General features: G+C 41.0%; 1 protein-coding gene across 4 annotated transcripts; it reads left to right on the top strand.

Annotated features, from left to right (window-relative positions):
* Positions 1-15543: 15543 nt before the first annotated feature.
* Positions 15544-56513, top strand: LOC117522174 (pituitary adenylate cyclase-activating polypeptide type I receptor-like). 4 transcript variants are annotated; one of them, XM_034183566.1, is made up of 14 exons: positions 15544-15726; positions 21672-21768; positions 32817-32927; positions 33036-33133; positions 33222-33319; positions 33524-33656; positions 39534-39687; positions 41837-41897; positions 43454-43523; positions 44842-44933; positions 49920-50003; positions 52396-52525; positions 54681-54722; positions 56253-56513. In XM_034183566.1, exons 1-14 carry the CDS (start codon positions 15685-15687, stop codon positions 56475-56477), a joined length of 1437 nt encoding a protein of 478 aa, XP_034039457.1. In that variant the 5' UTR covers positions 15544-15684; the 3' UTR covers positions 56478-56513. The 4 variants fall into 4 exon arrangements, with proteins under 4 accessions (XP_034039457.1, XP_034039458.1, XP_034039460.1 ...); XM_034183567.1 differs by having other exon boundaries at positions 15545-15726; positions 56266-56513; XM_034183569.1 differs by lacking the exon at positions 49920-50003 and having other exon boundaries at positions 15545-15726; positions 56266-56513.
* Positions 56514-59435: the final 2922 nt, after the last annotated feature.

Genomic DNA, 59435 nt, shown 5'->3' with positions numbered 1-59435 from the left:
TGGTCTAATTTTGCTTTCAAAGCCAAACACTTGGAACCAGTGGAAGATGTCTGCCATGGAAACAGGGCTCAAACCATTGCCTTAGCTGCTGTAGGTGCAGCTGAAATAGCCACATGATTCCTGGCTGGTACTGAGAGAAATTGTGAATTTCTGTCAATGGTTGGCCCTTTTTTTTTTTTTTTTTTTTTGCACAACACATCCAGTAAACACTGTTAAAAATGCCAGATGTGCGTCACCACGAGCTCCACCCAATCAGATGTTGCCATTGATTTGTACATTTAGGAGGGCTGCTGTCTTTAAAGGCAGCTTGTGGTCTCGTTCCACATGGCAGAGTTTAATAATGTTTTTTATGCCCCATAGATTTACAGTCAGGTGACCCTGGCTGCGTGATCAGTCACATATAAGATGATCTCAGAACAGCAGACAGCCCACAGCGGCCACTGAAACCCGATTTAAATAATCCTAATGAGATTTCACTGAAGCTCCCCCAGTATTCAGATGATGACGTGTATTTACTGTGACAAGGAAAAGTATGTGAACCTTTGAGTTATTACACATCTGAATAATGATGTCCAACTAATGTAATGACATCAAATTAAACAAAAAAAAAGTTCAGGCTTCCGTATGTACAAATTTCAAAAAAGTATGCCTTTTAAACTCACAGTGAAAACTAATCTCTACAGAATATCATAAAGGAAACAAGAGCAATCACAGATTTCTGACATCTACCAGTCTGGATCTGGATCACTTCCAAAATTCAGTGGAGTCTGCCATATCCTAATATCTATCTGTGGTGCAAATTTGGTGAGAATCCATTAATTAATTTTGAAGAAATCCTTCAACGCCTATGTAAAGGGAAATTTTGATCCACAATCTGGATCTGGATACGGATCATTTCCAAAATTTGTTGGAGTCTTCCATGCCCTGATATCTATCTGTGTTACAAATTTGGTGAGAATCCGTGAAGTAGTTTTGACATAATTCTGCTAAAAGTAATCCTTCAAAGCCTATATAAAGTGTAACTTGATTCAGAATCTGGATCCGCATCCAGATCACCTTCAGCATTTAATGGGTTCTTCCATGGCCTAATATGGATCTGTGGTAAAAATTTAATCTAAATCCGTGCAGTAGTTTTGACATAATTCTGCTAAAAGTAATCCTTCAAGGCCTATATAAAGTCAAAGTTGATTCAGAATCTGGATCCGGATCCAGATCACCTTCAACATTTAATGGGTTCTTCTATGGCCTAATATATCCATCCATTCATCCATCCATCTTCTACCGCTTAGTCCAATTAAGGGTCGCGGGGGGCTGGAGCCTATCCCAGCAGTCATAGAGCGCGAGGCGGGGTACACCCAGGACAGGACGCTAGTCTGTCGCAGGGCCACAAATAGACAAACAAACACAGACACACCCACACCTACGGACAATTTTAAAGATTCCAATCCACCTAACCCGCATGTCTTTGGATGTGGGAGGAAACCGGAGCACCCGGAGGAAACCCACGCAAACACGGGGAGAACATGCAAACTCCACACAGAAAGGCCACGGGAATTGAACCCACAACCTTCTCACTGTGAGGCAACAGTGTTAACCACTAAGCCACCGTGCTGCCCAGTCTAATATATATCTGTGTTAAAAAAAAAATTTGTCAAAATCCGTGCAGTAGTTTTGACGTAATCCTGCTGACAGACAGAAAGACAGACAGACAAATAAATAAGTGCAAATGATATTATTATGTCCTTGGTGGACGTAATAAAAATATAAAAGCCAAAATGATGGGTTGCATAAGTAATTCCAGCTTTTACAGCCAGTGTTCTTCAGACAAGCCAGAGGAAGGATATATGTACATTTCTAAGTCACTGACTATGTTTTGGGCTTCATTTACATAAATGATTAAGAACTATAAACAGTATGGTAGATTTGTCTGGAGGAGGTAGTTCTCGTAAACTGAGTGACTGTGCAAGAAGGACACTATTGAGGAAAGCCACCAAGACAACCCAGACAACCCTACAGAAGTGATAGTGCAAGTTTTGCATCACCAGTTATACTGCTTCAGGACAAAGTGGTATAGAGGAGGATTTCCTTAAGAAGAAGTCACAAAAGTTCAACTGCAATTTGCAAGAAGGCACATGGAAGATGGAAGCCTAGATTTGATCTGTTCTGTTATATGAATGTCCTTCTGTGCTCCAACTCCACTATGAATCTGTGAGTGGTGATGCAAAATGGAAAACTTGCATGATGCACAAGTTCTCAGTCGCGGCTACAAAAGCCTGTAACTGCTACAGAGCTGTCATGGGTGTATTGGCAGCTTTCCTCACTAGCCTCCTTCTTGCACAGGCACTCAGTTTTTGAGAATTCCCTCATCCAGACAGATTTACCATATACTGCCATACTATTTGTATTTCAAATGAAGTCCAAGACATATTGAGTAAGTTGAAAATGTTTATGTATCCATCCCGCTGACTTGTCTGGGGGAAAAAAAACTGGCTGTAAAAGTATTTACTTGTGTTACATGAAAGGATGCCATTACTTATGCAACTCATCGTTTCAGCTTTTATATTTTTATTTCCTAAAAAACGTTGCAGAGATTTGTTTGCACAGCCCAGTCTCATGGGAGTTCGTGATGGCATTACGAAAAGTACATTAATCTTCTGGTCTGTGACAGGGACACCACGAAAATGGGGTGCTTTTCGTGATGGGGCACGAAATGTGGGGTGACAGGGGGCCTGGGGGATTAAAGTTATAGGTTTAGGGGAGGGTATACACTTATGTTATGGTTAAAGTTAGGACAAGGGGAAGATTATAAATAGCAAAATAAAAAAATAAAAAAACGTGTGACGAAAATGGGGTGCTTTTCGTGACAGGGGCCTGGGGGGATTAAGGTTATAGGGTTAGGGGAGGGGGAGGGTATACATTTATGGTTATGGTTAAAGTTAGGACAAGGGGAAGATTATAAATAGCAACATTTTAAAAACCGTGCGACGAAAATGGGACGCTTTCGTGAGGGGGCATAAAAAAACGTGAAGACTGGGGTGTTTGCACTGTGAGTTTAAAATACATCATTTTAGAAAATTTTATAGACACAAGACTGAATTTTATTTATTTATTTAATTGTTTATTTATTTGTTTTCCAACTTTCAGCTGATGAGGTGACATCCTTTTGGGGGGGTAGGGGCTCTGCAGTTGGTGGTCAGATGGAGTTTGTTTGAAGCCGTTGGCTGGTCGCTGTCCGTGGTGCTGAAAGGAAACTGCCGCGCACTCCACGCAGACCCAAACACGTGCGTGCTGCTTTCCGCAGCATTTGAAGGCGAGTCACACTTATAGACCGTGCCAGCTGATCCCGGGCACGGAACCGGCTCCGGTGCCTTCTAACAGGTGCGTATATATCACTTTTCCACGAGGATCAGCACTTTTTCCACCTTTAGCAGAGGGGACTTTTTCCTCCCATCTCTACTTTACAGACTAAACTGCTGTCTCACTTGTGTCTGAGGAGTGCGTGTGCTGAAGGAGCTGCCGCCGTCCTCCTCCTCCTCCTCCTTCCTTCCTTCCTTTCTTCCGCAGCAGCCGACGCACTGTGCGCGGTGCGCGCGTCCTGCAGCAGCAGCAGCCACAGCAGCTGTCGTTTTTTCCCCACTCTTCTCTTTCTCCTTCTTCTACCTTTGCTGACGATAAGTGATAAACTGACGAGCACTGAGGTTTTCGGTGACGCAGCCAGAGCCATGGCTGCATGCGCAGACATTTGCGACTCTGAGAATTGCGCAGCGGTAAGTTGCACTGGCTGATTTCCTTCGACTTTAAATCGTGCATGCTGATGTGGTTCTTTCAAGCGGATCTACGACGCTTGTGGCGCTGATGTTTGCAGTGTGCAAAACGAAGGTCACCCCCATGAACTGATGAGTTAAAACTGCCCTCCTCCAGTAGAGGACAAAATGCGCGTTTTGATTTTGCACCACTAAGAGAAAAATCTGCCCTGATTATATGTTTCTTCTTGTCCGACGTTGCAATGACATTCAAGTGACGATAAAGTCATTATTGCGGGTTTGTGTGAATGCAACAGCAGCCTGACAGGAACATTATTCTTTTTAAACGGCTGCATTACTGCACACTGACAGACACGCACCATCTCCCCTTTGGAGCAAAAAGCTGATTTGCATTTGGGTTAATTGGCATCATTGTCGTGTTGTCTGCATTAAACTGAAGATGAATTATTAATGCAGCGTGAGGTTCAGTGTAAACACGAGGAGCATGCTAAGTTGGTGTAAAAACACACACAATGGAGCAAAATTAGTGAAGATGATGATGTTTGTTCCTCATTTCTCCTTTTTCTTTAGTGGCACAGCCTGATGTGTCATTAACATTCTTGTGATATCTGTAAGCCTTGCAATCAAATTATATATTATTATTCTATTTTAAAAGTTCAGTGCCATTTTCTGGTAAAGTTGACTTTTTATGAGTACAAGTCTCTGAAAACATGATGTTCTTCAGGGGCGTATCCAGACCTTTCTGAAGGGGTGTGATCAGCCACCTGAGTTTTGTGTTTACACAAGATAATTCCAGCTCCTCTGTTGTCTGTTAAGTCCCATTGCTTTAAATTATAGGAGGCATTATAGCTGAAACAATTACTTGGTCATTTATGGAAAAAATAATAATCCCGAGTGTAATTAATTTAATGTTTCTGTTAATTTATCAAGTTAAAAACATTCATCGGTGACTGCATCTCACAAATTTTGTATCACTGTAATTATCTTTGAGGTTTGTAAAGGAATTTTGGAGGACAATGGTCTCCACATAGGGGCCCCACATTGGTGGGTAGAAGTGCATGTGAAATCTAATTAATGCAGACACATTTTTTTACTGGATTTTTCAATCAATTATGCAAGAAAATAAAGTCTTAAAAGCATAGCATTTATTCCAGCAACATTACATTTAATATGTTAACAGTTTTTGGGGGGAGGGGGAGCACTGAATAAAACATCAACACTTGTCAATTTTGATATTCTATCAGTCAAACAAATTAAAATTGGCTCTTTGTGTTGGTATTTTTAATGTTATTCATTTTTAATATAAGGCATTATTTTGAAAAAGGGGGCATGTTTTTTTTCTTTTTTTTAAAGAGGCATTTCAAAATCACACGGGTTATGGGAAAGTTCATTGGAATTTTGTACTATTTTTAGATATTAATATTCAATTTTATTTACCATGGCTCAAATAAGAGTTAACTAAATTATGATGTGGATATGAATTTATATGCAAATCAATCAAGGATTGTTTTTGCTCTTATATTGTATGTGAAAGCCATATTTTAAAAAAGACTAGTTGAAAGCCTGTTTAAGGATTTTGGTATAAAATTGGAAGGGAATTTTAAACAAAACAAAAAAGAAAGATTTTCACACTTGGATCTGGATTTTCTTCAAAATCAAATTACCTTTTTTTTAACCCAAACTCCAACATTCCATGAAATTTTATTTGAAATCTATCAGGCAGCAAACAGTGAACCACTGTGAAAGTTAATCTGAGCCCTGCTGTGCCTTGGCAGAAGTATGAACTCACTGACTGTTTGGTCATTCACGCATTTACTGATTTTTCTACCCAGATCTTTTAGATGTCATCAACAAGTTGGCGATCCAGAATATTTTCATGTTGAATCATGTTTTCTTGCACTGGACTGAGTATCTAGTGGTTTTCTAACAAGATACAGAACTTTAATTTGACTTTTTTCATGTACCAAGCTGGAAACACCAAAACAGCCTCTAATCTGTATGACTCACACAGACTATGTTTACATGCCGTTAATATTTGGATTAAGGTCAATATTCCGGTTTCTGAATCATCAGGAATAACCCGTTTGCATGCTTAAGCAGACAGAGTTACTCCTGTATACATGGTCACTGGTATCATTTGGAATATCCCCATCTAAACAGCAACGCATGGACAACATCCAGACGCACGGAGATCGTCATGACGCAATATGCGTCACTTCCGTTTCTTCTTCCTCTTTCTACCGTCAATAAAAGACATTATATTCATGTCTTTCATGATACTAATGAAGTATTCGGTTTCCTCCTCGCTCCAAAAGTGTGGTACTGTGCTGTCGTGTCTGGATTTCGCCATACTTTTTACCTCTGCTTCTGTGGTGTTCAGTGGGCTGCGCACGCCGCATACAAGTAGTTGCCGTACTCAAAAGACCAAGATTCCTTGCAGATAGGACATGCGCAGAACACAAAATAATGTTCCTTTCTATGGGGATATTCCGATGCGCGTTTATATGACCTGATGTTCGGGTTAGAAAAGGAGTAACCCAGGGGTCATATTTGGGTTTATAAAAAACAGAATATGAGCATATTCGGGCTTTTGTGGGTGTTTATATGGTCGTGGCAACCCGCTTATTGCTAATATTCCGTTATGAAAGGGTTATTGACTGCATGTAAGCGTAGTCACAGTGTGATGCATAATGGACAAATACAGCAAATGTGCACAGATTACGACAGGTGTTGTCACTGTTAACATTATCCATCCAGCAATTTACTGTATTTCATTATGCTCAAATCAATAAAGGTAGTCGCCGTAATTTGATGTTCTGTTTGTAGATTCTTGAAACCAAAGAGGGTTGGATTTATAGGATGTGCCTTAATGTGGTTTGGTTTTCTCCACAACCGTGGCGGCTTTGACATTTTCTCACGCAGGTGAATAAGAGAAAAACTGCTCTTCTTTCTTTATCTATCTCTGACGTCGGTTTAGTTCTTCGTTTGTTTCCCTGTCGTCTTCCCAATCTGTCTGTCTGACTCTGTGTTTGACTGCCGTTTGATTCTCGCTCTGCCTGAAATGTGTGTGTGTGTGTGTGTGATCTTTGGCTTTTTCTTCTGAACACACTCTGTCCTGTTACTTGATAAAGCATCTGAGAGATCCTTTAGAAGTAACTGGATTTGGTACTGAAGGGTAGGGATGCAGAGCGGAATTTGTCTGTATTTGTGTGTGTATGTGCCTTTGTGTGTGTGTGTGTGTGTGTGTGTGTGTGTGTGTGTGTGTGTGTGTGTGTGTGTGTGTGTGTGTGTGTGTGTGTGTGTGTGTGTGTGTGTGTGTGTGTGTGTGTGTGTGTGTGTGTGTGTGTGTGTGTGTGTGTGTGTGTAAGTGTAATTTGGTGCAGACTGTGCTTTGTGCTTCCAGTGAATTCAGGAAGCTGTGTGGATGACTAATATGTGGATGGGCAGGGAGTGCGTTTTCAGATCTGACCCCAGGCAGAATCACTTTTCCTGTTTTAAACCGTCTTGGCTAAACCCTTGTTTGATGATGCGGTGCAACCTTTGGGTCATAGGTCACTTTAGCCAGCGGTGGGCAGAGATCAGCTAACTGCTAATTTGTGATGCTAGCCTTTTCATTAGCAGATTAGCTTTTCAGCGAACTTGGAAAACCATTATCAGACCGACAGATGTTATCCGTATCGTGGGAGTGAAGCTGCCTCCAGGGAAAAACAAAGCCCGCGCACTAGCTTGCTGCTCCAGCGTATTTCTATGAGCGACACAGTCACAGCTCCCCAGCAGCAAGCAAAAATTGTCAAAAATATGTTAATATTAGCAACTTTGTATCTTTTGGAGTAGACTATATGGATGATGAATGCTTTCTGGAAAACATAACAGGCTGGAAAGTTCTAGAATGTAGTGTTTTTGCAGAAAAGCAAACAGAAAGCTAGCAAGAAGAAGGACTAGCTCCAGTGTTAAGGCCACTTATTTTTGCAGCCACCGAATTTTCAGCACATCAGCTGATTTCAGTGTTTTTGAGCTTCCGATTTTCATTCGATTTGTCGTCATTTTCAGTGCTTTTCAGTATTATTACATCCGCCAAGGACATAATAAAATCATCTGCATTTATTTATTTGTCTGTCTGCCTGTTAACAGGATTACCTCAAAACTTCTACACAGATTTTGACAAAATTTTCACTGCAGATAGATATTAGGCCATGGAAGATCCTGATTCTGGATCAAGATTACACTTTCTATAGGCGTTGAAGGATTTTGTCAAAATAATCTACTTCATGGATTCTCACCAAATTTGCACCACAGATAGATAGTCAGGTGTAGAAGAATCCACTGAATTTTGGAGGTGATCTGGATTGATGGATGTCAGTAATTTCAGATTGCTCTTGTTTCCATATGCTATTCTCATCCCTGTTTATGGAATACAATATTTGTAAAATTACAGCCTGCTTAAATTACAAGAATATATAATACGTAGGTGACCCACATAAGTACCATGTATGTCAGTAATGTACATGTCTCTGGGTCCTCAGTGTTTGACATCGAGAGACTCCTGGAAAGAGCTTATGGAGACATGAGGTCACTGGACAGAGGGGTATGGCAACACTGATATCTTTGCAGGTGAACAAAGATCCAAGTCTTAAGGGTCCTGGTGCTGCCTGTCTTGCTGTATGGTTGTGAGACTTTGACACTAACTCATGACCTAAGGCAGTGACTGGATGTCTTTGGTACTAGGTGTCTTTGAAGGATCCTTGGGTACCGCTGGCATGACTTTGTATCAAATGAGCGGTTACTAAGATAGACTTGGATGAGTAGTATCACTTGCGCTGTGAAGGAGTGTCAGCTTTGACATTTTGTCCATGTTCATCATTTCTCTGTGTATTATCCAGCACACAGATGCCTGAGTGTTGAGGACCCCAGTAGCTGGAGAAGGCCAAGGGGGATGCCCACATTTCATCTGAGTGCAGGAGATAAATCTCATCTCATCGTCAACCGGTTATCCAGGACCGGGTGGCAGGCAGCAGATAGATGGTTATTAAAAAAGCAAGAGATGCTTAAAAACAGCAAACTTAAAAGGGTAAAAGTGCACTCAAATCAATGTGTTTTTCTATTACTGGAGTGACTGTTTTTCCCCGTAAGTGCTGTGACTGGCTGTTATGAGCATGTTGTACACTCAAAATACAGAAAAGGTCTGTTAGCTTCCATTAAGTTTTGTTCTGCTAACTTTAAGTTGTTTACCTTTTTTCCAGGAACTTTGACAGTCAAAAAAAAATTGTAAACAGTGTGATTATACGTTTTAGTTTTTGTTTTGTTTTGTTTTTTGGATCTCATGCACTAATCCATGAAGCAAAACAAAGACATGAAGGTTAGGTGAATTGGAAACTTTAAAAAATTGTCCGGGTCTCCCTTGGGAGACTAACCTGGTTTAAATAAAGTTTAAAAACTGACACATCATACAAAAACAAAAAACATTACCTCCAGGAGCAGAAAGTCCAACCAGGTTAAATACATTAATTCGATTATTAAAATTATTTCCCATATTTATTTTTTATTTCAAGATGATGAAATTTGTTGTGTGGGCCGCTGAAGAGGAGGTACTGCTGGCCCACCACCACCAGAGGGCGCCCTGCCTGGAGTGCGGGCTCCAGGCACCAGAGGGCGCCGCCGCCTTACGAGAGCAGTCAGGGTGACAGCTGTCACCCATTACTGGACACAGCTGACTCCACTCAGCACTGGGGTATATCATCAGGACGGCGTCTCCACCTCAGTGCCGAGATATCGCCTTAAGACTGAGGTAACGTTCTCTGCATTCATATTCTGAATAACCAGCTAAGACTTGTAAACCTTTCAGGACTGCTGACTACTAATAGCTAAATTGCTTGGATAAGTACTCACCTTCCTGCTATATATTGTCAAGAGGTGGAGGCGGCTTCTCCCCTCTCCGTTACTGGGTGCTGTCGCATCCACATCTGTGTGTTGTTGCTCTCTCCCGCCAGCAGTACCGGATCCGACGAGCGGAGGCAGTGGCCACCTGGGAATTCGGGACTTGGCGGTTCCAGTATTTCCAGGGTTCGGTGGCAGAGGAGATCTGGGTGGTTCCGGTTCGACTGAGACGGACGTCTCCTACTTTCGAGCCTGCCCACACGACACCAGCGGATTCGACCCCAAATTGTTAATTGTTGTATTCGTTGTGCTCGTTTCACAACAGTAAAACTTGTTATTCACCTTCCTCCATTGTCCGTTCATTACACCCTCTGTTGTGGGTCCGTGTACCTACACTTTCACAACAGGATATCTCGGCCAGCGTCATGGACCCCGAGGGGCGTCAACCGGCTGTTGAACGGCCAATGGAAGACCAAGGCGCGTCGGCGGCTTCGGGAGGGGTAATCGGTGAGTTGCAGCGGATCCTCACCGCTTTCACCTCTCGGATCGATTTAATGACCGAGCAGCACGTTCTCCTAAACCGCAGGGTGGAGGCTCTCGCCGCACAAGTGGAGGCGCGCCCTCCGGGCGCCGCTGCGGCTCTCCCTCCCGAGGACCCTGCGCGTGAAAGTGACGTTCCACTGGTCGTTCAACGGTCCCTTCCTCCGTCCCCAGAAGCATACATAAGCCCTCCAGAACCGTACGGAGGCTGTGTGGAGACGTGCGCGGATTTTCTGATGCAGTGTTCGCTCGTCTTCGCACAGCGTCCCGTGATGTATGCGACTGATGCTAGCAAAGTAGCTTATGTGATAAATCTGCTTCGCGGGGAGGCACGCGCTTGGGCTACAGCGCTCTGGGAGCAGAATTCACGGCTCCTTCATACATACGATGGGTTTGTACGGGAGCTCAGAACGGTGTTCGACCATCCCAACAGAGGAGAGTCCGCTTCAACCGCACTACTGTCAATGAGACAGGGGCGTCGGAGCGCAGCTGCCTATGCAGTCGCCTTCCGCATCGCGGCGGCGAGATCCGGCTGGAATAGCACTGCCCTCCGCGCCGCCTTTGTAAACGGACTGTCACTGGTCCTAAAAGAGCACCTGGTGGCGAAGGACGAACCGCGGGACTTAGATGGGCTAATCGATTTGGTCATACGACTCGACAACCGGTTAGAAGAACGCCGTCGGGAACGAGGCGAAGGGCGTGGCCAGGCACGCGTCGTCCCTCTCCCTTCCGGGTCCGATCGAGCTCCGCCCTCCCCACGCTCCTCTGTTCCTGCGATCCGTGCGCCTATGGCTCCCCCTGCTGACGAAGCTATGGACACGAGCAGGGCAACATTTAGGGCACCTGGAGCACAAAGGAGGCGGGCCCACGGAGCTTGTTTTGTTTGTGGCTCGAGTGAGCATCTCGCAAACGACTGCCCCGAGGTTAAACTCCAACGCCCGCCCCTAGAGACTGGGCCAGGGGTGGGCCAAAACATTCACGTGGGACACACCCACATTGCCACACGACTCCCAGTCACGATCCTGTTTGAGGATTCAACCCTGAAGGCCCCAGCACTGGTGGACACGGGCTCTGAGGGGAATCTGCTGGACAGCAGATGGGCGAGGGAGATAGGGCTCCCTCTGGTGGCTCTTACCTCGCCTGTGCAGGTTCGGGCGCTAGATGGCTCCCTACTCCCACCAATCACGCATAAGACACCTCCAGTAACTCTGGTGGTGTCAGGTAACCACCAGGAGGTGATCGAGTTCTTTGTGACTCAGGCCACCTCCCGTGTGGTTTTGGGTTTTCCCTGGATGCTAAAACACAATCCCCGGATTGATTGGCCGTCCGGGGTAGTGGTTCAGTGGAGCGAAACCTGCCATCGGGAGTGTCTAGGTTCCTCGGTTCCTCCCGGCTCCCAAGCTAAGGAGGAGGTCCGAGTCCCGCCCAATCTGAAGGCGGTGCCGGCGGAGTACCATGACCTCGCTGACGTGTTCAGCAAGGATCTGGCTCTCACGCTTCCTCCCCACCGCCCGTATGATTGTGCCATTGATTTGGTTCCAGGCAGTGAGTTCCCGTCCAGTAGGCTGTACAACCTCTCACGGCCGGAGCGTGAATCAATGGAAACCTACATCCGGGACTCATTAGCTGCCGGGTTGATCCGGAATTCCACCTCTCCGATGGGTGCTGGTTTCTTTTTTGTGGGTAAAAAAGATGGCGGGCTTCGTCCATGCATTGATTATAGGGGGTTGAACGAAATCACGGTTCGCAATCGATACCCGTTGCCCTTGTTGGATTCGGTGTTCACCCCCTTGCATGGAGCCAAGATCTTCACCAAGCTTGATCTTAGGAATGCGTATCATTTGGTTCGGATCCGGAAGGGAGACGAATGGAAGACGGCATTTAACACCCCGTTGGGCCATTTTGAGTACCTGGTCATGCCGTTCGGTCTCACTAATGCTCCCGCGACTTTCCAAGCGTTGGTAAACGATGTCTTGTGGGACTTCCTGCACCGGTTCGTCTTCGTGTATCTGGACGATATACTCATCTTTTCCCCGGATCCTGAGACTCATGTCCGGCATGTCCGTCAGGTTCTGCAGCGGTTGTTGGAGAACCGCCTGTTTGTGAAGGGCGAGAAGTGTGAATTCCACCGCACTTCTTTGTCCTTCCTGGGGTTTATCATCTCCTCCAACTCCGTCGCCCCAGATCCGGCCAAGGTTGCGGCGGTGAGAGATTGGCCCCAACCCACAAGCCATAGGAAGCTGCAACAGTTCCTCGGCTTTGCTAATTTCTACAGGAGGTTCATTAAGGGCTACAGTCAGGTAGTTAGCCCCCTGACAGCCCTGACCTCACCAAAAGTCCCCTTCACCTGGTCGGATCGGTGCGAAGCCGCGTTCAAGGAGTTGAAACGGCGCTTTTCGTCTGCACCAGTTCTGGTGCAGCCCGATCCTAGCCGCCAGTTAGTGGTTGAAGTGGATGCCTCGGACTCAGGGATAGGAGCGGTGCTCTCCCAGAGCGGGAAGACCGATAAGGTTCTTCACCCGTGTGCCTATTTTTCCCGCAGGTTGACCCCCGCTGAACGGAACTATGACGTCGGCAATCGGGAACTCCTAGCTGTGAAAGAGGCCCTCGAAGAGTGGAGACATCTGTTGGAGGGAACAGCCGTGCCATTCACGGTTTTCACTGACCATCGGAACCTGGAGTACATCAGGACCGCCAAGCGGCTGAACCCCAGGCAAGCCCGCTGGTCACTGTTCTTTGGCCGTTTTGACTTCCGGATTACCTACCGTCCCGGGACCAAGAATCAACGATCGGATGCATTGTCCCGGGTGCACGAAGACGAAGTCAAAACGGAACCGTCGGATCCCCCGGATCCCATCATCCCGGAGTCCGCTATCGTGGCCGCCCTCACCTGGGACGTGGAGAAGACCGTCCGGGAGGCCCTGACCCGTGACCCGGACCCCGGAAACGGACCAAAAAACAGACTGTACGTCCCACCAGAAGCTAGGGCTGCAGTCCTGGACTTCTGTCACGGTTCCAAACTCTCCTGTCACCCTGGGGTGCGAAGAACCGTGACAGTCGTCCGGCAACGCTTCTGGTGGGCATCCCTGGAGGCCGACGTCCGGGACTACGTCCAGGCCTGTACCACCTGCGCCAGGGGCAAGGCCGACCATAGAAAGACCTCAGGGCAGCTACAGCCACTGCCCGTGCCTCATCGCCCCTGGTCCCACATTGGCCTGGACTTTGTCACAGGTCTCCCGCCGTCCCAGGGAAACACCGTCGTCTTCACGATAGTGGACTGTTTCTCCAAGGCGGCCCACTTCGTGGCCCTCCCGAAGCTCCCAACGGCCCAGGAGACAGCGGACCTCCTGGTCCACCACGTCGTCCGTCTGCATGGAATACCATCAGACATCATCTCCGATCGTGGTCCCCAGTTCACCTCGCACGTCTGGAGGAGCTTCTGCCGGGAACTGGGGGCCACAGTCAGCCTTTCGTCCGGGTATCACCCCCAGACCAACGGGCAAGCAGAGCGGGCCAACCAAGAATTGGAGCAGACTCTACGCTGTGTGACAGCCGCGCACCCGACGGCCTGGAGTACCCACCTGGCCTGGATCGAGTACGCCCACAACAGCCAAGTGTCATCAGCCACCGGCCTCTCCCCGTTTGAGGTGTGCTTGGGGTATCAGCCCCCCTTGTTTCCGGTGGTCGAGGGAGAGGTCGGTGTGCCCTCGGTCCAGGCCCACCTACGGAAGTGCCGTCGGGTGTGGCGTGCCGCCCGCTCTGCTTTGTTGAAGGCCCGGACGAGGGCGAAGAACCATGCAGACCGGCGGCGGGCCCCGGCCCCCAAGTATCGTCCTGGGCAGGAAGTGTGGTTGTCCACCAAGGACATTCCCCTTCAAGTGGACTCCCCCAAACTCCAAGAACGATACATTGGTCCCTTCAAAATCCTCAAGGTCATCAATCCCGCCGCAGTGAGGCTCCAGCTTCCGGCCTCGCTGCGGATTCATCCAGTTTTTCATGTCTCCCGGATAAAACCCCATCACACCTCACCCCTCTGCACCCCGGGTCCGGCACCACCTCCTGCCCGGATCATCGACGGGGAACCGGCTTGGACCGTGCGCCGGCTCCTCGACGTCCGTCGGATGGGCCGGGGTTTTCAGTACCTGGTGGACTGGGAGGGGTACGGCCCCGAAGAACGCTCCTGGGTGAAGAAGGGCTTCATCCTGGACCCGGCCCTCCTGGCCGACTTCTACCGTCGCCATCCGGACAAGCCCGGTCGTGCGCCAGGAGGCGCCCGTTGAGGGGGGGGTCCTGTTGTGTGGGCCGCTGAAGAGGAGGTACTGCTGGCCCACCACCACCAGAGGGCGCCCTGCCTGGAGTGCGGGCTCCAGGCACCAGAGGGCGCCGCCGCCTTACGAGAGCAGTCAGGGTGACAGCTGTCACCCATTACTGGACACAGCTGACTCCACTCAGCACGGGGGTATATCATCAGGACGGCGTCTCCACCTCAGTGCCGAGATATCGCCTTAAGACTGAGGTAACGTTCTCTGCATTCATATTCTGAATAACCAGCTAAGACTTGTAAACCTTTCAGGACTGCTGACTACTAATAGCTAAATTGCTTGGATAAGTACTCACCTTCCTGCTATATATTGTCAAGAGGTGGAGGCGGCTTCTCCCCTCTCCGTTACTGGGTGCTGTCGCATCCACATCTGTGTGTTGTTGCTCTCTCCCGCCAGCAGTACCGGATCCGACGAGCGGAGGCAGTGGCCACCTGGGAATTCGGGACTTGGCGGTTCCAGTATTTCCAGGGTTCGGTGGCAGAGGAGATCTGGGTGGTTCCGGTTCGACTGAGACGGACGTCTCCTACCTTCGAGCCTGCCCACACGACACCAGCGGATTCGACCCCAAATTGTTAATTGTTGTATTCGTTGTGCTCGTTTCACAACAGTAAAACTTGTTATTCACCTTCCTCCATTGTCCGTTCATTACGCCCTCTGTTGTGGGTCCGTGTACCTACACTTTCACAACAGAAATTGGTTCAATCAAGATGAAATTGGTTGGAAAGGTTAAACTTATCCAGAGCAAGGACCCATTATATTTTAGTGCTGATCAGGAATAAGACGAGCAGTGTAGACTGTTTTAAGTTTGCACCTCTTCTGTCGTCTTACTGTAGTATTGAGTGTTTATTATTGTATTTTAATTTTTTTTTTTTTCTTAAATAAGGGTTGCTGTTTCAAAGATAGTGGCGTTGGATCCACATCCATGAAATTACCACCAAAATGCAATTATTTCATGCATTGTTAATCTTCGGTATTCCACATCAGTCAGTTTATTTATCGCTGATTAATCCTTTGTGTTGTTATTTTGTCTCTTATGAGTTGCTTTCCTCTGTGTGTTGTCTTTCAGAGGACTGAATGCTGAAATGTGACGCTGAGCGGATCGCCTTCTGTGCACGTCTGCGACAACACACGCGCATTGTCTGGTTTTGTTAGATTTTTGGGGACGCAACCTCTCAGAGGAGACAATGAGGTGCTACCTGCTGACTGCCATCTTTCTCCTGCCCATGGTGAGTGCAGCGCGCCTGTGTGTGTGTGCATGTGCACATTAGTATGTCGTGCATGTGTAACCTAAGGCAATGTGTGGTGGGAGGGGGCATTGGGTGCAGATCGTCAAATATAAAAATGTGTGTGTGTATATATATATATATATATATATATATATATATGAACATCAGCATCCGTTTGGGGTCTTTGTGCTGAGGATACTGTCGCTTGTTAGAACAATAACAGATGGCCCAGCTGATCGGATGCTGATGCATCTGCTTTGGCTCGTTTTTATTAAGAAAATGGAGAATAAAATTGTTGTTAAGGATATGTGGGAGGAATTCACTTCAATCAACTTCATGATGTTCATTGCTCCAATGAAGGACAGCAGCAGCTTCCTCTGGGAATCTGTGGCTGGTGTTTCTGTAGTGTCTTGTTCCATATATGTATGTTTTCTCGGACATACATGAGGTGTTGCACACGCTGCACTCTGACCTTCCTGCAGTTAATGCCACATATAAACATGTTGTGCTTATTGTGTGTCAGTGGTTGTGTTTGGGTCAAATGTGTGTTTTATTATCTGTGGAGGAGAGCTGCTGACTAATCAGATGTGGAAAAATAAAACCCCGAGGCCTGAAACATGGTTCTGGTTCCACACAACGGGTGGATTATCTGGACAGGCATCTGTTAGAGAGGAGGAGAGGAGAGGAAAAGGGAAGGGAGGTGGGAAAGAAGGCAAGGACAGAAGGAGAAAGGAGGAGAGGAAGGAAGTGGAGAGGAAAGAAGATTGAGGAGGTGGGGAGAGGAGGGAGGAGATGAGGGGAAACAAGTTGGAATAAGGGAGGAGGGGATGGGGCAGGAGAAGAAGAGGATGGAAATTACAGAAGAGTAATGAAGCAGAGATGATGGGAGGAAGGATGACAGGAGGTGACAAAAGAAAAAGAAAAGGATGGGAGGGTAGAGAGAGGATGAGAGAAGAGGAAAGGGAGCATGAGGGGAGGGCAGGAAAGAGATGAGAAGAAGGGACACAACTGGTGGATTATCTGGAGAGGCATCGGACAGCAGGTGGGAAAGAGAGTGGAGAAGAGGACAGAAGGGGAAAGGAGAAAAGAAAAGAGGAAAGAGTATGGAATAGGTGAGAGGAGATGAGGGGAGGAAGGATGAGAGGACTGGAGGGGAGAAGAAACAAAGAAAATGATGTCCCAGGTGAAAGGTGGAGTAGAATGGAGAAGAAGTTTGAGGAGTGATGGGAAAGAAGAGGAATGGAAGGGATAAGGAGAAGACAGAAGGGAGAGAAGAGGAAAGGATGGGAGAAGAGTGTGAATGGAGTAGAGAAGGAAAACAGAGTAAAGGATGCCAAGGAGAGGAGGAGAGGAAATGTGACAAAACATTTTCATTAGGGGTCGGAGGACAAAATAAAAATAAAACAAAAACATCAACCAAGTCAATTAAAAACAAATACAGGAGCGTCGCTTCCCAGACCTGTTGCATTTATTCCGAGCAGATATTATTCATCAGCGCCAAATTATTACTCATTTCTGAAAAGACAAGACCTGTTGCTTAGCAACGTGCACATTTGCTACAGGTTGGAAAGACGCATCCTCCCAATTTCTGTGTTGCTTTAAAAGTCTCTCATGCTTTGTTTTTTGTTGTTTTGGTTTATTTTCTTCACCAACTGTTTCTTAGTTGATAGGCCACGCCCATCTCCCCAATTCCACTTCAACATGCAGACATGATTCTCATTTTTCATCATTCCTCCTCTTCATATTTCGCTTCCCGGCTTCTTGTCATGCCACCAAATTGGCTTCAGACATTTAAAACTGTAGCTTTGTTAAAATGTTTTTTAGTGAATGCAGGTAAAAATCTATAGTTTGTAATCATTTCTGGGAATCGATCCCATGACCATCTTGCTGTGAGGCAACAGTGCTAACCACTAATCCACCATACTGTCCAGGATTTGGGAGCTGCATGAGCTAAATGTGTGCTTCTCTTATTAAAAACCGTTTTCTTCACGTCCACTTTGGAATCTTGTGCGTTTCACACTTTGTGCACCTGGTCATTTTACTTATTTGTCTACTTTTTACATCAAATTCCGACCGTCAGCCTAAATTTTTTCATGACACATTCTACCAGCTGCACGTTACAATTGCTGGATTCATGTTTTTTGTTTCATGACTTATGCCTGCATTCATCTGGAATAATAACCTATAAACATTAAAGCACAAAATAATAATAATAAAATCATTTTTGATATATGTTTTACTATTAAATATTGGTGGTGCTTTATTACCCAAGGCCATCAAATATGGCCATCGGGTATTGCAAACGCTTTTCATCTGTCTGTCCGTCTGTCTGTCTGTCTGTCTGTCTGTCTGTTCTCAACATATTTTCGGTCCTATTACTGCCAGACTCTTGAAATTCACAGGGAACATTCTTGGAACACAGACCTTGGACAAGTTCAAAGATGGCTAACCTTGATGTATTTTAAGAGGTTAAAAAGTCACATTCTGTTTTAATCTGATCCGTTTTGTTTTTGAGTGACGCGTGTGACAGCCAATCAAAGTAGAGCTGCACCGTGACAACAGTCACTGGTCTCTCCAAAACCGCTTTGTGTATTTATATACATGTTTGTCATATATTATGTAAAAGCTAGAAAGAAATCAACACATCTAAAACTGAAAACCTTGTTTTTCAAACCTAATAACACTTCTGAACTTATTTACAAGACAGTTCGCCGAGTTTAGCATCCAGGGTTTTCATGTATCCCATAATCCCTTGCACGCCAGAGAGTCACTGCAGTCAAAACAACATAGAGAATCCACATGATGACAATTGTAAATGAATATTATACTACAAAAATATATTTTTTTTATGCTTTTCATCACATTAATAAGAGACTGCTGCATGATACCCTGAAAACTTGCTAAAGAATTATAATGAATAATCCGTGTCTGCTACGTTTAATCTGTGTGGAATTTAATGAATGGAAACCGAATTTCAGACATATTATATATATTAGTCTGGAACAAAGAGGACAAACAGTGTTGTAAAGAATAATAATCAAGACGTTAAAGAGCAAACTTCACTTTCCCCAGAACAACATGATCAGGAAGCGAGCGTAGCTCACAGCAACTCCCATTGAAAATAACGGAGAGACAGCCTGTGATTCTCACATGTTTACATAAAACACATGCAATAACGTCTATAAACCCAGAGAATATATTCACAAGAGTTTTAGGCACAACATAAAAATTGTTTTATGTTGCGATGTTAATGGTGTTGTCCGTGTGCAGCGGTTAAAGTGCAGCCCGATCAGAGCGTCTCAGTGTTACTGAGATCTCGCAGCGCGGCGAACTCTCCGAGGTTTTGTGGGATTTGAAACCTGAAAAGGGCGGATGGTGACATCACTTACTGGTGCAGCTACTTGCTAACAACTTTGCTTTTGGTATATTATGTAAAAGCTAGCGAGAAATAAACATTTCTAAAACTGAAAACACTGTTTTTGTAACCTGATAATACCTCTGGACATTTTGCGGATGTTAGCTTGCACGCTAATATTCACTAACTCAAAGCTATTTTGGCTATTTTGGGGGTAATTTTTAGTTCAACTTTTTTTAAAAATGGTACCAGTTTGTTCCCCATGTCATGAGGATTCCGAATATATATAGTTTTTAGGACTATATTATAGTTTGGGAGTTTATCGCACATGGAACAACACTGTATGGTCTTATATAAATGGCTATTTGGGGGGTAATTTTCAGTTCAACTTTTTTAAAAAATGGTACCAGTTTGTTCCCCATGTCATGAGAATTCAAAATATATAGTTTTGGGGGCTACATATTATAGTTTGGGAGTTTATCCCAGACAGACAGATGTAGCCCTTTATGTATATAGAAAACAAATGCATCACAGCAGTGATCTATACCGATATTTCACATGAATCAAAGAGCATTTTGAAATTCTGTCCATGTGCAGAGCAATGACAGAGAATGGAAGTGAGTCCTGGGACATCTTCACAGCCAGCTGATGTCCTATGTTATCTGGCCAGCGAGGCCTGAGCTGATTCATTTTGGAGGGCAGCGACATAGTGATGAGTCAGCTGGTCACACACCTACCATTTCACAGTGTGCACAAAGTGAAGGTGTACTGTAGACATAGCTGTTGGCATAAGAGACGAGTTCACATACAAAGTCTGTCTTTATGGACAGAAACCAACAATACACCAGATAGTGTTTTTTCTTTCTTTTTTGGTTTGCACTTTTGTCAAAGTGCATTCTTGTCTCCATCTATTTGTTTGTTTGTATGTTTGTTTGCAGAATCACATAAAAATTAATTTGCTGGAGTGATGGCATATGAATTGAGGAAGAACCAATTAAATTTCATTGTGGATCTCGATCAAAGAGTGAGTGCTAATCCTACGATCACAGCAATCAAGATCAAAGTTCAGTGATCAAGTATAAAGATATGTTATTCAGGATCAGATTTAATAATCCGCTTCAAAGTTTAGTGAGAGGAATCAAAGATCAGTAATCTGGCTCAAAGTTCATACTTCAGAAAGGTCAGTGCTCACCAGCTAAGGTGAGTATCAGATAAAGTGCTGAGTGATCTGGATGAAAGTGCAATGATCAGGATCAAAGATATGTTATTATAGATCAGACCAAATGTCACCATTCATGATCAAAGTTCATTCTACAGATTTAAAGGGCAAGATCAAAGTTTATAACACAGGATCAAAGATCAGTAGTCAGGTTCAAAGCTCAGTGCTTATGAGAAAACATCAATATCCAATACAATTGTCAACATTCATGATGGTGGCATATGAGCCAAAGAAGAACTAAAGTCATTTAATTGTAGATCCAGATGAAGGAGCAGATGCTGACCTTTGATCCTGATTCTAGGAGCAGAGTTCAGTGAGCAAGAGCAAACGTGTTATAAAGAATTAAAAGTCAGCAATCAGATTCTAAATCAGCTTCAAAGTTTAGTGAGAAGAATCAAAGATGAGTGATCAGGATAAAATATCCTAATCAAAGGTGAGTAACCAGAGTAAATGTCAAGATTCAGTATCGAAGTTCATTAAAGAGTCAAAGGTCAAGATCAAATTTCAGAAATCAGGATCAAAGCTGAGAAATGAGAATTACAGATTTTAAAAAAAAATTATTGCATGGACTTTGAGAACTGATTTAGGGTCATTTTGGGGCACTGAATCCAAATCTGAGAACTTGTTCACGCCAGTTTCTTTACAGGAAGGGAGCATCAAGATGAGTTTGGTGGGGGGAGTCCATCTGCCTGATTAGGAGGAGATTGGGAGGACAGTTTTGGACAAAGGAGCAGGAGGTGTTCCAGGAACATGGTGCACTGCAGGGAGCAGCAATGGATATTGCTGCCATTCTTTACACTTGTCAAAAAAAAAAAAAATTCTTGCATGGACTTTGAGAACTGATTTGGGGTCATTTTGGGGTGCTGAATCTGAATTTGAGCTCAGATTTCCTCTATCACATCACATTTTTTTTTTTTTTTTTTTGCAATCTGCATGTTCCTTATTGATGTATTATGCAAAAGTTGGTCATTCACTCACGAGTTTGCCACCACTAATCATGCACAAAAGCAACTTCAAAAGCATAGTTTTTAAACCAGGTTTGTGAAATGTGAACAAGAGCCATAATATCGTTGATGGCACCGAAGAGGTGTGTGAGACTGCAGCTTTTGCTTCAATGCTTAATACGAGAAATATGTTTTCATATCTCAAAAACGTGATGTGATTTGCAAAAACTAACACCAGATTCGGATTCAGCGCACCCAAATTACTCAAAATCTGTTGGAAAAATTGTGCTGACCAGTGTAATCAAAATCAGTGAACTGGCTGATGGGTTAGTCTACTCAAACAGCCAGCCACTGTGTGGACAGCTTGATAAAGTGGACCCATGTGGTTCGAGCACTAACGTCTGGTGTTCATTGTGGATATGTCCAGGTGGCGTCAGAGTCGGAGCACTGCATCATTAAGCGAGAGCATGAGAAATGCATGGAGAAGATCGCCAAGCACGACCCCAGTGATGACCTTGAATTTGGTGAGTGCATGAGCATGTGGATGTGTGTGTGTGTGTGTAACCTTAATACAAACAGTTTTAATAGCTCTGCTATGACTCAGTTACTGTGTATCTCAAAAACGAATCTTTGCATCCCTTTCAAGGGCGCAATTTAGAACTAGAAATTGGGGAGACAAAGTGCGAGGCCCACAGGGCCGAAGGCCATAGGCTGGGGGTCTGGGGGCCGCTTTAGGCCCCGAGAAGCCAACGGTTTCTAGATAAGCTCAGATGCATTCTAAGCATCCAGAACAGTAATTTTAATGTTTTGAGAAGACCATAAAGTGGACACCATTTGACTTATGCAATTTGAACCGGTGGATATAAGTACTTTATTCTGAGAATAGCCAGCACTGATTTTATTAACATCCTGGTGTAAATAAGGTATCACCACATGTGTAGAACTCAAAAAGAATGATAGGTTGAGTTTTCATTAAAAAAAAATAAATAAATAAATAAAAAAAACTGCAATGTGGTAAAATGTATTCATAAATATGAAAGAACAGGCTCTTAATAATTATTAACTATCGCATACTGTATTTTTTTTCTCAAGATTTGTTTTTGCATAAGTTTGAAAAAACAACAAATCATAAGTTTAACTATAACTATATAACGATAACTATTTTTGGTTTCAAATCTTGGCTAATGCAGTCCCAGAAAATTCCGAATGTGACAAACAAGAAACAGGTGTTGTAAACAAGTCAATGCTGCTAAAAATACAAACTTGCAGAAACAAAATTACTATTCTGACATGGTTTTGCACATAAGACTGGCATAGCATGTTTCAAGCACACACATATATGTCAGAAGGTGGGGGGGCATACCATATTCTGTCCCCCCTGGTTGAAAAGGTGGGGGGGGGGACATGTCTCCCCATCCCCCACCAAATTGCAGCCATGATCCCTTTGTTTCTTCATAGTGAGCCATTTTCCATCGATCCAGTTTCTGTTTTTAAGTTAAACAAATAAAATTACATGATATCAAAAATATCACCTCTAAAAGCGTCAGATGATACAAACTTCTCACAAATGTCCTCCTGCGAAGTCAACTCAAAAAGTAAAAAACAGATTTTAAAGAAATTTGGTGAGCAGATACACAATGTTCTGGGAAATAAGTGATTCAGTTTGAGAGGTGAGCTGGAATATATTGTGGAACTCACATCCAGAACAATATTTGGGACATGGCAACATTTAACTCAAAAGGTTGTGAGGGAATGTCGATGAAATATGGTGAACAGATGGATAATGTCTTCAAAAATGAGGGACTTTATTTTGAATTTGATCTAAAACATATTTTGGATACAGCATCCAGAAGATGTTTAAAGCCATATGTGGTCTTGGCAGAGGTATGCGCTCTCTGATTGCCTTCTAGTTTGCCTGCAGGAAAATGTCCAGGGTGCCCTTTATAATCTAATTAAACTTGTTGTCTTAAACACAAAAATTTTTGGGATTTCTTTAACTGTTGGCTTTCAGAGAAGGTTGTTTTTTTGCACAACCGCGAGTCAGAGTGCAGTCTGCAGTCTGGGACTGTCGCTCTGTCACGTTACTTTTCTAACAGCAGGAGATCTGGCAACATTCGCTAATGAAAACCACAGAGCACAGCAAAGACAGTAATTACTTCCTGGATTCACAGATCAGCTTCATGGACAGGAACACGTCGGAAAACTGTGAAAGCAGCTCAGCGTGACTTCGCAGGCGAACATTTGGTTTGAGAAGTTTGTATCATCTGACACTTACATGAGCTGTGCAGCGGCATTTACAGTGTTATGTATCCTTTATCTACAAAGTTTGATCCTCATCTGATCCAGATTACAGATTTTGTGGCCATTTAAATTTAACATTGGAAACCCCATTTAACATATATTTTACATTATATCTTAATCAAACATGTCCCAAAAACTCTCATATTTGAAAGTGAGGTGCAGAATGGCACTCACTGTCACCTGACAAAGTTTGATCCGGATCTGATCTGGATTGTGGATTTTTGTGGACATTTGAATTTAACATTGAAAAGCCCATTTGGTGTATATTTTGCATTGTATCGCAATCAAAAGCGCCTCAATCACTCTCATTTGTAACAATGAGGTGAAACTGGCACTCTCAATGAACAGACTAAGTTTGATCCACATCTGATCCATATTGCGGATTTAGCAGATATTTCATTTTAGCATTGAAAAGCCTTTTTGATCCATATGTTTTGTTATACACTCAACAAAAATATAAACACAACACTTTTGGTTTTGCTCCCATTTTGTATGAGATGAACTCAAAGATCTAAAACTTTTTCCACATACACAATATTACCATTTCCCTCAAATATTGTTCACAAACCAGTCTAAATCTGTGATAGTGAGCACTTTTCCTTTGCTGAGATAATCCATCCCACCTCACAGGTGTGCCATATCAAGATGCTGATTAGACACCATGATTAGTGCACAGGTGTGCCTTAGACTGCCCACAATAAAAGGCCACTCTGAAAGGTGCAGTTTTGTTTTATTGGGGGGGATACCAGTCAGTATCTGGTGTGACCACCATTTGCCTCATGCAGTGCAACACATCTCCTTCGCATAGAGTTGATCAGGTTGTCAATTGTGGCCTGTGGAATGTTGGTCCACTCCTCTTCAATGGCTGTGCGAAGTTGCTGGATATTGGTAGGAACTGGTACACGCTGTCGTATACGCCGGTCTAGAGCATCCCAAACATGCTCAATGGGTGACATTTCCGGTGAGTATGCCGGCCATGCAAGAACTGGGACATTTTCAGCTTCCAAGAATTGTGTACAGATCCTTGCAACATGGGGCCGTGCATTATCCTGCTGCAACATGAGGTGATGTTCTTGGATGTATGGCACAACAATGGGCCTCAGGAGCTCGTCACGGTATCTCTGTGCATTCAAAATTTCATCAATAAAATGCACCTGTGTTCTTCGTCCATAACAGACGCCTGCCCATACCATAACCCCACCGCCACCATGGGCCACTCGATCCACAACATTGACATCAGAAAACCGCTCACCCACACGATGCCACACATGCTGTCTGCCATCTGCCCTGGACAATGTGAACCGGGATTCATCCGTGAAGAGAACACCTCTCCAACGTGCCAAACGCCACTCAAATCGGTTACGACGACGAACTGGAGTCAGGTCGAGACCCCGATGAGGACGATGAGCATGCAGATGAGCTTCCCTGAGACGGTTTCTGACAGTTTGTGCAGAAATTCTTTGGTTATGCAAACCGATTGTTTCAGCAGCTGTCCGAGTGGCTGGTCTCAGACGATCTTGGAGGTGAACATGCTGGATGTGGAGGTCCTGGGCTGGTGTGGTTACACGTGGTCTGCGGTTGTGAGGCTGGTTGGATGTACTGCCAAATTCTCTGAAACGCCTTTGGAGACGACTTATGGTAGAGAAATGAACATTCAATACACAAGCAACAGCTCTGGTTGACATTCCTGCTGTCAGCATGCCAATTGCACGCTCCCTCAAATCTTGCGACATCTGTGGCATTGTGCTGTGTGATAAAACTGCACCTTTCAGAGTGGCCTTTTATTGTGGGCAGTCTAAGGCACACCTGTGCACTAATCATGGTGTCTAATCAGCATCTTGATATGGCACACCTGTGAGGTGAGATGGATTATCTCAGCAAAGGAGAAGTGCTCACTATCACAGATTTAGACTGGTTTGCGAACAATATTTGAGGGAAATGGTGATATTGTGTATGTGGAAAAAGTTTTAGATCTTTGAGTTCATCTCATACAAAATGGGAGCAAAACCAAAAGTGTTGCATTTATATTTTTGTTGAGTGTATTTAAGCTTATGAAAAACCACTTATAACAGGACTTTGACCTTGAAAATTTTTTCCAAGGTAAAAAATTTGTGGAATTGAAAACTGGTGAGTGCGGTGCTCTAGTTTAAATTAAATTATCACATGTTCCAGAGTATATAGGTAGCACTGGAGTATACGTCACACCATTTTTTTTTTCTGTATTATCATCTGATTAATTTGGGATTTTTGTGCATTATTGAAGGGTCCTTCTTATTGTTGACATTTATTATTAGTTTATTTTGTTTAGTGCTTTGATTCCTGGGAAAGCCTGATATAAATAGTCATTGTCGTTACAGTGCATCCAGAATGCATTCACAGCGCTCCACTTTTTCCACATTTTGTTATGTTATAGCATTATTCCAAAATGGATTAAATTCATTTTTCCTGAAAATTCTGCACACAATACCCCATAATGACAACGTGGAAAAAGTTGTTTTTTTTGTTTGTTTGTTTTTTTTGCAAATTTATTTAAAAAAGCCTAAGAAATCACTTGTACATAAGTATTCACAGCCTTTGCCATGAACCTCAAAACTGATCTCAGGTGCATCCTGTTTCCACTGATCATCCTTGAGATGTTTCTACAGTTTAATTCATTTTGGCTCAAGTGCCCACCAGGTAAATTCATACCTTTGTGTGAGTACTGTACTGTAATGTGTGTCTGATGTCCAGTGATGCAGAAAGAACACTTTATTTACTTGGTTACCTGCAAACCTCAGAGAGGCTCGATTGCCTCAGATTTGCCCTTTAAAAGGTAATTGGTTTTGTGTCCACCTCACCAGACACAACCAAAACAGATTAAAGAGCCGCGTCTGCATGTGTATGTTCACTTGTACTACATTTGTGCACACACAGGGAAGAAAAGTCATCAAGGTGCACCCATGAGGACACATTGAACACGTGTGCAAAAAAAAACATGCACATCATGTACAATCAGGTTTGTTGTGCAGCACTTGAGCTTTAGCAAACCATCTGTTTTCCCAGATTAAAATATCAATTTGCATCCCATCAAACCACAGCAATTAAATGTGTAGTCCCTTTTGGCTTTCCACAGAATTTATTTCATTTTGAAGTTTATAATTATTATTATTTTTATTTTGGTTTAAAATTTCTTTCTGGCATAAAACATGTGCCAAATCAACATGCAGCGCTACCTTGGATCTGCTGTGGCGAACCCAAGTGAAAATGAGGGAACTTACTTTTAGAGGAAGCACCATAGACCATATACTCTGACAAACCATGTAAAAATGTTGTAACTATAACTAAAGTTAACACTGTTGACTGACGTAGCAGACCTGCGTGAGCGTCCTTTCCTGTCCAGTAAATATTCAATTAAATTTTTTTCTCAAATATGTCCAGAATTTAGCAGGAGTTCCTCCCAACAGGATCTCTGGCGTATGTTTATTAGCTCTGACGGTCACTAGCTTTCTCTTTCAGCTCTACATGCTCCATGATGCTAATGCTAGCACACGTATGTAGTATAACAGCAACACCTGTACATATACAAACAATACTCAGATGTGATCAATCAAGGATATTTAAAATAAGTGCAATACATTTTACTAACATAGTTTCCCAGCATGCTATTTGAGGGTTAACCCCCCCCCAACATGTCCTCTGTAATATCACCACAGGTACCATATGGGTATATATTTTAATCGATGTGTGTAAAAACATCCTCCACATTGTTTCTTGGCACTGTGAATTCTAGTCATATTGGCAACAAAAGATTGTGAGTCTTTTATTCGAATACCAAGGAACAGAATTATAATAGTATCAATGAAAATCCTTTTTATAACTGAAATGGCAAAAAATGGATGAAATATTTAACAGAGCGGGCCACGGCCTCAACTTTATCTAAAGTCTGGGTTTTTGAGTGAAGCTTAGGACTAGTAGCCGATGATCACCTTAGTATTTCTTTTGTTTTTCTTGTTGCTAAATGCTGATAAATTATACTGTACTTGTCTTTCTGCCACCTGATTCTGTTTTTTTTTTTTTCTCTCTCTGTTTGAGGTTCGGCTCCATCCAGAGATGGGAGTGGGTGTTGTCTTGTGCAGGTCCCCTGTCTTGTGCACCAACATGGACTCCCAAAATCTCCCAAAATTTCCTGGATTGCCAATTGTGTTGGTAGCATGGCCCAAGCAGAGGGTCACCCCTTTGAGTCTGGTCTGCTTGAGATTTCTTCCTCAAATCATCAGCAGGAGTTTTTCCTTACCATTGTCACCTGTGTGCTTGCTCTAGGGTTAGTAAGGTTAGACCTTACTTGTGTGAAGCGCCTTGAGGCAACTTTGTGATTTGGCGCTATATGAATGAAAATAAATTGAAATTAATAACACTGCGCCATTTTATCAACAATATTTTACACGTCTTTACAAATTGTTACCTTGGGGCATGATGTTTTGTTAGAAGCTCCCTCAGAACTAACTAAAGCTGATTGAACAGGCTGCATTAAATTAACATATAATCATTTTTAAAACCCACCTATTTAATAGTGCTGAACCCACCAGGCTACAAAAAAAAGACAAGCAATTGATCATTGTTGCCAGAAACAGCAGTTCGGTGAATTACTGCTGATTATAACAGGAGGGTTTGGACTCTTGTGGTCGAGAATTTAATGAGGTTAAAGGTGCATGTGTATGTGGACTACAGAGTGCACATTTTGTCACATATTTGTTCAGTAGCAACATAAATATTAATGTGTGCGCTGCACACCTGTCAGCGTGATCTTCAAAGGCTGAGTTGGCGTAGTCCCTCATTTCCTTTAAACAGACGTTGCAGTGCAGTGGGACCAAGATCATAAATGCTTTACAATTTTTTCATTTGACCCCACTCTCATCAGAATTGCTCAATATTCAGCGTGGCTTTTCCTGTACTGCACAGCACATTCATAAAAATAAAATAAAATACACTAATGGCACTATGGGGCAATTTGGCTGTTGAATAATATGTACATAAAAATCACAACTTTAGAAATAGTTTCATTGAGAAATTTTAATCTGGCTTTTGTTTTTGTTTTTAGACAAATTATTTCAGTTGTTATTAAGACTGTCCATTAAAATAAGTAAGTAAAAAATATATATTTCTGTAACGCCTTTCATACTCACAAATTGCTGCACCATAAAATATAAAACTATTATAACGTACTTCATGCAACAAAATGCCATGACAAACAGTAAAACATACACAAAAAGCATACAGAATGATGAAAAACGTATTGCCCTTTTGGGTGAGTACCTGCTGTTAGTACCCACCCATTTGTACTGCCAGGCGCGCGTGTTTCTTCAGCCAGTAGGTGTGGATCATATCTGGCCATGGTGTTTTCCAGCTCTTGATTGGCTGAGATCAGATGATAGAGTTCATAGAGTCTGGGAGTGAAACAGGGCGAGTTAGAAAACATGCAGGGCAGGTGCTCTCTAGGAACAGGGCTGGTGACCCCTGGTCTACAGGAACATCTGTGGCACATTAGAAGTCCCCACATCCCGATGGGAGACGCCACCAAAGGTGGTTGAGAAGGACCGTGCTAAGGTCCTGTAGGATTTCAAATTCCAGACAGACAAACAGCTGCTGACCAACCAACCAGACATAGTGGTGGCTGACAACGGAAAGAAGAATGTGATGAATGTGTGCAATCCCAACTGACAGCAACATCAGAAAGGAGCATGAGAAAATAGAGCTAGTGCCAAGAGCTGAAGGAGCAACTGAAGCAGATGTGGGAGGTAAAGTCCAAAGTGGTCCCAGTGGTAATAGGAGCACTAGGAGCTGGAACCACCAAATTGAAAGAGTGGCTCCAGCAGATTACAGGCACAACATCAGAGATCTCTGTCCAGAAGAGTGCAGTCCTAGGAACAGCTAAAATACTGCACTGAACCCTCAAACTCCCAAGACTCTGGTAGAGGACCCGAACACATATGGGGAGGGTGGTATGTGGTATCATTTACTACCCAAATAATGAACACAAGTGCCTTTAAATGGTTTGCAGAGGCAGAGCTAATTTAAAGTATGGATCAGGATTTATTAAACTGGGGTCAGGAATTCAATTTCAATTTATTTCATTTATATAGCGCCAAATCACAACAAAGGTGCCTCAAGGCGCTTCACACAAGTAAGGTCTAATCTTACCAACCCCAAGAGCAAGCACACAGGTGACAGTGGTAAGGAAAACTCCCTCTGATGATTTGAGGAAGAAACCTCAAGCAGACCAGACTCAAAGGGGTGACCCTCTGCTTGGGCCATGCTACCATCTGTTTTATGAAATTTTCTGGGATATTTTGTAAATATTACTTTGCTCAATAGCAAATAATGTGTATACCTTAATACTGTAGAGCACAAACCACCATGACCATGAGCTCCAGTCACATCTTGGTCTATTTAAAGTATTATAGTCAGTTTCAAAAATGTAGCGGCTAATATGCATATGTCATGGACATGAACAAGCGACGCTCTTCCGCATCTCACCATGTCATTTAGGTCCTTCAGACTTTTTTTCAGTAAATGCTTCTGGGGAGCATTAGCATGGCTAAAAACATTCAACTTCTGGGGGTGCTTTGCCCCCCAGATCCCCCAAACTATGCCCCTCTTAACCCCCCACCATTTTTAAGCATTTTTCTTTATTTGCCTATCACATGCCTGGAAAGTCCTCTCCATCTGATTTAGGTCCTTCAGACTTTATTTTCATTAAATGCTTCTGGGGAGCATTAGCATGGATAAAAACATTCATGCAATTTACACACTACTGACTGAGCTTGTATGCACTCAAGGTGTGTGCTGCCTCTCACTTTAGCATTCCCAGATTCAATGTCAATTCAGAATTTAGCATTTCCTGTTTCAGTGTCAACGATGCACTGAATTCTCGTGAGATCTCCGCTTTCTCTTTTTTTTAATTTTCTTTTCCTTTTTTAATTAAGAGAAACAAAAAGTTACACAAAAACCTTACAGGGGATAAACATACCAGCACAAAAACAACATAATGAAAAACAGGTTAATATCCTCTGCTGTCGCTCCAGGAATTGTTCAACATTTGACATTTCCTGTTTTACTGTGGGCTCAAGATTTGGCACTTCCTGTTTCAGTGTCAACTTACCACTGAATTCCCACGAGATCTCCTCTATTGTGAATCCATAAAGTGTTGATCCAGGAAGTGTTCAATATTTGACATTTCCTGTTTTATTGTGGACTCAAAATTTGGCATTTCCTTTTGGGGACTCTCTGTGCCATGAGCAAGCTCGCGCCACTAGTGCTTCACTACACTTGTATAAACTTGGCAGGTAAGATGGGCCTATAGAGGAAAGAATTGATTTGACTTTCATTAAGATCAAAGTCAGGGGTCAAGATCAAATTTTCTGCCCTTTGCAACTATATAGGAAAATGGTTAATTTGATGGAAATGAGTTCAGATATTTTATTATCCTGTGTGTCAGCAAAGTGGCGAGCAGGATGTTTTTTTCCACTGGCGTGTGTGCATGTACACAAAATAAATTAACAACAGGAATATTAGTTGGATAGACATCTAGATTTGATTTGATTTTGGAGTAGTTTGGTCAAAGGTCAAGGAAAACATGGTGTGAAAAACTTTTTGTAAAACCTCTTTTGTATATCGCAACCATCAAGAAGCCATGATGGATTATCTGAAGCATATATTGATTAATAAAATAATTGTTATTGATCGGTATGAATGAAGTCACGCAGAAGTCATTTATATTTTGGTGTGTAAAGTGTCCAGGATATGCATCAACCCTCTGATATATTTTAATGTCCATATAACTTTTTTCTGGATGCCTGAGCCTTTGAAATGTGGTTGTGGCGTTACTGTGCTTTCTAAACACACGAACTAGACAGCGTACATCAACTTTGCTCCTGGGGCTCAAAATCAAACGTCAAAGTGTCTTTATTAGTCTCCCTAGGGAGAAATTTGTCTTGGGCAGAAAACACATCCAACATATCCAGTACGTAACACCCATGCATCAAAACAATTACATAATACATCAAAATTAAAATGCAAATGCATAACAAAATCTTGCCAGCATCTTAATGCAAATTCAGCAACACATGACCTTTGACTATCTTTCCTGTCCACTCTGAGCCATCTGTTCATTTATGAGCTTCACTGACAGTGGAATAAATGAGTGTTTCTATCAGCTATATTTACAAAGAGGAACTCTGAGTTACGTCTAATATATTCAGAGTGCAGTACGTGAGATGCATCCGATAAAATATTGTCTGCAAGTCTGAGGATTGCTTGTTTAAACAAATCTTGGGGAGTTACAGGTACCACCACACCAATGATTTTGCCAGCTATTTTTGTCAGATTTAGTATTTGAGATTTTGATTTAACCCATAATACCACCCAGTATACCCCATCAATGGGATATTTCACTTTTTCTCTGAGATACTGACAAGCCAAAATGAGGCGGGTGGTTAAATTGCCAAACCAACTTGTAATACCGTAGCACAGACTGAATAGTTGCTCTGTGGAAAATCAACATAATATTCCTATATACACCAAACAGTCAGATTCAAGGGAGAAAGTGCATGCGCTGGTGGATTCGGGCACAAACTCTTGCCACTTGCGTGTGCCAGCTTAAGTTGTTATCAATGTAAACCCCCAGATATTTGTGTGAATCCACCTGCTCAGTGTTAATGACGACCAAACTACGGTCCCCAATAGACTACCTGCCCTGCATGTTTTCCACGAACATCTACTGCAACCACAGTTGACTAGTCAAGTCTTGTGTGTCATATCTCTCAGCTGGCTGAGACGCCTGACTTTGTTAATTAGCAGTGGGTGGAGGTGAAAGAGTTGGGAAAACTAACAGTGCAGGTAATTGCCAGGAGCAGGATTATGATCCCTGATGTAGATATTTGAGCAAGTTTTTTTGTTTTTTTTTACCCTTAGAGCCCTAATGACTCTTCTCTTGTGTCCTAGACATCTTTTAATCAGATTTCTATTAATAGATCATATCTTTCCACAATGGTGTAGATACATGTATCATATTTAGAAAGCTGAGATTGTTCTGAACATTTTGATATGCAACACATTGGCGTTATACTAAAAGAAAGTACTTTAAAGTGGAGTTTCTTAAGGTATAGAATCATTGAGAAAATACCCTTAGCACTCTAAAGGTTTTGTATGAAAGTAGGGCTTGGGACCAAACTTGAGTGTGCTTTAGAGCTTCTTTAATGTGCCCATGTATGTTTCTGGTGTCCCACCCCCTCAGCATGCCCATGGATGTGGGACAACCTGACCTGCTGGCAGGCTGCTAAGGATGGTGAGGTCGTGGTGGTTAACTGTCCAGAGCTTTTCCATGACTTTATGGGCCCTGATGACGGTGAGGACACTTATTCAACTGGTTGCTTGTCTCATCTGAATTTTGTAAATAACTATCATAGTGTTTCAACTTTGCACACTTTAATTCTGGCACATTTCTCGCTTGCAGAAATGGGGAAGGTGAGCCGTAACTGCACAGAGGACGGCTGGTCTGAACCTTTCCCTCATTATGTGGACGTCTGCTTTTTCTACAACACCACAAACCCTGTATGTCCTTATTTTCACCAAAATAAAGCACTTTACTCAGAGGCTTACATTATTGCAATTTGAACTCATGCCATGTCTTTAATATTAGGATACATACTATGCATCAGTCAAAGCGCTGTACACGGTCGGCTACAGCACATCGCTGGTGTCTCTGACTACAGCCATGGTCATTCTTTGCAGGTTCAGGTGAGCTTCTGCATGTGGAAGTCAAACTTTCCATTTCATTCCGCCACAGCACAGAAATAAAGCATAATTTATTAATAGCCCAAAAGACAAAAAATGACAACGTGTGGGTTTTTTGTTTGTTTGTTTGTTTTGTATCCTTTTGGGGGGATAGCGTTGTTTTTTTTTTATTTGTTTTTGTATGAATGACCTTTCTGTCTTTTCCAGGAAACTCCACTGCACCAGGAATTTCATTCACATGAATCTGTTTGTGTCCTTCATCTTGAGAGCCATCTCGGTTTTCATTAAGGACGGTGTGCTGTACGCTCAAGAAGACAGCGACCATTGCTTTGTGCACACGGTCAGTTCAACATACACCTCACACGTGATTGTTCAGAGACCCCGGTGCACACTTTGTTATATGCATTAAAATTTAATCTGCAAACAAGAACAATCCGAGATTTCTGACGTCCGCCAAGGGTTGACAAGGACTCACAATAAAAGCTTATGTGATTCATATTGTGAACCGGACTTTACCAGGATCCAGATTCCACAACACAATGTAATAATTGCATACTGAACCAGAATGCTCTTACTGATCAAGATGTTGCAATCTGATATTTAATTCACAAGCTGGAACATAGTAGTGACTTCATGATCTTTGGTTTTACATTGTGATGTCATATCCGTGAAGTAGTTCTGACATAATCCTTAACAGAGTGAAATCCTGATCCAGGATAAAGATACAGATCCAGATCACCTCCAAAATTTAATAGAGTCTTCCAAGGCCTAACACCAATGTGTGGTGAAAATTTGGTGAAAATCTGTTAAGTAGTTTTGACGTAATTATCAAAAAAGCGTGCAAATTGAAATCCAGATCCAGATCACTTCCAAACTCCAGTGGAGTCTTCCATGGCCTAATATCTATCTGTCGTGCAAATATGATGAAAATCTGTGAAGTAGTTTTGATGTAATAATTAAAAATCTATATAAAGCGCCTTAGGGCAACTGTTTGTTGTGATTTGGCGCTATATAAATAAAATCGATTGATTGATTGATTGATAAAGTGAAATCTTGATCCAGAATCTGGGTCCAGATTACCTCCAAAATTTAATGGAGTCTTCCATGGCCTAATATCTAACTTTCTAAACTTTCATCAAAATCCGTACAGTAAATTTTGATGTAATCCTGCTAACAGACAAATCAATCAATCAATCAATTTTTTTATATAGCGCCAAATCACAACAAACAGTTGCCCCAAGGCGCTTTATATTGTAAGGCAAGGCCATACAATAATCATGTAAAACCCCAACGGTCAAAACGACCCCCTGTGAGCAAGCACTTGACTACAGTGGGAAGGAAAAACTCCCTTTTAACAGGAAGAAACCTCCAGCAGAACCAGGCTCAGGGAGGGGCAGTCTTCTGCTGGGACTGGTTGGGGCTGAGGGAGAGAACCAGGAAAAAGACATGCTGTGGAGGGGAGCAGAGATCGATCACTAATGATTAAATGCAGAGTGGTGCATACAGAGCAAAAAGAGAAAGAAACAGTGCATCATGGGAACCCCCCAGCAGTCTACGTCTACAGCAGCATAACTAAGGGATGGTTCAGGGTCACCTGATCCAGCCCTAACTATAAGCTTTAGCAAAAAGGAAAGTTTTAAGCCTAATCTTAAAAGTAGAGAGGGTGTCTGTCTCCCTGATCTGAATTGGGAGCTGGTTCCACAGGAGAGGAGCCTGAAAGCTGAAGGCTCTGCCTCCCATTCTACTCTTACAAACCCTAGGAACTACAAGTAAGCCTGCAGTCTGAGAGTGAAGCGCTCTATTGGGGTGATATGGTACTACGACGTCCCTAAGATAAGATGGGACCTGATTATTCAAAACCTTATAAGTAAGAAGAAGAATTTTAAATTCTATTCTAGAATTAACAGGAAGCCAATGAAGAGAGGCCAATATGGGTGAGATATGCTCTCTCCTTCTAGTCCCCGTCAGTACTCTAGCTGCAGCATTTTGAATTAACTGAAGGCTTTTCAGGGAACTTTTAGGACAACCTGATAATAATGAATTACAATAGTCCAGCCTAGAGGAAATAAATGCATGAATTAGTTTTTCAGCATCACTCTGAGACAAGACCTTTCTGATTTTAGAGATATTGTGTAAATGCAAAAAAGCAGTCCTACATATTTGTTTAATATGCGCTTTGAAAGACATATCCTGATCAAAAATGACTCCAAGATTTCTCACAGTATTACTAGAGGTCAGGGTAATGCCATCCAGAGTAAGGATCTGGTTAGACACCATGTTTCTAAGATTTGTGGGGCCAAGTACAATAACTTCAGTTTTATCTGAGTTTAAAAGCAGGAAATTAGAGGTCATCCATGTCTTTATGTCTGTAAGACAATCCTGCAGTTTAGCTAATTGGTGTGTGTCCTCTGGCTTCATGGATAGATAAAGCTGGGTATCATCTGCGTAACAATGAAAATTTAAGCAATACCGTCTAATAATACTGCCTAAGGGAAGCATGTATAAAGTGAATAAAATTGGTCCTAGCACAGAACCTTGTGGAACTCCATAATTAACTTTAGTCTGTGAAGAAGATTCCCCATTTACATGAACAAATTGTAATCTATTAGACAAATATGATTCAAACCACCGCAGCGCAGTGCCTTTAATACCTATGGCATGCTCTAATCTCTGTAATAAAATTTTATGGTCAACAGTATCAAAAGCAGCACTGAGGTCTAACAGAACAAGCACAGAGATGAGTCCACTGTCCGAGGCCATAAGAAGATCATTTGTAACCTTCACTAATGCTGTTTCTGTACTATGATGAATTCTAAAACCTGACTGAAACTCTTCAAATAGACCATTCCTCTGCAGATGATCAGTTAGCTGTTTTACAACTACCCTTTCAAGAATTTTTGAGAGAAAAGGAAGGTTGGAGATTGGCCTATAATTAGCTAAGATAGCTGGGTCAAGTGATGGCTTTTTAAGTAATGGTTTAATTACTGCCACCTTAAAAGCCTGTGGTACATAGCCAACTAACAAAGATAGATTGATCATATTTAAGATTGAAGCATTAAATAATGGTAGGGCTTCCTTGAGCAGCCTGGTAGGAATGGGGTCTAATAAACATGTTGATGGTTTGGATAAAGTAACTAATGAAAATAACTCAGACAGAACAATCGGAGAGAAAGAGTCTAACCAAATACCGGCATCACTGAAAGCAGCCAAAGATAACGATACGTCTTTGGGATGGTTATGAGTAATTTTTTCTCTAATAGTTAAAATTTTGTTAGCAAAGAAAGTCATGAAGTCATTACTAGTTAAAGTTAATGGAATACTCAGCTCAATAGAGCTCTGACTCTTTGTCAGCCTGGCTACAGTGCTGAAAAGAAACCTGGGGTTGTTCTTATTTTCTTCAATTAGTGATGAGTAGAAAGATGTCCTAGCTTTACGGAGGGCTTTTTTATAGAGCAACAGACTCTTTTTCCAGGCTAAGTGAAGATCTTCTAAATTATAAATAAATGAATACATAAACGTAGAAGATTTTATTACATCCTTGGTGGACAAAACTAGTTTGCATCATATGAGGGTAAAGACAAACTGTTTTCGAATAGTGTTGCATCAGGTTGAAAAATACATCATTCATATCAATGCCAACCTATCTCCAGTACCCATATGGAAAAGATATACATAAATTTTATAAAGTTTGTATTTGTTCTATCTGGAACTTGTAAGTAATTCATGTGACAGTCAAACCAGATATAAGATCCTTAAGTAAATTTGTACAATATGTGACTTGTATAAATTGGGAACTTCAAAGAACAATATATGACAGTAATTCCACATACAGAATCCTTAGTAGATATGTGTAATATCAAACTGAGACTTATAAGCACAACACATGTCAAAAATAAAGTTTATTACTGGAACTGATGTAACTTCTTGTAAGTTTTTTCTATTTCTTTTCCATATGGGTAGGTACCATTAGGTGATTATTTATTTATTTAATTTGCCTTGAAAAGTGACTCTTCCTTCCTAGCATTTGAAAAGGCTATTAATTTGGGTTTTGTAGGGGTTTTTTTTTTTTCTTTTCTTTTCTTTTTTGGGGGGTAGTGTTTATCATTGAGGACAAGCTTCAGTTGAACTTGCATAACATTGTCATCTACATAAAAGTGCGAGCAGGAGTTTTGGACATTCTCTCCCAAAAGCAATTTATATAAATAGCAAATAAAAGTGGAGCCAGAACAGAACCCTGATGTCATAATGAGACAGTTGTTCCATGAAACGATCACAGTGTTTGGTTACAAAAATGTTTCCAGTACAACATTTGTTAATTGGTTCCAGAGAAAATTCTCGTGTAGTCTTTTGTTCCCTGGAGGGAAAGCATGTGTGAAATAATAATATCTTTTTTGCATGAGATAGAGACAGAGGGCTTTAAGCACTTTTGTTCCAGACTTTCCTGTTTGACATGTAGCTTTGAAGGAGCTTTAATCAAATGCAAATTTGGGCAAAAAGCAAACATGCTATGAGATGATACAGATGCACAACAAACCATCTTACAGCAAGTCGCCTGTATGAAAAATAAGCCTAATTATGTACGTTTAATAGCCTCAGCAAAGGCCAACTGAAATCTTCTACTATGAGTCCATTTACATATCAATGGGCACTGACCTCTTTTCAAAACCCTTTGCTTTGTTGTCATGGCGATCACTGGTCCCCATACCAAGAAGCAGATTCAGTGCGGTAACTGGTGACACCACAGAGAATGTTCAGCCTTTCATTAACATCAAGGCAGTAGTTTGGATCAAATGACCTGACTGATTCCAGTATTCACTGAATATTCATCACATGCTGGTGACGTTAACCGCCACATTGTACAGAAATAAGGAGTTTTTTGTAGCGATATAGGCGGCTCTCTGCGGGTGGCTTGATGGGGCTGCAGCCCCCAAAAGACTTTTTGTAGTCCCAACTTAAACAGCAGTAAGTCCTTTCGGCTTCTCCCTTATTTTCACCCCGGGGCCACCACAGAAAATTCAAAGTGGATCTGCATATTGATTTGGCACATGTTTTATGCCAGATGCCCTTCCTGATGCAAAAAAAAAAAAGTAAATTTGTCATTCACACTCCAATACTTCAGTCTGTTTGTCACTGACACATTTTCTGGTTGGTCCTCTCCAAAAGCACCCACATGAGATGAGTAATATCTCATTACCATGAGATATCAGTAATCAAAACTAATACATCAAAGCCATTTGATTTGTTGTATTAGTTAAGATTACATTTTAAAAATAACTAATTTGGAGTTATTTTAAACTTTATTACAAAACTAAAAACCTTTGTTTTTTCACTTGTTTTTCATGGCCATGCACAGCTTACCTGCAGTACCTTCAAGGCCCAATAGATGGCCACAGCCCACACTTTGGGAATCATTGGTGTATTGTATGTGTGACTTCACTGTATCTAGGAGGCATTTGAAATTTACTTTATATTGCATGGTTGCTCAATTTATAAATTATATGGTCCCACCACTTAACCACACCCCAAGCAAAAAATATAAATTCTGGTACCACCACTGCACACTCATGTTTATTATCTTTATGAGCTCCAAAACAAAAACGGCACATAATTATATTAGACCTTATAAATATATGTACCAAAACAATCCCATCAGTACATCTGCATCCATCTGGACTGCCACAAAACAGATAAATCCACAAAACATATAAATGCATGTGAACCCCAGGTGTACTGCTGATGATGAAATAAAAACCTTGAAGTCATTGAGTCTAAAATAAATTAAAATCCTTCTTATAGCTTTATGTAATTTGTTATTCCCCCTGAGGGATTTTACCTCCATGATTCAGAGATAAGGCCTTCATACAGATCAGGTTTTAAAAAAAAATCCCTATGACATTTTACAGTATGTGACTGGTTTGACTATACAATTGGATAAAGTGATGAAATATGGGATGATGTTCTGAAAAGAACTATGTAGAAAGTTTAAAATCTATTTTAAAAAGTGTTTAATGCTACAGTGTGTCGGGTTTAGGGGTGTTTGTTATCAGAAGTCAAATATACTGTAGGATTCATAACCATCTGTTCATTAGCGTGTTGCCTGTAACAATGAATTGGACGTCACCGCTAAAGGACACAAAGTCCTACACACTGTAGCTTTTAATATTTTTCTGATCCATTGCATTGAACGCGGGTATTTTGTTTGTTTGTTTAAATACAGGTGGCGTGTAAAGCAGTGATGGTTTTCTTCCATTACTGTGTGATGTCCAATTACTTCTGGCTGTTCATTGAGGGTCTGTACCTCTTCACCCTGCTGGTGGAGACTTTCTTTCCTGAGAGACGATACTTCTATTGGTACACCATTGTAGGATGGGGTGAGCACATAAACTGAGCAGTGTGTGAGAATAATAATGCAACTGAGGTGGACATTGTGGACTACTACACGTACCTGGGTGTCCACATAGACAACTAACTGGACTGGAGTGTGGACACAGATGCTGTGTATAAGAAAGGTCAGAGCTGACTGTATTTCCTCAGGAGGCTCAGATTTTTCATTGTCTGCAGAAATATGCTGCAGATGTGTTATCTATCACTCGGTGGTCTCCAGTGTCATCTTCTATGCTGTAGCGGGCTGGGGCAGCAGGCTGAAGGCAGCTGACACAAATAGACTCAACAAGTTCATGAGGCGTGCTGGCTCTGTCTGGAGTCTGTGGTGGAGGTGTCAGAGAGGAGGATGTTGAGGAAACTGCTCAGCATCCTGGACAACACCTCCCACCCCCTGCATGCCACACTGACATCCTGTCAGAGCACCTTCAGCCATACTGAGAGCGCCGAGGTGCACCACAGAACACCACAGGAGGTCTTTGCTACCTGTGGCAGTCAGACTGCACAATTTCTCTCCTGTCTGCAGGATGAATCCATAATGAACAGAGTTATTGAGAGTTATTCAATTACTCAGAGTTATGTGCATAATTATCAAACATATTGTGCAAATGTCTTTCAGGCATTTCATATAAATTTTTATTACTTATTGTAAAAAATAATGTTCACTGTTTACTGTTCGGTACTCTGGCAAAATAATTTCCTTTTGGATAAATAAAGTTGATCTTATCATTTCCAAAACCTAGATCTGGTGGCCACCAAGGTCACATGTGCTTGTGCATAAGGAATTGGGAATTTCTACAATAAGTCAAGTTAAAGTCAAAATTACAATAGGTGTCACTGTAATTTTCCCAGGGGTGCACAAGTGTGTGCCTGGAATTATACTGAAATATAGACAGTGTGTGTGCAAGCCTGCAACCACAAGTCAGTTTAGTCAGTTGACTCAAGTCGTACCACTAACAACATGTGACGCATCCTGCTCACAGTAATATTTTTTACACAGCATAGAGAAAGCAAAGATGAGTGTCTGAGAACAGCACTTAGATGAGTGATTGAGAACAAAGATTGGAATCAAAGATAAGTCATTGAAACAACAGTTAGGATCAAAGCTAAATAATTTGAGAACAATCTGAATGAAAGATGAGAAATTGAGAACAACACTTACATGAGTGATTGAGAACAAAGATTTGGATCAAATATGATTCATTGAAAAAACAGGATCAAAGATGAGTCATTAAAACAACAGTTGGGATCAAAGATAAATATTTGAGAACAAAAATGATCAAAGATGAGTGTCTGAAACAACAATTTCAAATATGAACCACTGAGAACAATGAATGAGATCAAGATAAGTGGCCAAGAACAACGCGTGGGATCAAAGATGAGAGATTGAAAACAAAGATTTGGATCAAAGATGAGCAATTAAGAACAATGAATGGGTTCAGGACTACAGACTAGTACTAAGAAACGAAGGTGCGCAAACACGATCAATGTCACAATTAAGATCAAAGTTTGATGATCAGGATTTTGTGATTGATTATCCATGTGTGTAGTTCAGGACAAATCCAGATAATGATCCAGATCTGGCGGGTTATTTAGCTTTAGGACATGAGTGGTCCACTAGAGTGGATTAAGGATTGGAACTTGGTTGTGGGGTTAATTTAACTTAAATGGGACTGTGTGCTGTTGTAGTTCTTGTTTGTACTATACCTTTATCCAAATCCACCTAAAAACAGTTTGAGTGTGATGCTGAAATATAACCTGCTCATGTATTCCCAAAGTTTTGAGTGAGTCTAAAAGCAAAACAAAATAAAAGATGATCTGTTTTTTCCTTCAAAGTACAGCAACAAAATAAACATGATGGGAAAAAGTATTTTTTGCAAGACGTCTCAGTACACTTAACAACATATATACACAGTACATTTCCTTCAAGTTATTTTATTTTATTTTTTTGTTCTCTTCATTATTGTGTAATCTGGTGCTACAAATCCAACCAACAGGCACAGATAATATTAAAGCCAGAAAAAATAACAAGATGATTAGACTTCATGAAATGCTGTAATTATCTAAATATATGACACAGTTTAATTACGATAAAGACTCTAATTTTCTACAATTTAATAATGATTATTGTTATTACAGGAACTCCAACAATTTGCGTCACTGTCTGGGCAGTTCTGAGGCTTCATTTTCACGACACAGGGTGCGTCTCAAATCCACTCCCACACATTAGATTCATTTCCTGATTGAGAAGAAATGTATTTTGTTGTTTATCATAATCAGTGTAGAGAAATCTATGACACATTTTATCTCCTATCTCAACATGCACAATATTTTTAACTTATTAAATTGAATCTCTTAATTTCTTAAAATTGTTGAGATGGAAAAAGATAAGCAGCTGGTTATAGCTGGTGGTTACACACACACACACACACACACACATATATATATATATATATATATATATATATACACTCAACAAAAATATAAACGCAACACTTTTGGTTTTGCTCCCATTTTGTATGAGATGAACTCAAAGATCTAAAACTTTTTCCACATACACAATATCACCATTTCCCTCAAATATTGTTCACAAACCAGTCTAAATCTGTGATAGTGAGCACTTCTCCTTTGCTGAGATAATCCATCCCACCTCACAGGTGTGCCATACCAAGATGCTGATTAGACACTATGATTAGTGCACAGGTGTGCCTTAGACTGCCCACAATAAAAGGCCACTCTGAAAGGTGCAGTTTTGTTTTATTGGGGGGGATACCAGTCAGTATCTGGTGTGACCACCATTTGCCTCATGCAGTGCAACACATCTCCTTCGCATCATCCATGAAGAGAACACCTCTCCAACGTGCCAAACACTAGCGAATGTGAGCATTTGCCCACTCAAGTCGGTTACGACGACGAACTGGAGTCAGGTCGAGACCCCGATGAGGACGATGAGCATGCAGATGAGCTTCCCTGAGATGGTTTCTGACAGTTTGTGCAGAAATTCTTTGGTTATGCAAACCGATTGTTCCAGCAGCTGTCCGAGTGGCTGGTCTCAGACGATCTTGGAGGTGAACATGCTGGATGTGGAGGTCCTGGGCTGGTGTGGTTACATGTGGTCTGCGGTTGTGAGGCTGGTTGGATGTACTGCCAAATTCTCTGAAACGCCTTTGGAGACGGCTTATGGTAGAGAAATGAACATTCAATACACGAGCAACAGCTCTGGTTGACATTCCTGCTGTCAGCATGCCAATTGCACGCTCCCTCAAATCTTGCAACATCTGTGGCATTGTGCTGTGTGATAAAACTGCACCTTTCAGAGTGGCCTTTTATTGTGGGCAGTCTAAGGCACACCTGTGCACTAATCATGGTGTCTAATCAGCATCTTGATACGGCACACCTGTGAGGTGGGATGGATTATCTCAGCAAAGGAGAAGTGCTCACTATCACAGATTTAGACTGGTTTGTGAACAATATTTGAGGGAAATGGTGATATTGTGTATGTGGAAAAAGTTTTAGATCTTTGAGTTCATCTCATACAAAATGGGAGCAAAACAAAAAGTGTTGCGTTTATATTTTTGTTGAGTGTGTGTGTGTGTGTGTGTGTGTGTGTGTGTGTGTGTGTGTGTGTGTGTGTGTGTGTGTGTGTGTGTGTGTGTGTGTGTGTGTGTGTGTGTGTGTGTGTGTGTGTGTGTGTGTGTGTGTGTGAGAAATGATGAAGAACATTTAAAAGGTTAATCTTCTTTTCTCCTGATCCAGGTGCTGGGACACTAATGAGAACACTGCCCTCTGGTGGGTGATCAAAGGACCTGTTATTGCCTCCATAATGGTACGACAAACCCATAGAGGACCGAGCAGAGACATGTTTGCACATCATTTAGGAGAGGATAACTCAGCTGTTCTAGACTAATATGACCTCAATGGACAACTTGGGATAATGTGCCAAAATCACTATCTGGGACGAACAGCATGAAAATGACCACACCCTTTTCGTCCCGAGCCTTACTTCAAATACAGCTGTATTTTCTAAACTGCAGCAGCGATAGGTTTTCCAAGATATTCAAAATGTTCAGAATGACCAGTACATGTTTTGGAGGGTCACAGGAAAGTGTAAAATTTCTATTTTGATATTTTAAGCATGGCATGGTGACTTAGTGGTTAGCACTGGTGCCTCACAGCAAGAAGGTTGTGGGATTGATTCCTGACCTTTTTGTGTGGAGTTTGCATGTTCTCCCTGTGTCACTCCAGTTTCCTCCCACAATCAAAAACATGCTTATTTAGGGTTGGCTCCTTTCTCTGCCCCTGACCAAGACAGCGTCTACATCTGGAGTTGGTCTCCGGGTGCTGGACTGTGGCTGCCCACTGCTCCTAGTGGTTGGATTGTGTCTAACTGTAGTTAGAATGGGTTCAATGCAGAGGAAACGTTTTGTTGTATGTATATATGTGCAATGACAATAAAGTTTCTATTCTATATTTTACTTATTACTTATTACCGTACATTGAAAGAAAACGAGCATTTGCCAAATATAATGAAAGTTTATTTTCAGTCATATCAATGGAATATTGATTTCAATTGAAAAATACAAAACTTGTTTCATAAGCAGACAGCAGTATCTATAGATCTTAAAGGGGGATCTGGATTAGACATGTATGCACAAAATTTAAGCCCAGAAAGTTAAAGTTGTTAAATATGTGGCAATTCCGGACTGTATGTAGGTCGTTTGACCTAATGTTTTCTCTTAAAATATCAAAATTAGAAATTTTTCACTCCTCTATGACCCTTCTAAACATGTACTGGTCATTCTGAACATTTTGAATACCTTGGAAAATCTATCGCTGCTGCAGTTTAAAGAATGCAGCTGTATTTGAAGTAATACTCGGGACGAAAAAGGGCGTGGTCATTTTCAAGCTGTTCGTCCCGGGTAGAGATTTTGGCACATATCCCAAGTTGTTCATTGGAGTCATATTAGTCTAGAACAGTTGAGTCATCCTCTCCTAAATGACATGCATACATGTCTCTGCTCGGTCCTAGACTACCAGTCTTTTCAGTCTTCTTTTGGGTGATGCATCACCTTTTTATCTGCTGCCCATTTAACTTTTGGCCCATTACTTCCTGATCAGTTGATTGATTCATTTGTTAATTACAGATTAATTTTGTGCTCTTCATTGGAATCATCATTATTCTGGTCCAGAAGCTGCAGTCTCCAGACATCGGTGGGAATGAATCAAGTATTTACCTGTAAGTTATACATCACAGTAGTGTGCAGATTTTTAAAAGTTGATGAACTGATAAATTAATGCAGCACTCTGCAGGTTTTCCTTCCAACCAAACACACCCCCTCTGGGGATTTTACTGTTTGACACGCCGTCTAGAAGAGCTGAGATTTTATCAATGAATTCCACTGCTGAGGAGTGAAAACCTGCAGACTGGCACATAACTACACATACCTGTTTGAATGTCTGATTTTTGCATCAACCTCAATATTATAAATTCTCGCATTATTTAAGGCCACCTCAACCATATCTACCTGTCTTATAGTCTCTAAAATTATACACATGCAAAAAAAAAAGGTCATGTTCCATAACATTCTGCAGGTTGTCAGTCCAACCCATCATATCAACAGGTGGTTTCAGTTAATAATTCCTCCACTCTTCTTAAGGGATGAATAACCGAGGAAAATCTGATCACCTGAAATGAAAACCTGCAGTTTGCCTATCATATCACAGCTGATCTCATTCTTGCCCATTTAGAAACATCACCAATTCTTTCAGGGACCTTCATTCCAAATGAGCCAATAATGTGAAAGATTTGTAGCTTTGCACCATTTTTTAAAAAATTGGATTTAACATAAAAGTCTCCCAAAATCTTTACTTACAGTGATTGTAATAGTACAGCGGATTAGAGAATATTTACATAGGTCCTAAACGTCCAATTTAGATATGTTTGCACTCTTGAGTGAAGCTCTATTTATAGTGCAGCAGATAATTGAAACAATCTTTCTTTCAAATGTTGATATAAGCACCAAATTCAGCACAAATACTCCTTTACTCTGGTGAAAAAGCAGACTATCCACTTGATTTTTCAATAGGCAGCCAGGTAGGGGTCATTGAAGAATTACATAGGGGTCAAAATTAAAAGACACTCCAATCATATTGAAAACTATATCACATTATTTGTCTTATAGCAAACTTACATGCCTCGCAATGGGGGACCAGAATAAAATGTAACAAAATTACAAATCCGCCTCACACGTGGGCACCAGAATAAAATGTAGTGAATTTATAGGGCCTTCACACGGGCGCACCAAAGTAAATGAAGCGCAGTTAAATTAATTTAATTGTTTGGAATGAATGGCACCTCACACCGACGCACCAATTTAATGTAGTGAATGTACTGTTAAACTCCCAAATTGAATTAGATTGGCCTAGACCTCATTTAATGGGTCACCAAAATAATTAACAATTTTAGGGTTTAATAATTGTTATTTAGTTAGAATAAATCTAATCCTCGGGGCACCACCATAGGTAGTGAGCATAGGTACTTTAATTTAAACGTTCATTTATCAAACTAAAATTAAAAATTATTATTATAAATTAAAATTTATCAAATCAAATATCTCAAATTAATCAATCAGTCTCAATTTAATTAATCAGTCTCAGGTCTGAAAGTCTGAATTCCACGATACGATTGACCAAAGGTTTTCCTTCTGAACACAAAATGAACCACAGCAGAAATATTTACAGTTTATTTACAATTCTACAAGAAATGAACAGTTTACTGTCATTTTTGTGGACAGTGATTAAATAAGTTCATTTATGGACACAGTTTGGTCACCCATGAGATGTTGAGAGAAAGAGATAAAACTTAAAGACTTTAAGTAAATAAATCTGATTAGAATTAAGTGATGAAATGTGAAGTCAATTAATTTTAAGAAAATTATTAAACAAACATATGAATATGTTTAAAAAGAAGAAGAAGCCACTTTGTATCCATTGACAGCAAAACCCTTTTTCTGGAACCTTTAACTGGGTCACTTGGTTGATTCATTAAAGAGGTGGTTTGGATGACCTGTCCGTCTGTCGTTGATGTAAGCTTTTTACAGCATGAGCTCACCTGGGTCAGGGGTTAACTCAGTGGTCTCCCCAGGTGATCCCACAGCTTGTGTTGGCTGGTTTTACCTACAGGATGGCTGCTTGCAGTCAGGTCGTCAGCTTGCTGTACCCCAGAGGTGGAAGGCGTTTGTTGAAAATGGTTTCTGGTAGCTTTTAAAAACTTTGTTGGAGCCAGATTAAAAGTCTTTGTGAATTTAGATAAAAGAAGATAAAACTTAAAAAAAAAAACATTGGAGAATTACAGAAAAGGAAAGTCGTTTTTTTGTCAATTCGCTATTATTTTGAAAAGTTCAGATCGGAAGTTCTCTTAAAAATTCGAAAGACTTAACGCACCTTATAGCGTCAGGCTATTTGTTAAAAGTTTGTCAAAGAATAACAATGAATCATTGAAGCCATGTGGTAGCTTTAGCTTAGTTAGCATGGGGCCTTATTGACCCAAAATGAAATTAAGTGTTTTAAAGAAAGGAAGAGAGAGGGTTGCAGAGTGCTCCAAGAATGGGAGATGAGAGAGAGAAGAGCGAAGAGTGAAGGGAGAGAAACTCTGTTCTAACTTTTTAAAGGGGCCTGATGTCATTAAACTGTGCCCATTTAGGGTGTGTAACTGCACAGAACCTTCATGTGTTCAGAAGGGCAGACAAAAATGATTCAACTATTTAAACACATTAACTATTTTGGTGTACTATTGTATTGAACTATAGTACACTATTCTAAGAATTTTGGGATGAATATAACGTTATTAAAGGTTTAAATACATCCTACACACACCACTTGGTTAAAGAATATTCCACTATTAAAATGTGAATGAGTCAGAAACATCACATTTGACACACATCAGTTACAAGGAACACATGTCAATTAAATGGAGTACATGCAAAGTATTTGCTTGAATCAGCAACACAGACAACATTAGAAGTTTTATATATAAATAAGAGGATACTGATGCTATTATGTTTATTTTAAGCAAATGTCTTGTTCTTCACTTAGACCTAAAGGTAACAACTGGTTGTCAAACTCAAAGTTTTATGGCCAGGTCTTATCATGGGGGGAGATCCTCTTCTAGTCTTGAGAGTTCTGGCCTTGACGTGAGGCCATTAAGGTGGGTTCTTCGGGCATGGGAAATTTCAGATTGTGACGTGAAGCCATTATAATGTCATGTAATTCATAGTGTCCGAAATTTAACCGATAAACAGGCAAAGGGCTCCTTTGAAGAACTCTGAGTTACAGTTCTGTTTTTGCTGTGAGCTACAGTGTGGGCCCACGGGGGATGTTTCCAAGCTTATCTTCAGATCTCCAGATGGACTTAGGAATTTCTCAACTGAGAGTGAAAACACAGTCTGCGTCTTCCGTTCAAAACTCAGGTTTTTGTTGAGAAAGCATTAATGTATTTATTTAATTAGGGCACATCGAGGCCATGCACTACAGTCTGATCACAAAATTCCAAAAAAGTATAGTTTGGGCTAGCTATGACTGAATGTTATGAACTTATGGGGTAAAAACAGCATAAACTGTCACAAAGGTCGATTTCGTTTTGTACAGGGAGACAAAGTTAAAGTTGCTCCAATTTTGGTAAAAAGTGATGCAAATTATTGGTTGAGCTAATACGATTAATAAATGAAATTGTTTTGACTGTGCTGAATGTTTACTATCCAAAGTAAAGGTCAAACAAGGTTGACGTCCTTTGGATTCTGTGACATATGATATCCTGTAACATGATAAATAAGTATGACACATGGTCCAAACTATTCTTTTTAAAAGCCCTATTCGCTCAACCAATAATTTGCATCACTTTTTACCAAAATTGGAGCAACTTTAACTTTGCTCCCCCATACAAAATGAAATTGACCTTTGTCACCGTTTTTACCCCATAACTTCATACCATTCAAAAAATAGTCCAAACTATACCTTTTTGGAATTGTTAAGATCAGGTGAATAATGTGGTATACTTTTCAATATTGAAGCATTTGTAAATTTTGACCCCTGTGTAATTCTTTATTGACCCCAACTTGGCCGCCTATTGAAAAATCAAGTGGACACCCTGCTTTTTCAAAAGAGTAAGTGTTTAAGGAGTATTTGTGCAAATTCGGTGCTTGTATCACCATTTGAAAGAAAGATTGTTTCAATTATCTGCTGCACTATAAATAGAGCTTCACTCAAGAGTGCAAACATATCTAAATTGGACGTTTAGCGCCCCCTGTAGGGATGCCGAGCCTGTGGAGCCACTGAATGAGTAAGAGTGCAGACTACTGGTGGAAAATGCAACAAAAGTTATTTCATTAACTTTATGTGAGTGTTAAAGGCAACTCATATGCTGATCAAGTTTTGAGTGTTCATTATTGGTTGTTGTTGGGGGGAGGGGAAATGTCAGTAGAAAATAATGGACCAGATGTGCTGTTTATCCGCCAACATTTTAATATTTTTACAGGGATTATTTGTAACCAAAGATATTTTGAGGGAAAAAAAATCCAGCTGTCCCATATGTGAGGCATTCATCAACAGTGGACTGAGGAAAGGGGGCGTGGTTTAGAGCCATATATGACTGAGGGGTCATGTGTACAGCTGGAGTACAGAGACAACCTCATACATGGCCAAAAGCAGTTCTACAAGTCACTGGTGTGCAGCCAGAGCCTGCATTTGGTTTGTTTACATTGTCAATTTAAATTTGCTACTTGCATATTTCATATGCAACAACTTCTGCAGATGATAAACCATACAGGACACGTTTGTTTCTTTGTTTATGTGCTTATTTATTTTACAGGTGCTTAATATTACTAACAGTTTATTAAAGATTACACTGGCTTTATTCCGTCAGTTAATGATATTTTGGGATTTGCATAAACAAGTAACAGACACAAAAATTTAATTTCATAAATGCATTATATAGAAGCATAATAACTTAAATCAGTCTAAGATTATCACAATTTGCTGCATTTCATGAATTCAAGTGTTTTTCAGCACCGGATGTGTCTTTTGAGGTCCTGCTGACTGTCAAATGTTGCTTGGTTCTGTGCAAGCCAGAGTGCAAGTATATGTGCGTGTATGTAATGTAAGTTTGTGTGTCAGTGTCCCTAAAGACGTCTTTGTTGTGTTGTTGTGTTGTCTTTGTGTCGTGTAGCAGCTGTGCTCAGAAATGCTTCAGTGAGCCCACACAGGCTGTTCAGCATTCGTGCAGGATGTCAGAGTTATCTACCATCACACTGTAAGTGTGCGTGTGTGTGTGCGCGTGTGTATGTTACACCAGGGGTTATTACAGGTTTTCATCTGTTTGACTTCCAAAGGAGAAGCTCCACCCACAGAGGTAACCTCCCAGGCAGACTACTTGTCCACCCCCACCTCTATAAAGTAGCCATGCTGTATCTGCTGCAGCCTGCTGAAATGTGGGCATCCCCTTGGCCTTCGTCAGCCACTGGGGTCCTCAACACTGAGGCACCTGTGTGCTGGATCATGAACAATGAACAATGACCAAAATGTCACACCTGATATGTGCTCACAGTATAAGTACTCCACCTCATCCCAATCTCCCTAAATCACCATTTGTTTGACACAAAGATATTCGAACCAAAGATTTCTAGTCATCACCTTCCAACTCTCACAACCTTACAGTCAGACAGGAAGCACCAAGACCCTAAAAACAGACCTTCATTCTCCTGGAAAGGTATAGGCATCGCTACCAGGACAAACACCTGTCTTCAGATGCCTTAAGAGGATTTTATTGGGGGTTAAAGGTCAAAGCGGGCATTTTTGGACATTTTCAGGAATAATGTTCAATTGGACCACAAAGAAACTTTGTGTTTCTGAGTAATTTAAGCCCAGTCTCAATAGTTACTGAGAGTAGTGGGGGAAATTTGTTGTTGGGCTGTTATGGTGCCATACCCCCCAATAGAATGATGTTACAAACTGAATGCACATGCTTAAAGGTGCGTAAATCTCGAGCGACTAAGCGTGAAGTTCCATTTCCGCTATCGGCTTGCGAGGGAAGCATTATTCCAAGATTGCAACAGTATAGTACGAAGTGTATGTTGATGACCAGAAAGATCCTGTTGTTCCCATTGTCACATCTGGGACATGTTTAAAGGACTTTGTCCACCCTTCTTTGGGCAAGTTACGGATATTTCCCCCAGTGTTTTCATAGATTTAATCAGGTCCATGTAACTCATGCATAGCATGCATGTCCAAGAAGTGCTCCCTTAATGTTTTACAGCCCAAGGCATTCCATGCGAGTGACCTCCGAAGTACTTATCGCATATACATGCCTTATAATGCAACAACGGTTTAATTCTACAAAGTGTTTCATTATAGCCTGTACAAACTTTACACTTACTTACATAATGCCTGTCATGCCCACGGCACGTCAGGCAACAACAAAAATTCTCCATCTCTGTCGATCTTTAGCAATCTTTTCAATTATACCCCAGGTATGGCCCATCTTCTGTAGTGCTGCTTCCACAGTCCGTTTCCACTTGTTTTTGGTCTGCCTCATTTGCGTTTTCTGTCTGGTGTCCAGTGAAGTGTTTTGATGATGGCTGTAAAAACTTTGTATTGCAAATAATTTGACAAGACCGTATGACATATAGCATGACACCCAGAAAAAAAGGGAAGGACATCTGGTGTAAAACATGTCAAATCGTGTGCCAAACGTTTTTGTGAAGCACTTTGTAAATTTTATTTGTGGTAATTGATATATAAATAAACCTTACCCACTTAACATTACCGAATCAACATGCGGATCTGTACTTGACCTGCTGTAACAACTCTTAAGAAAGTAAGGCAAAATCAATTAGTTTAGGAGAGAGAGAGAGAGACAGTTTTCTTTCTGTAATAGTTGATGTTGTGTTGGGTTTATTCTGCTCCTTAAGGGCCCCTGGAGGTTCCCCAAACTGCATTGTCAAAACCTGTGTGTTGCACATTTGTGTTTTTCATTTTGTGGTGTGTTTCATTTTGTGTTTCTGTGTCATTTCCTAAGTGTATATAAGACACATTTTTTTTATAATATATACAGCACAAGCTGCATTGATAAAAGCTCAAACTGGTTTTCCACAGCAGCAAAACAAAAAAACAAAAGAAAAAGTTCTAGTTTTTTTAAACAGAGTTTGGTCAGTATCTCCAAAAATTAAGGTGCTATGAATCCATCTACTCAGTATTTATCTCATTCTTTGCAGTGGCAGAACTGCCCACTTATTATGTTGGTACTGTTCACATCCTCTTACTTTCTGGGTCTGCGGGGAGGAACTAAATTTTTTAGCTCTAAGACCAAAAAAACTAAAACTGTTTTGGTTGAAATGTGTTAAATTCAGTTTGTAAACCAGAGTGGAACCTATTTGCATTTGTAGAAATGCCACAACATGAGGACATTTTACTTGTGCTGACAATTTGTCTTTCTTGCCATTCAGTGCTGTAATGTCTTCAGGCAAACACAGACATAGTTATTCCTAAACATTTTAATGCTCTGTCTAAGTGAATTTATTGACGCAGTTGGTAGAAGCTGTGCTGTGACATTGTGTCAGTGTGTTTGTCTCCCATTTGGTGATTTTGAAACCTTTTTGATTTGTTTGACTCTGTCTTATTAAATGATGTGTTTTGTGTGTGTGTAGGCGTCTGGCGCGCTCCACCCTCCTGCTCATCCCTCTTTTTGGGATTCATTACACCGTGTTTGCCTTCTCACCTGAAGATGTCAGCAAGAGGGAGCGTCTGGTGTTCGAGCTAGGCCTGGGGTCATTTCAGGTACACATTTCCAGCTCTGTCAATTTGCACTTCTGATTTACAACATTACAAAAGGATAATGAATTTGGTGAGCTGAAGACCCAAACTGATCACCATTTTTCCAAATTACTCATAGCGTACAAAGCTTATAAAAGGAATAAACCTATTATTTTGTTGTTAGCAGTGGTGATGAACAGGTTGACAGATGAGATCCGACAGAAGTATGATGTCTGCAGATGACAGTGTGATCTGTAGTGAGAGTAAGTAGCCAGTTGAGATCAGTCTGGAGAGGTGGAGGTATGATCTGGAGAGAAGGGGAATGAAAGTCACGTAGGATCCCGACAAAGTACATGTGTATGAATGACAGGGAGCATGGTGGAATGGTGATGTTGCAAGATGTAGAGGTGGTTAAGGTAGATGAGTTTAAATACTTGGAATCAATTCTTCAAAGTAATGGAGCATGTGATAAAGAGGTGAAATACTTGGAATCAACTCTTCAAAGTAATGGAGAGTGTGATAGAGGTGAAGAGGAGAGTGCCGGCAGGGTAGAGTGGGTGGAGAAAGGTGGCTGTGACAGAAGGATATCTGCAAGAGTAAAATGGAAAGTTTAGAAGACAGCTACGTTGTGTGGCTTAGAGTAGGTAGAGCTAACAAAAAGACAGAAAACAAAGCTGAAGACGCTGTGATATTTCTTGGGGAGTGACAAGGATGAATAGGATTAGGAATGAGCATATCAGAAAGACAGCACAGCTGGGACAGTTTGGAGACAAAGTCAGAGAGGCAAGACTGAGACTGGAACAGAGGAGGATGGAGCCACCAGGCAAGTAGACAATAAAATATTACTTCATCGAGGAGCATGCACAATTATTTAATCTTTGAAACAATTTTGAAGAGGTTGGTATTCATTAGCCAATGCTAGCCAAAATCTACAAAAATATTGGGAATTATCATTTTAGAAACCATTGTTTAATGAAAACAAAACTGCACTCAATATGCCTTAATGGATAAATTCAATTCAATTTCACGTACATCCATGCAATATACTGTATTTTCCGGACTATAAGTCACTGTATTTTTACTAGTTTGGGAGGCCCTGCAGCTTATACTGCGGTGCAACTTATATTCCAAAATATCATGCATTTATTGTTAATAAGAATAACTCTAATGACAATTTATATTGGACATTGGGAGGTGATGGTCTTAAAGTTAAGCGTTGGGCTTCGGACCATAGGATTCTTGGTTCAACACCCAGCCAGACCGGAAAATCACTAAGGGCTTTTGGGCAAGGTCCTTAATCCCCAAGTTGCTCCCGGTGTGTAGAAAGCACCTTGCATGGCAGCACCCTGACATCAGTGAGTGAGTGTCTGTGTGAATGGGTGAATGTGAGGCATAATTGTAAAGCACTTTGAGCTTCTGATGCAGATGGAAAAGTGCTATATAAATGCAGGCCATTTGACTTTCCCAGAAATCAAAGCACTAAACAAAATAAACTCTAATAATAAAAGAATACATGCCAATAATAAAAAGACCTCTTCAATCATGCACAGAAATCCCGAATGAAACAGCTGATAATACAGAAAAAAAGGTGTGTATACTCTGGTGTGACTTATACTCTGTAAAATACTGTAATTTAATTACGTTGGAGCTGCATATACTTATTGGATGGAAATTCTACCCAAAACAGAGCTGAGTTAATCCAATAATTGTATTTATTGATTTATTTGTTTTGACTACATGGGTGATGAAAATGTATTAAAAGGGTTTTTTTATTTTATATAAATCCATAACTGTTTTTGGCTTCCAAATACTTTTACAAGTAATGAAGCTGTTACAAACCAAATGAAGCACTTGTTGTTACTGGAGCACCTTTAACTGGGTGGCAATCTATAAATCCCACTAACCCCTGTTAGGAATGAATTCATAAATACATGAAATCAAATTCAGCTGAATGGTACAAACCCCTTTATAACATCTTTCCCTTCCCCCATCCAATACAACACACACACATATATATGTGTGTGTGTGTGTGTGTGTGTGTGTGTGTGTGTGTGTGTGTGTGTGTGTGTGTGTGTGTGTGTGTGTGTGTGTGTGTGTGTGTGTGTGTGTGTGTGTGTGTGTGTGTGTGTGTGTACTGCAAGACTCCTATAATTTATTATTGTCTGGTTGTCCTCCTCAGGGCTTCGTGGTTGCCGTCCTGTACTGTTTCCTGAATGGAGAGGTAAGCTTCCGTTCCTGATACTTTGATACCAGAAAAGTTGAGGATATGATGCTTTGATTGACTCTGAAGTTGTGCCTGATATGACAGGCTCACTCTGTGTTTTCAAATCTTTGTGAAACTGTGGGGCGTGACCTGCAACACACAAACAAAATACATTTTGATATGAATTCACATCAGTCACATCCTTGTAATATAAAGCATTGGAGGCATTTTGAACATCATGCTTGTAGTTTTGATACTTGTAGCTCAGCTCACAGACACCTTCTAGGAAATAGACTTAGACTTGGTGGAATCGGCTCTGCTGTTTGAAGGCTCGGCTTTTTTATTTAAAGATCTGTCAGACAATCTCTCAGTCGAGGAAGTTAATCCCCAGTTTCAATCAATCAATCAATCAACTTTTTTCTTATATAGCGCCAAATCACAACAAACAGTTGCCCCAAGGCGAGGCAAGTTTCTGCAAACAGCTGTATTAAGGCTTGAATGACCTAATGAGGAGGTGGAGGGAGGTCCTGTGGCCACTGCCGCACTTAACACTGGTATTTAGTGTAAACACACATGAAATCTTGTGTTGGGTGTTTGTGAGTCAGCAACACTGTAGCTGTAAATATGAATGAATATGATGGTTTATGATGTGAGTGAGCAAATAAAAGAAATATATATTTACAGATGAAGCATCTGAACAGATTAGCCAAAAAAATAATCTATATAAAAATATCGCTTTTTTGGACATGTAATTTAACTCTGTGTTCTGATATTCATCAGCATTTCTATGCAATTTTATTTAGGTTTTCTTATTTTAACACTCTGACTGCTACTGTTTGTTTCTGTTTATTTAATGTCTTTATTATAATTATTAAAACATGTATTTGTTTTTTACACTTATTGAGATATTTTTGCACCCTTTTATTTATTTATTTATTAATGCTTATTAAGTTATTTTACTGCAATTATACTTAAATTAGTAATGCTTTGAATTTTAACTTTATTATTTATGTACTGAAGTTTTTTCCTTTCAATAAACAAACTGTAATGAAGCTTAAATCTTTGGTCTTAATTTTTATTTTGCATCAGTGTTGTAAAGCACACCTGTCTGTACAACTAAATTTATTATCTAGATTATTATAAGTTCTAAAAGTGTTTTCTTAAATATTTTTGTGAGCAGACTTTGTACAGGGCTGTGCAAAAGTCTCCTAAAGTATTGCAGTGTTTTTTGTTTTTTGTTTTTCTGTAAAAATGTGGGTTTTAATATTTCTCCGCTTCATTTGTATGTCATAAAAAAGACAAATCGGACTTTTCCAAATGTTAATTGCAGTGTTAGGAGTTTGTTTTATTCTAATATATTTACACTTCTGCTCAAGCCTAAAAATTTTAACATTAAGAAAATTGTTTTTGCAGCTTCTTAGCCTTTTTTTGTTTGTTTGTTTTAAACATGCCTGAGATTTCTGCACAGGGCTGTATACCGATTGTTTATTCTGTACCTTTGCATTCAGCTGGAACAACCTAAAGTACATTAAAAATGACCTTGTGAAGTTTCTCCCTGAAGGTGCAGTCGGAGATCAAGAGGAAATGGCGCAGCTGGACGGTGAACCGGTACTTTGCTGTGGACCTGAAGCAGCAGAGGCACCCTTCGTTGGCCAGCAGTGGAGTGAACGGCGGAACTCAGCTGTCCATCCTCAGCAAGAGCAGCTCCCAGATAAGGATGTCCAGCCCGCTGGCGGAGAGCACCAACATCAGCCTCCCAACCTGAGCGTCTGATCGGCCGAAGTCCACTTCAAGGTGCCATTCCACAAACATCCAAACAAACCTGAGCCGACCAAAGTGGCCCCTCTCACATGTTAAATTTGAGTTATTACTAAAGTATTTTAGGGCTGGTTGACTCTGCAGATGATCTTTGAATTGTGATTATTGATGCACTTAAAAGTTCTCGCAGACTATTGAGTTCAGTTTTTTACAACCTTAGTCATATTAAAACATTGTTAGCAATCAAGTCTCCTAGTGCTCTACTCAGTTTTGACAGCCTGCAGGACACCCACAGAGTTGACATATCCTGGTATAAAAATATACCATCAGACGAGGGCTTTAAACCAGAATTTTAATTTTTTTCTTTTTTGAGTCAGTTAGTTCTGAGCAGAATCTGTATTTCAATGATTCCAGTTTTGGCTTCCACCTTAAAATGTTAATTCCAAAATTGGTTAGAACCAAATGAGATCAGGTAATCACTTTCCAAGCAAGATTGTGTGACAATAATACGAGAGCTCTTGCTGAAATTTGATTGTACCTGCATTAATCATAAATGCCCACCAGGTGGAAATATTGCTCCATTTCAAGAACCTTGAGTATAGTCTGCTATAGGTAGTGTGCAGTGACGTCACATGTAACACGCGGTTTTATTTACGCAGCCATACTGGACTGTAAGCTCCATATACAACACAACACGGCCAATGCTAGATCGTCGTTTGTCCAATATAGCCAAAGTGCTCAATCCTGAACATCAAAAGAGGTATTTAGAGAAAATACAGAGAATCAACATGGATCCCAACAATATTTGCCTCAGAAGTTCAACAGTTTCATCAATTTTGAGCGGTAGCCAGACATGCAATATCCAGACATTTTCAACTACTTTATCAACACTCCATCACCCTTCACAGGAGAAGCCCTGAAGGTATATAAAAGTTTGGATGCCTACAGCTTCTTCGCAGCAGGATGGGTGCAGAACATGGTCATCAGTCGAGTTACTGAGCCCGAGTGGTAAAACTCACCTAAACCGTCATCATATAAACTGGATAGTTGCGCTCACCAGCCAGAAGTCCCAATGTTTTTGTATGGTTTTTCATGTAACAAATACCGTATATAACGGATTCTGTATAATGTATTTTTGCTCACATCGGACAAAATGACCTGTCCAGTTGCAATGCATTTCCATTAAAAACCTCTCGCATATAGTGTACCAAACAAAGCAGTCTGGACATGCCCAGTAACTGAGGTGCCAAATTAAAGTTCAGCACTGACACTCACTGATTTGAGGAAAGTGGGCACCGTATTTCCATGATTAAAAGACTGGCCATTAATTTGGCTGGCCACAGTGTGACATGCACCTGCTAGATTTACTTTTACGATTTCACTCCTTCCTCCTGTCATATTTTAATAGTTTTTGCAGTTTGCACACAATTACATTTCAATCATAGATCAAATACATTTGGCAGAAAAGTCCGCAAATATGATAAACTTCACAACACGGAGTCAAAAAACTACAAAGACACTCAAATGACCCACAGTTCATGGAGGAAACTGTACACTTTACCTTCGGTTTGGAGGTCAATTGATTGTAGAAAGAAGAGCTCACTGAGGAACAAATTAATACAGAAAAATTGCAAAACGTGACAGAGAATTTTCATTTTCACACCACTTTTTATAGTGGGAAAACAATAAAAATGTACTCCGGGGCCCTTCTTTTGATGGCTCATGCAATTGTATGCACAGTAAGGAAACAATATGATGGTATAATTTGTGTAGACAGTTGTTAATAAAGCGAAAGAGCACATTTGCCGTTCATGCAATGCGGACGTTGCCGTCCTTTATAGCTACGTGACCACATATCACGTGATCCATGCCGTCATCTGCACACCATCTATATGACACCACCAACAATGGCCAACCTGTTGCATATATTACTAGATATACCTTTCAGTTGTTATAAAAATGGCTATTGATATAAGCCATATATTTACCCTATAGTCTATCAAAAATACCACAATTAACAAGCTTGGCTATGCTGGGCACATTATTGGAGCTATATATGGAGCTAGCTAACTATTTCCAACATTATTTCTTTTTATGTCTTAGCCTGTCTGTCAAATACAGATGAAGTTGATGTCTATGACCAATGTTTATAACGTACACAGCTCAATATTCATCTTTCGGGTGTTGGGTAGAATGTCTGCTCTATGGTCTATCACTAATGCTGCCATTAACAAATTAGGCTATCTTCTCTGCATTGCTTAGCCTAACTGGAGCTATCTGGCCGTCTCCGTCATTATTTCTCTTAGTTAAGTCCATTTGGAAGGTACATAGCACAATATTTCCATCCTCTGGTTGGAAAAAGTGACACCAAACCTTACTTCACTTAAATACCCTGACGCTGGCAAATTTCTCTCTGCCATTTAAAGACAAACATGGCATTCAAAGAAAGACAGTTAAGTCAGCGTCAAGTTATTCTAAGCAGAACATTCATTCATTCATCTTCTACCGCTTAGTCCAATTAAGGGTCGCTAATAAAATCAATCAATCAATCAATCAATTTTTTTATAAAAATTTTAAAACACACACACAAATCAAGTAGGTAGTGCTATTTATTGCTACATATTTTTTTGCAAATTTTTGTAACTGTCAGGTCATCCACTTCATTCATTCTCACGGATTCCTGCAGAACTGACTTTTTTCATTCTTACAAATGAAGCACTTGTCAAAGATGAATAGAGCATTCAGAGGCTTGATAGCAAACAAAGTTTTAAAAGAGTTGTAAAAAAGTAAACTATCCTATAATTCAAACATTGTCAATAGAGAATCTATTTTTGTTTATTTGTTTTCAAAATTACAATATAAAATGTAAGGGTTATATTTGGCTTGGGATGTATACAGTAAATGCGTTTTAAAGTGCCAAACTGATCGCCTGACTGACTGGAACTTATGCCATGACAGTCCAAAGTTATATAT

Source organism: Thalassophryne amazonica, chromosome 12 (genome assembly GCF_902500255.1).
Source record: "Thalassophryne amazonica chromosome 12, fThaAma1.1, whole genome shotgun sequence".
NCBI classification, from domain to species: domain Eukaryota; kingdom Metazoa; phylum Chordata; class Actinopteri; order Batrachoidiformes; family Batrachoididae; genus Thalassophryne; species Thalassophryne amazonica.
The sequence above is the reverse complement of the archived record's forward strand: the minus strand, read 5'-3'. Positions and strand labels throughout refer to the sequence as shown.

Coding starts and splice junctions, on each gene's coding strand:
- LOC117522174 (XM_034183566.1), top strand. CDS start 15,685: ATGAGGTGCTACCTGCTGACTGCCATCTTTCTCCTGCCCATG. Junction 32,928..33,035: donor CTTTATGGGCCCTGATGACG/GTGAGGACACTT, acceptor TCTCGCTTGCAG/AAATGGGGAAGGTGAGCCGT. Junction 44,934..49,919: donor AATGAATCAAGTATTTACCT/GTAAGTTATACA, acceptor TGTGTCGTGTAG/CAGCTGTGCTCAGAAATGCT.